The following is a 72,089-nucleotide window of genomic DNA, read 5'->3' as shown; positions in this document are numbered from 1 at the left end:
ACAGAGCCTCATACGGAGCCATTCTTATGCTTGCATGGTAACTATTATTATATGCAAACTCCACTAGCGGCATATATCGATCCCAACTCGTTGGTTGATCCAAAATGCAAGCCCTCAATATATCCTCTAGGGTTTGAATTGTCCTCTCCGATTGGCCATCGGTTTGTGGATGGTATGCGGAACTTAAGCTCAATTGAGTTCCAAATGCTTTTTGAAATGCTCCCCGGAATCTTGAAGTGAAACGAGGATTGGTTTCTTGTAAATAATTTGCTATTGGAGTTTGTTGGTTTTGGAAAAAGATTTAATATTAAAATTGGTTTGGTTTAGAAATGATTTGATATTGGAAATGATTTAAATGACTGAGAGGTGTTTGGTTTGGTGGTTTAGACCCTTGAAGGATGGCAGAAGTTTAAGTTTTAGAGGAGATACTGGCAAAATTTCTATAAAAATTGGAGTTTTGATTTCAAGTGTTATTTTAAAAAGATAAAGATTATTATGTAGCTTGTGTATTTGAGATTATTTGTTGACCCTCTATCACAAGATGTGACCGAACACTTTAACTCTCCGAGTTTTCCCATGGGCATATATATATATATATATATATATATATATATATATATATATATATATATATATATATATATATATATATATATATATATGTGGATTTTGAATATTATATTATTGAGTTTGGAGTTTGACTCCATGAAATATTATTGAGCTTGGAGTTTGACTCCATGGAATACTATTGAGCTTGGAGTTTGACTCCACGGAATATTATATTTGAGCTTGGAGTTTGACTCCATGGATATTATTTTTGAGCTTGAGGATGCGCACATAGAGGGACTGTCCAATGGGTAACTACCAAGACATGTCGGGTTAGTTATATAACCGACAGATGAGTCTCATCAGCCATAGGACAGGCATACATCATGTGCATTTGTATGTTTTGCTTGGGTGTGCATTGTTTTAGTTTGCTTAATTGCTAAACTCTACTTATCTGCTACTTGTTCTATTTGCTGTAACTGCACTTCTGTCTGTGTTTTCCTTGCTTGAATTGTATGTGTATATTTTCTGAGAGACCCTCTTGGCGGAGGTATGAGAGGGGGGTTGTTCCATCGGTGATTTGGAGGATTGGAGGAGACAGAAAGTAAAGTGTTAAGTTAAAGTTAGAACTTGAATACCTTAGATAACTTACTTAATTTCAGGTTTAGTTGGACCTTTAAGCTGAAATCTGAGTGTCGGAGTACTAGGAATTCCACTGAATTTTTCAGAACCTTTTATATTAACTATGTGGGAACCTTTACCATGCTGGAAACCTCCGGTTCTCATTCCATACATATTTTTGTTGTTTTTCAGATGCAGGTCAAGAGGCACCTCATTGAGCGTCTGGAGTTTCCTGTGCAAGCGAAGGTTAGTTATTTTGGGATGCTGTATTTTGTATTTATGCTATGTATAAATATATATATAGATTCTCCTTTATATATATTAGGGGTGTTCAAAACCGATCCGAACCGAACTAAACCGACCAACCGAACCGAGAAACCGAAAACTGAACAAAACCGAAAACCGAAAAAACAAAAAAAATGTGTTTTGCAGTTTTTTTTGCAGTTTGGTTCGATTTTTGGTTCTAACCAGAAAAACTCTAACCGAATCGAACCGAACCGGTTTAGTAAAAATACCCTAAAAAACCAACCCACTCCCCCCACCCCCACCCCACCCCCAAACGGCCAAACCCCAATTCCCTTGAGCGCGATTACTGAGCAGAAGTGAGCCCTAACCCCACGCCTCCCACCCCCAATCCAAAGCTCTCATTCTCAGCCTCTCACAGTCGCGCTCTCCTCTCACCGTTGCGCTTTCCTCTCTGTAGTGGCGCACGACCCTCGCACCACAGCCTAAACGACCCTCGCACACAGCGCACGACCCTCCTCCCTCGCAGGCTTGCACCCACCCAGCGCCAGCAGTAGCAGAGCACGAGCCTCCTCCTTCGCACCCAGCAGTAGTAGAGCCCGACCCTCGTTACCTCGCACCCAGCAGTAGCAGAGCCACAACCCTCGCCAGTCGCCACCCACAACACAACACCCACTAGTCACCGATTCAAGTCTCCCACCCAACCACCGATTCAAGTCAGATATGGAGCCCGAGCCACCGAGTCAGGTATGTAATTTGGATAAATCATTGATTCATTGATATTGTTTACTTTATTGCTGACTTGCTGACTTGTTGATTCATTGTTAATTTGATTCATTGTTGCTGGTTATTGATTTATTTTGTTAGGTATTGTTGCTGGTTAAATTATTGATTTATTTTGGTAATTTGATTCATTGTTGCTGATTTTGTTCTGTTTGTTGAATTGTTTGCTGACTTGGTTATTGATTATTGTTGCTGGTTAAATTATTGTTTGCTGATTATTGATTATTGTTGCTGGTTATTGATTCATTGCTGGTTATTGATTCATTTATGCAGTTTGATGTTAGATAGGAAGATATTGAAATCAGATTTGGAGCAGATTTGAAGAATTAAATTTGGAGCAGATTTGAAATCAGTGTATTGTTGCTGATTGCTGGTTAAATTACTTTTGTTGAATTACTTTATTGTTGGTATTGTTGCTAGTTGTTGGTATTGTTGTGGTTTTTAATTTATTTGTTGTTGTGTTTTTGCTGGTTTTTATTTTTGCTGATTGTTGCTCTTGTTTTTAATTTATTTGAGTCTGATTGAGTACATCTTGTTATGGTATGAATTACTAGTTGCTGGTATTTGACAAGTATGGAGCTTTCAGGATCTTTGTCTCCTTTTGTTGCCAATATGACAGCTCTGACTAATATGTAAGTGCTTAATTCTAAATCTCAGTTCATTGACTCTGGTATTTACAAGTTCTAATTGGAAAACCATTTTTTTTTGTAGCTGGCTTGGGAATATCAGTTTGTCTGGACACATTCCTGACCTAGGTTCACTAACACTGTTAGAAACATTGTAAGTAACTCATTTTATATGCAATTCCATGATCTAAATGTTTGAAATCAGAGAACTTTGATGTATTCATGCCATGAAGCTCACTATCTGGATATTATTACTATATTTAAAGGCACTTGGAAAACAATCAATTCGACGAAGAGATTCCTTCATCCCTAGGGAACATAAGCACTTTGCATGAAGTGTAAGCTCTGTCCTCTTTATACAAGAGAATACAATTAAACTGATTTTTCATGTTGTTTCTTGAATCTTGAGTAGATATTTAAGTCAACCCTGTAGAACTATGTTGTTTACATGAGTGTGGCCCAAAAATAGTACAATTTATTTGAATTTCTTTTGTCGATAAATTTCATTGGATCAAGACTTTGTAAGCTATTGTGTATTTGTGTTTGTCAATTTCAATTTTATGACTTTTTGAAATAGTATGCCAGTATTTTTTTTGAATTGATTGAAAAACCGAACAAATCGAACCAAACCAAACCGATTTTAATTGGTTTGGTTTGGTTCGGATGGACTTGATAAAAAAACTGAACCAAATCGAACCGCAGTTTAATTAAACGATTGAATCGGATGACTTTTCTCTCAAAAACCGAATCAAACCGCACGAACACCCCTAGTATATATTTTATGTTTGTCCCTCCTAGAGATTGACTTGGAGAAACAGGTATTTATTCTGTAGTTTGAGTTTTATTTTGGGTTTTATATATATATATATATATATATATATATATATATATATATATATATATATATATATATATATATATATATATATATATATATATATATATATATATATACTTTGGCCGGCCTTAACTTCGCAGGTCGAATCTAGAGCTTGATATCTGTGTTTTGGAACTCTGATGTATATTATGTTTTTTGGCCTTCTTTTGATCTTGCCTATCCGTTTTACACTTATCCATGCAAGTGTGACACGATTTTTTCTGTTTTCGTTTTTGTTTGGCTTATTCTTCAAGGCTCCTAGATATGATTTCTTTTAACTATATTATGTACATATTTTACTTTTATAGGTTATTATAGGCGAATTGGAATTGATAAGTAATGGGCAATGCGAGTCATGTGGTTCGAAGATGCTAGAGTTTGCTTTTTGCGCTTGGTTTCGATTTATGATTCTTGTTTACATCGCTTAGGTTGGCATATCGTTTCTTCTTTACTATCCTCATTGAAGTTCCTTGACTCGGATTCCTTCCTTGAACCATGATTTGACCATTCTCCGACCGTATTTTATTATTCGTCTATAACTTTGTTTGATTGTATTTCTGAGAGTTTGCTTCAGAAAATATATGTCTTTATCATTGATTATACTACTCTTCTTCATGAATCCTGTGCTCATTGATTTGATCTTGAACCTGATTCGGCACGATGCATGATTCTTAAATCTTGAGCGGCCTGAACTTTGAAAGTTACGATTCGAACTAAGCTAAATATGTAATTTGATTCTTTTGCTTCATGTCTAATGTATATCATGATATGACTATATTCTTGATATTTTTTAAATTTTTGACATCATAGTTCCTGACCTTGAATTCCTCTACGTGATTTGTGTAACTCCTTGACATAAACTGAGCTTGTTTTGGTGTAATGCATCATTCCTTACAGTCTATTTCTAGGGTTCTTGATTTGGATTGAAAAAGTTTTGAATTGACTCTTTCCCTGCCTAATTCTATTTCACAATCATCCGTTGCATTTTTTATGAGATCATTTTTAAACGAATACTCCCCTGCGGACTCTTCCTCAATATTGAAATCACCATCAAACCTCCATCAAACCAATTGTCACTAATTACATCTTAATTCAAGCATAACCTTCAAACTTACTCACTTGTTCCCAAACTCTTGAAATTATACTTAAATTACTGTTTTAAAGTCTTTAACTAGTTAATCAAATTTTTTTCGTTATTGTTAAAAATCAAATGAATTAAAATAACCATTTGACCAAATCAAGGGAACCCGACTCTCTTTAAAATTCGTAAAAGTATTCAAAACTTATCTCATCTGATAATTAATTCAAATCAAATTCATTTTCGAAATCATAACTAAAACTCCTTCAAATTTTTAGAAAAATTTCGACAGCACCTCTCTTAAAAACTGGAGTTTGCCACCCATCACAGATCCCCTCTTTTCAACTCCAACTCAACAAAACCAATATTTCAAGTCAACATTTTCAAATCTGTCATTAAAAAATTAGTCATTATCATTTTCATAATAAAACCAAAAGAAAAACACTAAAGATTTTGGGGCAACTGTGGATTTCCTCCTCTTGTCTTCCTTCTCTACCATGATCTTCTTGGACAAACCAGCTTGCAAGCCCTTTTAATGAGACTAACAAACAAAGATTTCTTAGATCTCTCCATGTTCATTGTGGCTTTCTCTCTCTTTCCCATCTAATCAACCCTCAACTAAGCTCTCCATATAACTCCTTCTCCACTTTTCTTTTCATCGCATCATGAAGTTGTTGATTGCAACCTCAAGTCTCATGACGTAGATAGGCACAATAGTTAAAAAATTACCAATTTTTTCATACTTCAATTGCAGCTTCATCACTCTTTTGTTGTTACCAATAATCCAAGAATTTTTTGTAAAGGCTTAGTTAGTTGACTTTGTATACTATCATATCCTCGATTCCCCTCATACAAAAGAAAACTAATATCTAAATATCTGCAATAGATTCAAGAGCCTTCTAGTCTAATTCCTCTTTCATGCAATGTTTCGAAAATCTATTATATATTTTTAATTTTACAATCAAAATGTGCCACATGTCACTTTCTCATTATAATTGGAATTAAATCTTTCTCTCCAAAATTAAGGAATTTTCCTCTCTTCCTTACTAATTTTACAACCAAAATGTGCCACATGTCACTCCCTCATTGTAATTGAAATTAATTTTTTTCCTCCAAAATTAAATGATTCTTCCCTTCTCCATACTAATTTTACAACCAAAATGTGCCACATGTCACTCCCTCATTGCAATTGAAATCAAATCTTTTCCTCTAAAATTAAAGAGTTCTCTCCTCCTCCCTCTTTCTTTCTCTATCTCTCTTATTCCTTCAACCACTCTATCTATTTTATATATCATTATTAATATTAATATCAATGACTAATTACTAATTTGACAATCAAAATGTACATGACATTCTTTAATTGCATTAAAATTAAAATTAAAATATTAAAATTGAAATTAAAATATATCTATATTATATATCATATATTACTATCTAATTTAATAATCAAATGTGTCACATGACACTCTTTTATTAAAATTGAGCGAAAATATTTTTTTCCAAAATTAATAAACTCCCTTCCTAAATTCTCTCATCTACCTCTATCTATTTTTCTATTTCTCTCTATCATTTTTACTCTATATATAATTTATATTTTATATTAGTAATTTTGTCAAATCAAAATATGTAATCTGATATTTTTTTATTACAATTAAAATAAAATTTTTTCTTTTAAAATTAACAAACTCTCACATTTACTCTCATTTTTCATCTTTATCTTTCTCTCTCTTTTCTTTCATTCTCTATTTTTTTACCTTTCTGTTCTACAGAAAATAAAATTAACAAAATAATATAATTCAAATAAAAATTATTATTATTATATACATATTTTTTTAATTTTTTATTTAATTTTAAATTTTCACCACTTATCTTTTTAATCTATATTTTCATTTCTCTTCTTTCAAATATTTATTACATATAATTTGGAGAGAATACTAATGTTATAATTAAAAATTAGAATCAAGATTCAATTGTTTTAAAAAAATTAATTTTGAATTAATTTTATAACTATCAATATAATTTTTTTATGCTAATATCTAATTATATTTTTATATACATAGAGAAAAAAATATTATTTTTAAATAACAAGTATAAAAATTAATTATTTCTATTTGTGCAACAGACTTAACACCTGCCAATGAGTTATAGCTCAAATGGCATAGTCTTCTCATATTCAATTAAGAGGTTGCGGATTCGAGTCTCCTATCTTTGGTAAAAAAAAAAATAGACTTAACACCTAATTAAATATAAAAGTATATACATTAAATTGTTTCAAATTTTAGATAACGAATGATAAAATTAATTATTAATAAAAAGTTAGATTTTTTCATATAAAAATCATAACTAAAAATCTTATTATTTAATTTTTTATCTATAAATATCTTGATCTTTTTAGTCAGAGATTTTTGTCAAGCTACAAATTTTTTTTTTGTAAAACTAATTTAATTTTATAAATGTTAGACTATAATTTTAAAAAATGTATATATATAGTTGTAGATACGAACATCAGAGAATTCACTCTCCTCTGTAAGCATATATGCATGCATCTTCTCAAATTGGAATATAATTCTTAAAGGTCCAAGAGACACCTCTTTCAACTCTGATCATTCATCTCTTCGCAATAAAGTATTAGAATATAGTGTTTATTCCAAAGTGCCAACATTAAAAGATTGATAGGCCAATAATCTTTCAACTAGGCTACGGAAAGAAGTGACAAGTCTCAACACACCCCACCAGTAGATATCTTTATCATCAAACAACACCATTTCCTCTCCTTCCTCGAATAAAGTTAGAAGTATTGGCTCTCATGGTTTGGATCTAATAGGATAGAGAGAAAAAAGTAATTATACTTCACCAAATAGTGGGAATTGAGAATTAGGATTAATTATGATTCAAACCCTTATTATTTTTCTATTTGACTTGTTACCCACTCTTACATATTTGTAAAAGAAAACTTCTATTTTCGGTAAATGAAATAGTTACTCTCAAATTATTAATAAAGCATTTATGTTAAAAAATATTATTAATAAACTACAAATATTAAATTTTTAATACATTCATTATTAAAAAATTCAAAACTTAAAATTACCACTGCTTTTAGAATAACTGTTACTATTCATTGTCATGTTTTACTTTTCTTCAGAAACCCTTTTATTATCCTTTTCTATTTGTTTTACCGAAAAAATCCCTTTCAAAAGATTGGTATGGATCAACTATGTTGATATAGAAATGGGGAAAAAAAAAAAAAAAAAAAGAGAGACGGGTATGGATGAAGGAAATTATCGCCTGTTGTACATATCGTCACCATCACAAATGTCCATCCTATTGACCCTGTTTTTCGATTGGAATTCATAATATTATTGGTCAATTTCTCGCGGTCGTTCAATCTAGAAGCAGAAACTTCTCTTTTTCTCATAAAGTTAGTTGAAGTTGAAAGTCAATGAAGATTATGCTTTTACTCTAGAATTGCCGAGTGTATTATATATATATAAATACCCAATGCAAATAAACATATAGATTAAGACCACTGAAGTTTCATAGGTCAGCGCAGTTCTTGGATAGAAAGTAATGAGAATCAAAGCATGTTTGTTACTAATTTATTAATTTTTTTAGTCAACGAAACACAATACCACCTAACCAAGTAAAGCATATGTGCTTCTATCCGCACAAAATTTGATTAATGAGCGCGTCACCTGGTGATTATTATTGACATCCAGAAACTTAATGAATGAGTCTGTTCATACTTTTCTGTTTTTGGATAAGCTTTTGCATGTTCATCACGCAAGTCCCAGTGCTTTATTTTTGTAATTTTTATTAAAAACAAAATAGATTATTAAGTTTGGGATGATTATCCGAGGTTGGTGAAATGATAAATAAGTTCCTAGATATACTATTAATTATTAGAGAAGTTTTGGATTTAACACATGTCAACCAAAAAAATCTTGTTAATAGATTTCTACGCATCTCAAATATTTGTATAAAAGGAAAATTTTGCGGTATGAAATGTTTTATAAAACTATAAATACTTAGATATTAAATTATTTAATGAATAATGGTACACATCTAAATTTTTTATGAATTAAGTCTAATTAAATTAAATAATAAAATTTAAAATAATATTAGTTATAATTAATTTTTGTTATGTTAAATAATTTGTTAGACTTGATTAAAAAAAAGACTTGTATGTATAATACTATTTTTAGTTAATATATATAATTTATATCAGAATAATTAATTATAAAATATTTAAATTTTGTATAGTAAAATAATAAATTTTTTGATAGAGTAATTAATTTTTTATAAATAATAAAATTAACTGTATTTGTGTATTTTTATTTATATTTTATTATATTATGCATAAAATTTTATTAAAGTATGGAAACTATTTTGTATGAGAAAGTATTAAGTGGTTAATTGATGGCCAAATTCTTATATAAATTTGTGTACACTTAGTTTAGCTAAACTTGAAAAATAATCTCTAAAAGCATTCGTATGTCTTATTAGACAAATAAATTAACTAAGTTTCATAAAATAATTAACAAACTACTTTTTAAATAAAATGATCCTAACAAGGCAGTTATCTAGGCAATTACCTTGTTGCTCATGTCATCGCTGATATCACAGCCAACTCAATATTAACATCCATTACATAACCCGTGAGCTCTGCGGCATGGAAAGTCCCTTTGCTTCCTCTGCAAGATTTTCAGCTTGTGTATTCAAGTTGGTGAATTCTATGGTGCCTTTTATTATTGTGCCTAAATTGCCTAACTTGCTTTTATAAGTAAAAAATAAAATGTATAAAATAAAAATAAAATATTTAAAATTTATTAAATGTTATTTCTTTGCTTTTTTAGTAAGTTAGGCAACATGACTTAGGCACCATAGCATTCACCATTCAAGTTTTCATCCACCAACTAACTAGCAAAGTTAAATTTCATCGAAACATACCATAAACATTAAAAAAAAAAAAGAAAAAAAAAAGTAAATTTTCAGCAAAATTGTGTTATGCTTCATAACGTGGTCCATTCTGGAAGGTACGAAGAAGGTAACGCGCTCCCTGTCTTACTGATTGAGGGTCCGCGTGTATAGTTCAACACGTGCAGCGTGTGAAATCAAAGCCCAATTAAGAAACTTAAAAATCAAAGGGCACACACCATTGAAGACCCTCCTCCACAGTCCTCACATATAAAACGGAACCAAGTAACCCCAAAAATTAAACCAAATAAACCGTCTGATATTTTTAAACACAAAAAAGAAGGCTCTTCCAATTCCAAGAGAAACTTGCAAACGTCTTCATCGTACTCCCCAACCACCTCCTTTAAAACCCAACCCTCCACAGACACAATTAACATCACCCATTTATCGTGTTTCCATTTCAATAACTGAAATTTTTTCCAACAAAAAATCACACACACTGTTCAGTATTCAGTATTCACACTACCTGTAACGCGATGCAAGCTGTCTCGGTTATACCATTTCCGAATTTATCGGCAAAATTTGAAAACGATTTCGCGGCCAAGCTCAGAATCTACGACGACGAGAAACCTAAAACCGAAGAGGTAGAACAAGAACAAGAACAAGTAAACGAAGAACAAGAGGAAGAGGAAGAGTTCAGCTTCGTGTTTTCGAATCCCGAGGTTTCGCCGGTTTCCGCTGATGATGTATTCGATAACGGCCAGATCCGGCCGGTGTACCCGATTTTCGATCAGAATCTTCTCTTTTCAGACGAGTACGCCGGGGGAGCAGAACTACGGCCGCCGTTGAAGAAGGTCTTCATGGAACAACAACAGCGCGACGAGGCTTCATCGTCTTCGGCGGTTTCGACGGCTGCAGCAACGGAGGGACCGTACTGCGAGTGGTCGCCGAAGATGGCGGGGAAGAGCAATTCGACAGGGTTCTCGAAGCTGTGGAAGCTGAGGGACCATAAGCTTCGGAGCAACAGCGACGGCAAGGACGCATTCGTGTTCTTGAGTCCGCCGTCGACGGCGAAGACGGAGAAGGCGGGATCAGGAAACGGCGCCGTTAAGAAGGCAGTTAAAGTGACGAAGGGTAAAACGACGTCGTCGTCGTCGTCGTCTAGTAGTTCTTCGGCGCACGAGAAGCATTACGTTATGAACAGAGCGAGGAAAGAGAGTGGTAAACGGCGGTCTTACTTGCCGTATAGGCAAGAACTCTTTGGGTTCTTCTCTAGTACCACCGCACTCAGTAGAAATGTTCATCCTTATTAGGGATTAGAAATTCCTCAATTTTTCAATAGACTTGGTTTTATTATGTCTGTGTAAAATGCTCACTAATCTTCCTTCGGGATTTTTTTTGTTCTTTCCTTCTTTGGAATTATGATGTAAATTCATCTATATTTTAGTGGCGAACGCAAATATTTCATTTACTTAGCTCCTTGGGATTAATACAAGAGAAATTCATAATTTTAGCCCTTATTACTTATTAGACTAGTAGTGTATGGTAAGAAGATTTGATAATACCTGTCAAGTCCTAAGTTTAAATTTAAATTTACTTATTATTACTGTCACAGAGCAAAGTATGAACATAGTTTTCGCATGAGCACCGCTGCAACACAAGCACGTTGCAGTGGGCAATCTTGAGCCCCATTGGCCATTATTATCTTCATTTAATATGCAAGTATGACCTTAAAAAGTCTTCCTTTTTTATTTATTTTTTTCTAGTAAAAAACAATTATTGCTTATAAAATAATAGCTGGAATATAATAATGGTGCATCCATCAAACTATCAAAGGCGTTATGAAAATCACCATGATAGTCCATTCTTGTTTGACATTACTGAAATTAAAAAGAAACGATAAAATCAGTTGCTACTTGCTACTACTGCCCAATTTATAAGTAAGATGATAAAGGGACAAAAGAGATTTCATTCACCGTTTAATCAAACAAATAAAGTTCACACAGAATAAAAATTACTAATCTAACTAATTTCTTAGTTTCTCTTACAAATTTAAAGGATTTTTTCAGAGAATTTGGCTATTATTAGTAATTCTATTTAATGTTTCTACAACGAAAATCATAATGTTTTCACAGTAAAATTGTTTTATCAATTCAACTAAGAGGAATTGAGGATTTTTAATTTCCACCTCCTCAACCACTTCTTCAGTAACAGATTTAATATGTATGACCTGTCTGAGTTGTTGGTGGATCCACCCTCGACAGCATATATAAATAAAAAGGGAAGCAGATTCCCGGAAAAAGAGGGAAGCAGAATAATGAACATCAAAATGCAGAAAGCATCATTTGTTGTAGCTATATTACAGAAATAATAAGAGAATTATATGTAAACAGTTAGAAACTTAGTTGCATTGTATTATTGATAATTTTTCCCTCTCAATGATTTATTATTATTATTATTGATAGATTTGCTCACTTTTGTGTAGTATACATTATCAATGTATTTAATTAATTAAAAATTTAAAAAGAATGATATTTTTTATTAAAGTTTATTATTTGTAATATTTTTAACCAGTGTACTTTGGACATTTGTTAACAACATATGCACAAATATATATATATATATATATATACAAAAAATCATTAATTGTATTTCAATCCCTCCCCTGATAATAATTCGTATGGGGACCTGCGGTCCTGTATTATTTACTATTTAGAAAAGAAGCAGTAAGATGCGAAACGCGGATTTGACATCAGCGACTTTATTTGGTTCTTCTTCTGGTTATTTTCTATGGAAGGGGAGAAGGAGATTCCCATCTTCATCACCGTATATATTTCTCAAGTAATCACTCTGAAATAGAAAAATATTTGCAGTGAAAAACACTATAAGCAACCGACCAATTGCAACCTTCCCAAACTTTTCACATTTTCACACTACATCTTGTAGGATCTTTCGGTTGCAATTATACCGGATACATTCACATGCCATGCCCAATTAAAATTAAAATTGTTTCTATATTTGCAAGCCAAACAAAAAGCCTCAATAATACAGCCTTAGTGTACTGTGTATAGAGAGATGATGATAATGTTATTTTTATATTCATAACGCTACTTTATTTAATTATAGTTTTTATTTTATTCCAAAATTATTCACAATTCTTATGGACATGACAAAAAATATTAGAAAATATTGATATGAAAAATAAAGATGAAGGATAATTTTAGAAGAATATAAAAAATATAATTAAAAGAGAGTGACATTATCAATTTAAAAGTGATATTATTATTTTCCTAGTATATGAATGATTATATATTTCGTTATTTATTTACAATTCATGGAATTTAACAGCGAGTTAATATTTAAATTAGTTTTTGAAGTTGCCATTACAAAAAAAATATTGAGTATTGTCGAATTTATCGTCGGATTTAACGTTGCAGAGTAGTGGCAGATTTACCGTCTGATTTACTAGTGGTAACCACATTGAATTCGTAAGGTTAGGTAATTACCGGCGGATTCTATTTTCCGACAGTATATCCGCCGGTAATATTTGGAGGAAAAATAAATTAAATTGGCGCATCCTTTATCGTTTTTCTGACGGTAACTCAATTTAGTGAAACGATGTGTTTTGGTGACCCGCAATGGTAATTCCGACGGTAAATCTGACGGTAAAAGTGGCGTAGATTCAAATCACGAACTCCTTCCCCCTTATTCCAACCCTCACCACCATCCCCCTCTCTCTCTCGCGCGTTTCGGCTCAGCCGTCACAGTCATCTGCCATCGCCGCCGAGACCACCGCCGTCGTCACCCCATCTCCGTTACCGTCAACCCCCACCACCGATGCCTCCTTCTCCCCTCTCTCTCTTTCTCTCTCCTTCGCTGTCACCATCAACTGCGGCCACCGTAACTTTGGCGACCAAGGCTGCAACATCCACCTCATCCCTTATTTCCTGCTCTGTTCTTTATTACAAGTTCTTGAGCAACTCTTCTCTAATTCTTTTAATTTTAATTTAATTTAGTTTGGGTTTGAGTAGAATTTTAATTTTAATTTTGAATTAATTTCAAATTTAACTCAGTTTAGTTTTCTAATCTTAGTGGATTTAGGTTGATTAATTTAGGTTAGATTCAATACATTATGTTTTGAATTGTTGTCATGTTTGAAATTCTCTAATTTTATTATTTTCTGCGTTGATGACTGTTTTGCTGGGAAATTGTTGTTGAGATTGTTTGTTAATTGTTAAATTTTAGTTTAATTTAGTTTATCTTTGAATAGAATTTCAATTTTAATTTTGAATCAGTTTCAAAGTTAGTTCATTTTAGTTTTCTAATCTTAATGGAGTTAGGTTGATTAAGTTAGGTTAGATTTAATACATTAGGTTTTGAATTGTTGAAGTGTTTAGAATTGTCTAATTGTGTTAATTGCTATGTTGATAACTGTTTTGTTGAGAAATTGTTGTTGAGACTGTTTGATAATTGTTTAATTTTAGTTTAATTTAGTTTAGCTTTGATTACCATCAGGAATATATTCGACCATAGAATGGGTCGGCGACTCCAGCAGATGTTGAATGATGTTCGTCAGCGGCAGGGCCACCGGACGTAGTGGCTCCAACCAGACATAAAGAAGGCTCTGTTTGTTCATTAGGAGGCCGATAAGGGGTTCCAGCATCGGCGTCTTACACTCTTACTAACAGAGCTAACAGGGTCTCGGCCAGGTTGTCCAAGTATACTGGCAGCCTAGCGACCTTCATAAAGACTAAGGCCAGGCTGGTATGTAAAGTGACTTTCATTTTGTTAATAACTTAGTTATATTATTCTTCATATCATTACTAGGCATCCTAATCATATCGTTTCAATGCAACATGTGTAGTCGAAGTCGTTAGATCGCGAGGTGATGTTAGCGGAGACGTTCAAGTACACCCACACGCTGAAGGAGAACAAAGAGACATTTGTTGATCAGTGGTCTCAGGACCATTATGTGAGTAAACATACATCTTATTATCTTTTGCTATAAAATTATTAGAAATTAACTGTATATCTATCGTACTAATCACAATAACTTGTGTTAATTACACAAGAATTTTACACACACAGACTAGAGGCCGCGACTCAGTAGTCTTAGCAAGGTGGGAAAGACGCCACCGATGGCTCTACAACTTCAGTCATTGATCCAGATGCAGTTTGGCGCGAGACTGCCTCAGCTGATAATTTGTTGCAAAATCCAACAGTAAGTATCGTTGGACGAAAAAATTTTGACAGTAAACATTTACCAGCGAGGTTTATACCGTCTCTGATTGTTTTCGACGGTAATTATATTACCATTGGATTTTATTCATTTTCTCAACGGTAAATCTAATGGTACTCAACGTTTTTCTTATAGTGTGCATTCACTACAAGAAAAAAGTTCTATCGGCATGCTTTTTTCTTATCATTCTTTAAAAACGTGGCCTAAAGAGATCAATGACCGCGCTTTTATGTGGGTGATGATTGATTTAAAATTTGGCCACAATTTAGATGTCACGCTTATGAAAGCGTGGTCACAAATAAAAGCAGGCATACTTTACCAACGGTAAATTTTCCGGTAATAATTGGAGGAAAAACGAACAAAGTTGGCACAAAATGTAGTGTGGGATTTATCGGCGAATTTTTTCGCCGATAAACCTAATTAGCGGAACGCTGCATTTTGGTGACCCCTAATGCGTTACTGTCGAATTTATTCGCTGGTAAATCCGACGGTAACGAGCCCTAAAATTCGAAGCGCAAACTCTCTCCCCTTCATTTCGAAATCCCCTCTCTCTCTAACCTCTTTTCTCCCACTCTCTCTCTTAGCCTCTCCTCTCCCCGCCGCTCCGTCAGTCCTGTCGCCGTTGGCGTCTCCTGTTGCTGCCTTCTCTCTCCGTCACCGAAACCAGCCCTTTCCTCCTCTCCCCTCCGTTAGCCGCGACTCCTTCTCTCCCTCTTTGTTCGTGTTTCGACATTGCCTTCTAACACCGGCATGGTGCTCCACCAGCAGCGGCTGTCACTGCCACTGTATCTTCCTTCCCTGAGTTCTTCTTCCTCTGTTTGAAGCTCAGGTTCCATGGTCACTCTTTTTCTTTGTTTAAGTTAATTTAGGATTTAGTTATATGTTAATTTGTAGTTAGTAAGTGAAACTAATTATTATTGGTTATCATATGCTAATTGCATGTTTTAGAAGAATGGAATGTTAATTAGGGTGGAGACTTCATGTTTAGTGTTGAGTGGGTTTAGGCCATTGAAGATAAATCCTTTTATTAATGTCTAAATAATTAATAATTAGCATTTTCTATGTGACTATACCAAATATTATTTCATCTATTAAGTTTAATTCACTTGCTTGTGATATTTGAAGATATAAAATGAATATTATATAAATTGTATTAATTATACATTGTACCTAAATCATCATATGTTATATGTACTAGTACTTATGTCTTGCAATTTATGCAATATAATAACTTCTATGAATTAATGAGAACGTAAATGATTAGTTCTGATTGAGTATTCATTATGTTAATCTATATGAATGCATAAGAATTATAAAACTATTATAAATAAATATGAAGTAATATATTATGAAGTCATTATTGAAAAATAAACCTCATGATAATTGGATGAACATGTATAACAATTATTTGCTAAAATTTCTAAGCATAACTCAAATAAAAATGTTGTCTTTTTAATGTATAAACAAGTCAATATATTCTACTGAAAATATTGTGAATTTAATTGAGTTTTGATTGATGCTGTGAATTGATGTTAGTTAGAATTGTGAGAATCGTAAATGTGGATATATGTCTAATTTTAGTAGAGGTTATGTCAATTTTTTTTTGAAATAGAGATAATGACCAAATCAGTACTCAAAAGATTCAAACGCTGACATTTTGGTACCTTACTATTGTTATTGACAAAATGGTCCTTAAAAGATTTTAAAATTTGACAAACGTACCCATGAGTTTGCCGGAGCATATCTCCGGCAAGCACAGTGCTGACATGGCCACTACATTTTGTATGACATGGCAAAAACCCTCCCCCACCCTAATTCTTCCTTTCTTCCTTTCCAACGCACTTCTCTTTCTCCTTCCCCCTCCCCAACGCACTCCCCCTTCCCCTTTCTGACTGCACTCTCCCCCCTCCCCAACCCTAATCCTTCTCTCCCGATCTAAACCCTAATCCCCCATCCCCAACGCGCTTCCCCCCTCCTCAATCCAAAATTCCCCTTTCTGAACCCTAATCCCCTTCCCTTGCTCTTTTGAATTCTAATCCCCTTCCCAACTCTCACACTCTCAACTCACTCTCCCCCAAATCAACCTTCTCAGTCTTACAGAGCCAGTGTCATCGACACCACACTGTCGCCATCTCGTCGTCGGATCTTCTGCGTCCGCCAGTGTCGTCTGTCTCCTTCATGGCATTGCGTTGTCTGTGCGCCTTCACCGCTGTCGCCTTCACTGCTTGTATCTACTTGCTGCTAGCCCCAGTCGCTGCCATGCCTCCTCTGTCTGGGTTCCATCTTGGCTCCATCGTGTCGTGCCCCCTCTTAGTCTGGTGTTTTTCTTCTATTCTTGCTTTGGTAGTGTCTGTATTAAGTTTTATTTTATTTTATTTTGATTGTATATGAATTTGTTTGTTTTTTCTGAGTTTTATTGTTATTAAGGTTGTTATTGTTGTGAATGGTGGTGTTGAGGGAGGGAGAGGGGAGTGTGCATTGGGGAAGGGGGAGTGGTGGAGATGATTGTTGCTGTTGATATTAAAGCTATTGTTACTGCGAGTGGTGGGGTTGAGGGAGGGAGGGGTAGTGTGCGTTGGAGAGGGAGAGTGGTGGAGGTTGTTGTTGCTGTGAATGGTGGTGTTGATGGAGGAAGGGAAAGTGTACGTTGGGGAGGGGGTTAAGATGCGGCGGGAACTGCGATGGGGGAGAAGTGTGCGTTAGGGATGGGGCTGCGACAAGGAGGGAGAGGGAAGGGGAGGGAGTGTGCGTTGGGGAGGGAACTTTGGGGGTGGTTTGCCAAGTCACCAAAATATGGTGGCCACGTCAGTATTGTGTTTGTCGGAAATTTGCTCCGACGAGCTCGGGAGCACGCTTGTCAAATTTTAAAATCTTTTAAGGACCATTTTGTCAATAACAATAGTGAGGTACCAAAATGTCAGCATTTGAATCTTTCGGGTACTGATTTGGTCATTACCTCTTTTGAAATAATATAAATATTGAAGGATTTGTGTTGTATATATGCTGATTAGTGTTAATAATATATTCTCTTTGTAGGCATAACGACAGGTAGCAGAAGTAGAACGAGTGGGTTTCATGGTCGTGGTAAAGGGAGGGTTTACACCGGATTCCTAGGGATTGCTCAGTCATCGCCCTCTATCCCGATTATTCCATTGACCCCTGTGATGTCACAGGCGGGTCCAGTGGACCAGCAGTTCATCGTGGTCTCTAACCCGAACTACATGGCTCCTTCTGCTACGCCCTCTCTGCCCTCTACAGCTCCATTTTCAGAGGGCGCAATGGGTGATTCCTCGAATGCGTCCCAGCCAGATGCCCCTCCACCACCGCCCGTCATACAGATGAGGATTTGGCATGATGGCATGCAAGTGTGAGTACATACTATTTTAATGTCTTTTATCTGCAATCTATTTTGAATTTGTTAAGTTTTATATGTTTTTATGTGTTTGCTAATCTTAAGTTTTTCATTGATAGGTTTGCACCAAACAATAATGCATGTGCATAGGAGATCTTCAATGTAATTAAGTCCATGTATGACAACCCATGGCCAAGCTACACGAATATCCCTGTTGAGACCATAGAGCGATGGTTTCAGAAATAGGCGGTAAGAACCCAATATTGTTGAATTAACTGTATTTTAACTGTATTTTTTTACTAACTAATGTTGTTGAATTACTTTGTGCAGGAAAAATTTATATGGGATTGGGAACATAATATCTTGATCAGGAAGATCTACAACCACCGGATAGCTAGGTGACTTCAGCAGATGATGCAGAACGCTCGTCAGAAGCGCGACTACCTCACGATTTGGCTATATTCAGATCTTAAGAAGGAACTGGATGTCCATTTTAGTACTAATGAAGGATTCAAGTGTCTCCGTCTGACAAATAGAACTAACAAGGCTTCGCCGAGGTCGTCGAATTATACTAGTGGGTCGGTGACTTTTATGAAGACAAAAAGTAGGCTGGTATGTATATAATTTGCTAATCTTTGTTAATTATTACTTGAATGAATTGTTACTTGATTTATTTTATTAGTTGGTTTTAATATGTGTAGTCTAAGTCGTTGGATCATGAGGCGACATTAGCAGAGACCTTCAAGTATACCCTTATGTTGAAGGCTAACATGAAGAGATTTGCTTATGAGTGATCTGCGGCTCATTATGTGAGTTTTAATTAATTCTAACTTTGAAATTTATTCGATTTAAAGTCAATTAACTGCCATACTAATCACAACTTGTGTTACACAGGAGGACTACACACAGAGATTGGAGGTCGCGATCGAGCAATCTCAGCCGCCTAGTGGGGTCGACCTTGGCTTCGATGCCTCAGTGGTAGATCCTGATAGGGTTTGATGTAAGACTGCCTCTAAGCCCTATATGAATCGCATCTTCGAGTTGGGGTTGTTTTTCACCAGCAGCCTCCGCACCTCCGTATTGGCGGCTTCATCTGCCTCTACCTCTGCCTCTGCCACTAGCCCTGCCGATCTCGAGAAAGTTGTCGACTTGAAAAAGGACGTGCAAAAAATCACACAGGAGTTTCACCAAGAAGCTCAGCAGTTTGAGAAGAGGTACATCGAGCTTCTTGCACGCGTAAGAGACACCGTTGCCTTCAGCTCGGAACTGATGAAGAAGCTAGAGTGGCTAGAGCGTTTGCAAGAATATATGGAGGTGTACAACGAGCAGATGCACGCTGGAGGCAGCGGTGCTACTGGTACCAGCGGCAACGCTACTAATGGGACCCCAACATCAGCACCTACTCTGCTGCCTCAGCAAGGGGAAGACGATAACGACGACGATTACCAGGATTTGTAGGGTCTAGGGATTTAATTTAATTTATGTCTATTTCATTGTATTCTACTTTTTTAACTTTTTATTATATTCAGATAATTGATATTTAATAAAATCATTTGTTGGTTTAATGTAATTTTGAATTTGTGCCCTAATTTTGTAAACAAAAATTTGAATTTGACTACTAATTGTGCACTAATTATGCAAAAAAAAGAAGAAAAAAAACAACTATCGTAGAATTTATCAGAGGAATAATCTGACGGTAATTGAACGCAACAAAACATAATATGGCACCAAATTTATTGTCGGATTTCAACCACTTATTTTCATCATATTAATTGAGAAATCTGCTTGTAATTAACGCCGGACGAAATAATCTGTCAGTAAAAATTTTTCAGCACTGTTTATATCGTCAAATTCAATCTGACGGTAAATTAATTACTGACAAATTTATTTGATAAATCCGATGATAATTTTAATGGTATTCAACGTTTTTTAACAACAATATCAACAAAAAGAAGCACACAAACTTAATTAAAAAATTGGTTCAAAAAATACTTGAATGCCTAGTATTTCTCAAAAAAGTGTACCTTTCTTTTATTTATTACGTTTATTTGTTTCTTAATGGATAAGGTCAATAATATTTTTATGGCTATATAAAATATGTGTGAATGTTTGATTTTGATGACAAATTTAAAAGATAGGGAAAAAGGTAAAAAGTATTAATTTTTATATTAAAGATAAATTTAATCTCTCTCTCTTTAGTATTTTTCAAACAAATCCTTTTTAATATTTTTTACATATGTAGTTATTTTTATTAATTAATTAGTGATACTGATCCTTAATAAATTAAATAAAACTTAAATAAATTGTTATAAATATTTTATTTTCTATAAAATATGTGTATTTTGGACCAAAAATAAAATATGTATTTTAGTCAATCATATAATTCTCTTATTAAAATAACATAATTACATATTGTCAAATTTATTAACATTAAATTATTATAAAAAATTGTATAATTAAAATTAAAAAATAAAAAATATTTATAAAAATTTTAGCAATATGTGAATAATAGAAGAAAATTAATATATTTAAAAATGTTAAAAATTTTAAATTTATGAAAAAATGAGAAAAATCGGTGCATGAACTATTTTGATGCATGCCTTTTAATTTCAAAAACTAAACTGAGACACCTTATAAAATTTAGGGATAAAATTGAGTCGTTTGTAATGATAATATGTTGGTGACACATGGATAAATAATGTTATGACATGCGACTCAAAACAATACCTGACCAAAATGTGTTCTACTACATAGTCCGTCCACATTAACATAATACGTGTCACTAACTAACACGTCATCACCTTATTACATGTAGACAAATAATATTTTGACATGTGACACTAATAATCTATGTTAGTATGCCACGTTAGCACACTGTTAATGGAAAATAATTGAGAGATTAACTTGAATCACAAATATAAAATTATAAGACTGAATTGAATAAATTAAAACTTCACAGATAAATATTAACTCATTCAACAACCTTGGTAACCAATTCTATTTAAGATAGGCCCAAATATATTTATGTCAAGACATTGTTGGAGATCATTTAATTGTATTTGATTTCTCTAATGCTAAACTTTTTTCTAGAATATAAAAGAATAATATGTTACTATTCATATAAAGATAATTAATGTGGTGACTGGTGAGCGTGAGAACTGAGAATATAACGCTTTATGTAAGAGGAAAGAAGTCTCACTTTCTGACTTTAAAGAGTTAAAAAAGACTTGGTTTTGTCTTGGATCTAGGACGTGTGCTTGCTTCAAATTGACTTTTTTTTTTTTTTGGGCTCTTTCTTGCCCCGGCCCTCGTTATTGATTAGGTTGAAAAGATACAGTGTCATGGATATTCTTTGGATTTTCATTAGTTGCATACTTGCATCTCTCTTGTTGTCTTGGATCATATATAATATATATGTAGCATGATTGGTTATGGACAGCTTTAGCTTCTAAACGTGTATGCAAATATGTTCAACATCTACGGAAGTAATAACCGCAAATATCAATTATAACTTGATTCACCTAATGTTAGGTTTGGTTTTGCTCAGTCGACAACCACAGCATTTGTTTTACTTTCAACAAATAAAATTGCCATTTACTATAGTTGTTTTGTGTATGTGAAATAGTTTGTTCCCACTAAATGGACCTCTTTCAAGCAATATAATCCACGTATTATCTAATGGTTAATGGGATGTAAATGGACATATAACATTGATGATGAAAATCAATTTGAAAAATTAAGAGATATTGAACTATATACTCGTGTTGATTTAAATTCATGTAGGTAAAACATTAACTCTTGTGAATAGTTTGGATTGTGTGTTGCATCAATGTCCAACTTTGTGAATTATAAGTGTACTTACATAAGTAAATTAAGTGGGAAGCAGGACTACAAAGGAAAAAAAGAAAAAAAAAATCAAATTTATTTCTTTTAAAGTCCAAACAAAACATTAAACTACAGGAGAGTAGCATTAAAAAGCTAACTAACATTATTACAACATTATTACATCAGCATCAAAATGTCGAGTGTAACTAGGACAAGCCTCAAGCATTCAGATTTCGGTTAATGTTGAGGACTTGAGTAATTTGTATGAAATTATAGGTTCAACTTGTATTAAATAACATTTTTTAATTAAAAAAAAAAAGAGATACTAGGATATTCTTATGGTAATTAACTAATGGTACTCCATCTATGTCAAAGAACAGTGTGTGCTGACATCAAAATCAGAGTTTAGCGTAAATCGAATATTTCAAACCTTAGATTGGAGTTCTTGTAGACATTGGAGCAATGTTCATACAAGGGGTTGCCATTATCAGGGTCTTTGTGTGGATGGAATCCTTTGTCCATGCAATTCTTTAGTATATTCATTCCTTCAGGGTCAGTTAGGCGAAATAGTCCACAGCTCCTGTGAGGGGATATTTTCATCAGCATATATGTTACAAGATTTCTCAACATCATAATTCTTTGCTGCATATATAATTTTTTTTATCTAATTTCCCTAAAAATAGCACTAATGCTACTTGGAAAAATGGCTTACATTATATGGTTCAAGAGAAACTAATATTTGGAAAAATTACAATGATCCTCCCTGATGTTTGATGAAATTTATCATGGCCTCTCTTTTATTTGTTCAAATGGTATTGAATTGTCCATAAGGGAAGTTATATTGTTCATGGGAATGTTTAGTAATTACTCAAGGGCAACACGTCTATATCACCTAAATTTCAAGGGAGGTTAATGCATAATATTCTAAAAGCCGGGTTCAATTTCACTAAATATCATACAATGTGAGCGTAATTTGTCCTTAATACTATAGATAAAGAGTCTCTTCATATAACATATCAGATTAAAGCTAACAAATAAGATAGACTTGTTCAAAAACATTTTTCACTCACCCAACCCTTTTTTTAACCATATATGCAAATTGGATGCAATTATAAGAGTAAGAACTTTTCAAGATAAACAACACATGGATTTCTAGTAAAATAGAGTAGATATTTGGTCAGCATTTGTTGATGTCATAAAATTCAAGACAACTAGACCTTGAGGTATCTGTAGGAGCTAGGACAATGGCAAATGCCTCAGGAATCATCATCTGATACATCAAAGCCAAACAGTGAGTTAAACAGCAATGTATAAAGGGAAAAGTTTGAATATATTTCAAGTCAGTTTAAGAGTTACTTTGATTAATATTATCACCTGCAATTCATTGAGTCATTGTTAGAAGGAATATTCAGTCATGGTGTAGCACTTTCACAAAGTATAAGTAAACTGCTATCAAATTTTAGTCATCAACTTTTTTTTTTGTTTTTGGGGGGGGGGGGGGGGTGTTCTTATCCTTACCTATGCTGGTTCTGAGTGCTGGTCACCAACAAACATAACAGATGCTCTGCAAATTTGTCTTATAAATTCTATTAACATATGAACTATTTAATACAAGTAATAACAATGGTGCTAATCAAATTTCAATTTGATTCACACGGTAAAATGTTTTGAACATGTATGACATTCATATCCGGATGTGAAGTTATTGAACAAAGAAATCCTTTAACAAGAAAGAAAAAGGGCAAGGAATAGTACATGATACTTCGGTCAATCACCTGGTAGGAATATTGAGTGTGCAGATCCACTGATGACATGAAACAACTTTGAGAAGGATGTGTCTAAAAATTTTTCAAAATATGATGACGGTTAGAGAAGCCAATTCAAGAAGAATGGCTGTTGCTGATCTCATGTATGGTGACATGGGATAAAAAGAATGATATAGTCTTGCATAAGAGTTTATAATTGTGCTCTAATATCTTAGACAAGACACAATTTCAGAAATAACAATGGAGAAACATGTCATAAGTTTAATTCATATATGAACTGTGAGTGTGCTTCAGTGATTACCATGCTAAATACAGAATTTTTAGAGAAGTACTACCCTATTTAATAGATTGCCATATCCAATCCAATCCAATCATGAGGATTTGTTTGTAAAGTTTCGATGTGTGTTCGAGTTGGGGTCTTAGAGGGAAAGAAGAAAGGGAAGGGCTTCAAAATGGATTCCACTTTACTCACCAAGTTTTTACCTTTCCTCTCATCCCCTCTAAAATCCCAATTCGCAAATTCACTGTAAAGGCCAGAAACCGAAGCTACCAGGGAACACACCAACAGACTCACTCAATTAACAAAGTGATGAAGGTAGGAAGACATACATGGATCCATCCCACAGGATAAAGAGATCTTTCATTTAGAATTTTGAAAACTTCCTCCTCATTTGTAGCTTGACACTGTGATTTAGTGCAGCAAGTTAGCAAAATGCAGCAATAAAATATTATGCCCTCAAAAAAATATGTGCTAAAAATATTGAAGATTTTAATTTCTATGCACAAGACTTTAAATTCTATGCACAATTAGTGTTTTATACTGACATCCAAGTAGAATCTGCTACACAAACAAAAGCAATTAACTTTCACACTTACTATCAAACAAAACCACTTTTATATATGCACCTAATTGTATGTAAATGTAACACAGTTTTTTAGTGCTCCTGCATAGAAATCAAACTCAGATTTCAAAACCAAATGTAAAAGAATGTAAAAGAGCAATATGTATACTAACAGAATTGGAAGCTGATTCTTGCTTAGGTATGATCAGAGTAGTCATATAGAGGGTTCCATTCTCCTGGAGAATTGTAGGAAATAATCATATCAGTGCAAAGCATTTTATCATATGACAGGTTCTTCATTCTTTTTTCAGAAAAGATTAACCAGAAATCTCTAATATTTAATACAAGATAAATAGAACATACCTATGGAAATTTTATGGGCACAAGAAAATTTGAGATAAGACAACCAAAGGCATAATATAGCTATGGATTTGAATTATTCTTACGTGTACAGCACCAAGTATGCCACAAGTTTCCACATCCTTTTCTGTATTTTCTTTAGCAAGATGGAGGAAGTCCTCCATTAACCGCATCGACTGGAAAGTACGAGAACAAATATTTGCCAGGTATTAACCATAAATTTTGTGCCTGGCGATGAGATTTATGATGCTATTCCTATTTGTGCACAAGAAGACCTTCAATGCAGTAGAAACAAAAAATTGACAATTTGATGTGCAGTGAAAGCTTATATATGCAGTTAAAAAGTTCTTACAATATGTACATCCCGTACACCTATGGTCCTAGATGAAGTCGACTCGTCATCCAACTTCCGGGATCCATCTTCTGAACTAAAAGCTACAATATGAGATTCTTGTTCATCTTGAGGAACCTTTGCCACAAAACACATTGCAGGGGAAGGTGAGGACTGGGTTACTTTATGAACCAAGAAAAAGTTTCCAGCTTCCTTAATAGAAGTTGGTTCAAGAGAATCCACGGGGCACAAACCGCTACCCAAATCCAATGGAAATGAAGAAACCTTAGCTGATTCCTCATGACTATTCCTTAAGCTGCATCCCATCCAAACAGAAGAAACTAATATTGTATGTCAAAACAATTGCAATATCGGATTCCAGAAACACCGAAAATTCATGCAGATCATTCTAGGAAGTATGAACTTAGAACTACTATTTTTAGTCAGACAGAGAAATAGAATATCAACATTATTACCTCTGAGCTACACTTTCTGCTGCATCATAATTTCTAACCTGCCACAGATATTCCCCTGAAATTGCTTCAAAACCAAAGGAAAGAGGTGCAAATTCCTTCAAGTTCTTTAAATCAAAGAGGAAGATTTACAGTTTTACCTTCATATTACTTAATTCCTGATCTTCAGAGGAATCTTTGAGCATCTGAGAGATCAATAGTTTAACAATCAATTCTATTATTACTTCAGAAATCAATTCTATGAAAGAATAACCAAACACAAAGAATTTGTTCTTTCATCAAACAGATAGATGGCATGCTAGAAAAGGTAAGTGCACGCTAAAATTATGTTGCCAAGCACACATGATAAGAAGATGAAGATTCTTATTTTCTTTACATAAATTGGTGGCGAGAATAGCAGATATTGGTTTACCTGTTTGATTTCGAGAGTACCTGAAGGACGATCAACCACTATTCTTGATTCCTTCCCAGACAAGGGAAAGTAAGTGTGAAACAAAATAAACTCATCGATCAGAGCAGTGAGTACTGTCAAAACCGCCGCAATAAGAAAGAGAGAGACATCACTTACCTGCCACGAACAAAGTCACGTGGACTTACCGGATAAAGTCCATTAGTAGGCACCATAATTCTTTTCAATTTTTGTTTTCAATTAAAGATAAAATATAATCTTAACTTTTTAATATTTCTTATTCTTTATCCCATTTATAAAATGTATAATAAAAATAGAGAGGATCTAATTTCTATTCGTTTGTTAGTACTTTTACTAGGCATGCTCACAGGCTCACAGGCTCAGGCTCACAGCCACCTCATAATGTCATCTCATTTGATGGGATTACCATTAATAATTTTATTTGTATTTGAAAAATGGCACCTAAAGCAATTGTTATGTTTTCATCATTTAATCTATTATATATTATTAAAATAATTTTTTTTTTCAGTTAATAGTATAGTTCACCTGTCATGTTTTTAAAAATATTATTTATTTATTTTATTTTATTTATTTAAATTAAATATGTTAGTTAATTATTTATTTATTTGATTCGAGAATTTTTTTTTATTTAAATAAATAAAATAAAAATCATAATTAGTGAAATAAATATTTTTAAAAATATTTACCGATTTGCATTTTTCAGTCATATCTCGTTTACAGTATAAATAAGATGACATTGCATATATCTCGTTTACAGTGTAAACGAGATATGACACGTTTACACTTGGTATTCTTCACAAATTTTTCATATTTTTTGTGTGTCTCTTATTTCTCACAAATACACGGCATTAATGGCCAGTAATAGTCCATATATAGTTGTGCTTGTTTATCCCAACTGTCGTATGAGAAACGGCGACAATGGGGTGACATTTGAGTATGAGGATCCGATATTGTTTCGCACTCAGCGGGTGGAGACGTTGCCCGATTTGAGGAGTTTGATATTGAGTAAGCTCGGTGGTACAGACACGAGGGAAATCGGAAGGGTGGCGTATAGGTTGCTGGCACCCATGGGTAACGGAGTCTTCTAGTTTCGACTATTCCGACTTCTAGGGGATGAGCATGTGCAAGTAATGTTCGACATCCATGAGAGGATCATGGTGGAGCAAGTAATGGAGCTTTCTGCAGAGGTGGGACACGGTGGCGGTGGTCCTTCCGTACACTCGACCTATGTGCAGGACGACCGACTCCTCGCACCACCGCCCATTCATGTCGCCGTTCTAGTGGATGAGGCAGAGGAGGGCGAGGAGGAGTCGGACGAGGATTACGTGGGGGACAGTGGTGACAGCGACTTATCCGATAGTGGAGATAAGGATGAGTGTGTTCCGGAGACACCTGTTCCGACCGTGGCCCGCCATGTCCTGCCCCCACCTCTTCCAATACCGGCGCTTTCGGCAGTTTCGTCTCACTATCACAGTCTGGATCTGGACGCCATACATGAGAGGACTCTGTTTCTTGACACGGGTGAAGAGGATTACAATCTAGACGGCGGTGTAGAGTTTTGGGTCGGCCACAAGTTTAGAAGCCGAGAGGCAGTGCTTCAGGGTGTGAAGAACTACAATATTCAGAGGAGTAAGGAGTACCGGGTGATCAAATCGGACCGGTTAAATTACCATGTGCAGTGCCGCCAAGCTGAGAATGAGTGTCAATGGAGCCTCCGTATAGCCCTTCGGCAGAACCTCGGATACTGGTAACCTTAAGTTTACTTGTGCTTTTCATTACTTCTATACGATATACTAAGTAGGTGTACGACATAGTTGAAGTAATCCTGTTTTGTTGTGTTCAGGGAGGTTCGGAGGGTGGGTGGAGTGCATAGTTGTCTAGAACCCACCATGTCTCAAGACCATCGTCAGTTAGACAGCAGTATGATCTACAGGGTCATCTTGCTGTTGATTCAGTCGAACCCCTCTGTAAGCATTCCGGTTTTGCAGGGTGCGGTCCAAGTAAGCTATCACTTTAAACCATCCTACAGAAAGGTGTGGATGGCCAAGTAGAAGGCAATTGCATAAATCTACGGAGATTGAAAAGAGTCGTACAATAAGGTTCCGAAGTTGCTTCAGGCACTGCAGAACTGTTTTCCTGGTACCATTTGTGACCTACGTGTCAAACCATTATATGATGGACACCTCCTGGTACATGACTGCAGTATGTTCGACAAGGTATTTTGGTCTTTCCCGTCATGTGTCGAAGCCTTCAAGCATTGCAAGCCCTTTGTCTCTGTAGATGGTACGCATCTGTATGGCAGGTATGGTGGTGCGTTGCTTATTGCGGTGGCGCAAGACGAGAATAACAACATCCTGCCGATTGCTTTTGCCATTGTGGAGTCCGAGAGCACCGAGTCATGGTCGTTCTTCCTAACTAATCTGAGACGCCACGTCACCCCACAAGACGGCCTGCTGGTAATCTCTGACAGATCTCAGGCTATCAAGGCCGCGCTTAGCTCCGATGACAGTGGTTGGCATCCCTAAGAGCCTACCATGCTTACTGCATAAGACACATGGCTGCAAATTTCATGTCTCGGTTCAAGTCAGCCGAAGGCAAGAGATACCTCATTAACGCTGCTTATAGTCCAAGCAGGGCCGGTTACGAGTGGTACATGGATGCGTTGAACGATCACGCAACCAAACCAGCTTCAGCATGAACGACTCCTTCCTCTGCACAGCCTGCTGTCCGCCACCGGAGGCCTGGCACCAAGCAGCTGCTCAACCATGACCCACGTCTTTGTGCCGTACCACCTACCAAAGTCATGAAGGCACCCCCAACGGGGTTCCCGTGTGCACGTAGGCCTAGGTGGTATGCCACGTCTTGCAGGGTGATAGTGACCTCACCCTACGTGAGATGAAACATGTGCGTCTCCGGACGCCATCGTTCCACGAGTGCCGAAATCAGGGAATTGTCAAATGTGAAGTCCCTGAGGGGCACCGTGTCGCCGAATCCGGCCTCAGCCAGATACGGGACGATGGCGTCTGGTGGAGGAAGGGTATGGCTAACTCGTCAGGGCACTAGAAGGCGAGGCCTCTGCGGAACGAAAAAAAGAATTTTTAACCTATAAAGAGATAATAATAAATTTTTGTACCCTACTTAAGAACAAAGTACTACTACTACTTAGGAACATACTACCATGTGTCTATAAGCAAATATTAATTAAGTCATACCAATCTTACAGAAGCAAATATTGTTCCAAATTAATCCTACAGTCTTGTCCCTAAAGCATTTTACTCAGTGCTTGTCACTTCTAGACTATCCTAAATTTTTGTGATATGTTGTGAAGATTTTCAAAACAATGTTCGAAGATAAAAGAGATATTGTCGATGAAATGGGGTTTGGAACATTAAGCAACATCCCATCATTGAACCTGAGCCACACGCTTCAAATAGAGCTTACTAGACACTATGATCTTAATAGTGACTGCTTAAGAACTCCATATATTGCAATCCCAATCACATTAGTAAAGATTGGGTAAGCCTAGATCTAACATCAATAGGTACTTTTGGTGTTATTTTTCAAAATTTTTATGCTTTATCTTTAAATGAGTATACTGTGTTTTAAAATTTTTGTGTTTCACAATAACTCATATTTTTCTACTTTTGTGTAAAAAATTTTTAAACTATTTATTTTGTAGGTGAAGCTTTACCTTCGAAAATTAAAGAATCCGAATCAACAAAGAGATGAAAAATATAATAAGCCGTTTCAGAACAAATTCCTAACGGATTTGAGAAATACAGTTCTCCAAACTGTTGTTGATACTGAAGAGAATTGCCCAACAATAGTCCCAAAAATATCTCCAATTGACTTCCTTACAATTTTGGATATCGAAAATATAACTGAAAAAAATTAGACTAGTCATGTTCATAAATTTCTCATACAAGGAATCATAACCTCCAGAAAAAAGAACAAAAAATTAGTTGATGGTTGTCAGTGACGAACCCAAAAAAATTTAATAGTGGGGGTAAATATACTAAAAAAACTAAACTTATATATAAAAAGTATATTTATATAAAATAAAGAAAACTTAATTTATAATAATTTTTTTCTCTTTATTTTCAAAATAACAATATTTTTTAATTTAATTTTTGACATTATTAGCTTAAAGATTTTTATACATCTAGTCAATTATGTATAGTCACATAAAAAAATAATCTTTTACATTCATTACGTAGATAATTATAAAAAAAAATAATATAATTAAATAACTACGTATAAAAATTTATATTGTCAATACATTAAAATTAAATTATATGTTTTTAAAAAATTATCTAACTACTAATTACAATTTTCAACTATTGATTATCTTGATTATCTCCCACAATCCCACTCAATTAAAAAATCTACTTGTTATAATATTTATGGCATTAAAAATTTTTTAAACTAAAAATCTATTGCAAGCAAAATCATTTAAGAGTTAAAATAAAAATATTATATAATTTTAAAAAGTCAAAATAAAAAAATACCATATAATTTAAAATAAAAATATAGTTAATAAATTTTTTTATCTCAACTAATTTTTGAAAGAAAAACACTAATAATTTCACTTATATTTAAAAGACTAAGCTTCAATTTAGTAATTAATTAATTGTTTAGTTTCAAAAAATACATTATCACTACTTATTATTTTTTTATTAAGTTGATTTAGTTATTTATTTATAATTTTGATACTAAATTAAATTTAACAAGATAAATATTTTTGCATGCTAAGTTTAATAAAATAATTTTTTTAACAAGAAACTAAAAAAATATTATAATTTATTATGGGTAAAAATAATAAAATGATGGAGGCAAAGATATACATTCATATATGATTATTATTTGCTTGCAAAACTTTAGTGGGGCAAATGCCCCCTTAAGTTTCAATGTGGGTCCCTCCATGACCCTAACAATATTTACATACTTAGATTAATCGAATATAATACAATTAATTTTGAAGTCGGCTACCCCCGGCGTAATGCGACGTCTCGTTTAGTCTGTTGATGTCCCTATCATTTTCCGTCTGACGTGCCATTACCGTATCGGACTCAAATATGGCAGGAAAGGGTAAAAAGAGGGGAGAAAGAGTTTGACTACGTCAAAATGAGGTCTAGAAACGGCCTGCAAACGACTTATACTTATAGGCGCCGTTCGACCTTATCTCGTTTACAGTGTAAACGAGATAGACACGGCGTAACAAACGTATCATATCTCGTTTACACTGGAGAACGCAAATCGGTAAATATTTTTAAAAAAATTTATTTCGGTAATTATGACTTTTATTTTATTTATTTAAATAAAAAATCCTTTGATTCGATCAAAATAAATAATAAATTATTTAATATTTTTTTTGGCTATGTAAACCCCGGTTAAATTAGTAGATAATTAGTTAATAAATTAATTTTTAATAAGGAATATTAGAAACACGAATATTATATCAAATTAGGATAGAGCTCATCAAAACGAGAATTTTGACACCAATTTCGAAGAAATCGGTCCAAGATTGGACCGAACGGGCCGAACCGGTTGAACCGGGCCCAAACCGGGCTGTGGGCCCAATTAGTCCAACAATTAAAAAGAGCCTCGGGCTCTTGTTTCCCTTCATTTCCCTCAACGACGCTCCTCCCAGGGAAGAGAAGAAAAGAGATTCGTTTACGGTGAATTCCATTTCCCGTAACTTTCCCGTTTGAGCTCCAATCGCCGCACCGTTTGCGGCCACGCGTTCACCGCGTTGAGCTCTACATTTCTACCGGAACAATTTCATAGGTAACTTGCTATTTCACTTCAGCCTTTCATTTCCCCAATTTTCGAGTTTGTTAAATTTCTTTGATTTTTGATGTTTTAGGATCCAATTAGCTTGAGAGAAACGTTCACTCTTGCTTATGTGAAGCTTGGGTAAGGTGAGGATACGATAATTCTATTTTATTTTCATTGAATTTGAGCTTTGAGTATTAAATTGGATGTATATGTGTTATAAATGTGTATTAGGTTGTGAATAAATAATTGGAGCTTGAAATTGTGAATACTGGAACTTGGAGGAAGCGGATTAGTTGAGGTTTTGAGGGCTATGTTCTTTTAGGAAAATTGTCTTGGAATAATACTTGGGAATCGGCTAAGGTATGGTTTAGGTTTCTTGCATTTAATATATAATGTTCTGTGAAAACTTAGGCTAGATGACCATAGGATAAGTTGGAATGCAGGTGTATATTTAATATTTAGTAATTTGTCGATGAATATAATTGGTTGAAGTTTATTGGATAATTAGTTATTAATTTTGGATGTTAAATGTTATTGTTGATGAACATGGTTAGTTTGGTGCTTGTTGATTAACTAATGATTTGGTGAATTATTGATTTGAGGTATTTGTGTTAAAAGCCTAGGATTTGTGAACTATGATTCTTAGTTGAATTTTGGTTGTTGGATTTGAATATTGTATGAGTTTAATTGTTGATTTGAAGTAGATTTATTGTGGTGATTGTTATGATGATGAGGAAGGGTATGTTGAATTGAAAAGAAAGCAGGTTTGGACCCGAAAAGGGTGGCAAAGTCCGAGTTTTAGAGGAGATGCTGCCGAAATTTTATAAAAAATTAGAGATTTTATTTAGATGATTATTTAAAAGAGATTTAGATTTAAAGGTTATATGGTTTGATTTTGAGTTATTAAGAAAGTGAGTATGTTTTAAGTTTGAAGTTTGATTCTTAGAAAAGAATGAATTATGTTTTGAATTGAAACTATTGATGGATGGAATGGGAGGTGATATAATGAAGGATAAGGATTGAATATGTTTAATGTATGATGATGAATGAGATGCAATTGAGAATGATGTGGATGTTGATGAATTATAATTGAATTATTTATATGGCTTATGAATTTGAATAATCTGAGATACGAGATTCCCTGGATTAAGTGCCGTGGCTTGCCACCACGTGTACCAGGTTGAAAACTCGATACTCTGTTGACCCTACGACGTAAGTGTGACCGGGCACTATATAAATTCCCGGGAATGTTACCCCCATTGAGCAATATTGATTATTTGAGAAAAATCTATGCATAGACTCTTGGGGATGCACGTCGGGGGACAGTCTAAGGACAATTCAGACTTGTCGGGTTGGCTGGATAATCGACAGATGAGCCTCATCAGCCATAGGACAGGCATGCATCATATGCATATTACTTGAATTACTTGCTTGTGCTCTAATTGGGTGTGCCTATTTGTATTTGCCATGCTAAATGTGTATTTGTTACCTGCAATAGTTGTAACCTTCTTGTGTTTGCCTTTATCTGTTTATTTGTCTGTGAAAATGCATGATGGAATTGGAGGTATGGAGGAATGGTAGTATAGGACTTAGATTTAAGGTTAAGTTAAGTTAGGATTAAATATTTTTAGGAAACCACCTTTTATGGCTTCTGTTTAATACTTTAAGTTCTACAATCTGAGTGTCGGCGTTCTAGGATTGCCTCTGGCATTCCCAGAACCTTATATATTATGTGTGTGGCACCTTTACCATACTGAGAACCTTCGGTTCTCATTCCATACTATGTTGTTGATTTTCAGATGCAGGCCGGGAGCCATCTCGTTAGTCGTCTGGACTCTTAAAGCGGAGGGGTTACTGGATAGAGTTGTTGTATAGTTTTGTTGTACAGTGATGTATATATATATACTTAGCTTTCTCTCCGCATAACTTGTCCTTTTTGATCATCATAGAGGTTTATGGAGAGGCAGGATTGTGTGTATGTACTTTTGGGTTTTGGATATGTATGTATATATGTATAAATATTCTCCGGCCAGTCTTGACTTCGCAGGCTGAGTTAGGAGCTTGTTATTTTGTATCTTTGGCACTCTATTCCTACTTCTGTTATCTTATGTTTGACAGTTACGGCTTTCTTAGCGTGCAAGTTAACTCGTTCCTTGAGCGTTGCGCTTTTATCTCGCGATTTTTTTTATTTTCCCTATTCTTCAAGGCTCCTAGCATATTATAACTCTTCTGCTATTATATGTACTCATTTTATTTTAGAGGCCGTAATACCACATCACCTCTGTTTTACGACTTAAGCGTAAAGCTTTGTGTGGTAGGGTGTTACATTATGGTATCAGAGCAGTTCGTTCCTATAGAGCCTGAAAGACGGACTGATTGTGCTTCTGTGCATTCTCTGTATATGTGTGTATGTGCTATTAGGATATCTGATTGATATATATGGCATAAACGTTTGTGAGCATGCATTTGGAACTTAAAGCATTAGACCTGCGATATTGAGACTGATCAACTTAATATCACTTGTTTGGTATGTATAGGGACCAGATGTCGACTCGCGGACGCGGTCGCGGGCGAGGTAGAGGTAGGACAGGCACCGTTACTCCTGTACCCACAGGGACTGATCCAGTAGACTTTATGGCAGCCTTGGGAAATATGGCTGCAGCTATGCAGGCAACAGCTGAGGCACTGGGTAATCAGATAAATCAGGGTAATCATGGGAACAATAATGATGAGGACGGTCCTATGACACTTGCTACATTTCTGAAAGTTCGCCCTTCAACTTTTAGGGGAACCTCAAATCCCACTGATGCAGATAATTGGATTCAGGCTATGGAAAGGGCGTTACAGGCACAGCAGGTTCCTGAAGAGCAATGGGTTGAATTTGGAACTTATCAGTTGCAAGGTGAAGCTCAATATTGGTGGCAGGGAACACGACGTATCCTGCAGCCTGATGGTGCTGCGATTCCTTGGGAGGTTTTTCGGACAGAGTTCTATAAGAAGTACTTTCCTAATTCAGCTAGAAATGCCAAGGAACTTGAATTAATGCAGTTAAAGCAGGGACAGATGACTGTTGCTGAGTATACCAGCAAATTTGAGGAGTTATGTCGCTTTTCTCGTATCTGTCAAGGTGCGCCTGAAGATTTTGCTGAATGGAAGTGTATTAAATATAAGGGAGGTCTTCGGAGTGACATTCTGAGCTTTGTTGCCCCAATGGAGATCAGGGTGTTTTCTGAATTAGTGAATAAGAGTAGGGTGGCTGAGGATTGTGTGAGGAAGGCGGCAGCAGAGAAAGGGAGTTTGAGGATGCCTTTTCAGAGGCCTTCAGGGAGGAACTTTGCTCCGAGAGGTAGGAATTTCAAGCGTGGAGGCTTTGTTCCGCAGCAGACTCAGGGTCAGGGTAATTATAGAAGGCCGAATATTACTGCTAATCAAGGAAAAAGGTTTGGGAAGCAGCCACAGCAGGATCTGAATTGTCAGAAGTGTGGAAAATATCATCCTGGAGTTCCGTGTAGATTAGGACTTGGAGTGTGCTATTCCTGTGGACAGCCCGGGCATATAGCCAGTAATTGCCCTGAGAAGAAGAAGTATGAGACTGGTAGGGTGCAACAGCCGGGGAGAGTATACACTACTTCTACCATTGGTGCTGAGGGATCTGAGACACTTATTAGAGGTAATTGTGAAATGGCTGGTAAAATCTTAAATGCTTTATTTGATTCAGGAGCGTCTCATTCATTTATTGCATTTGAAAAGACCCTTGAATTAGGATTGAGAATGGTGGTTTTAGGTTATGATTTGAAAGTATATAACGCTACTCATGAAGCTATGGTGACTAGGATAGAATGTCCACAAGTTCCTTTTCGAGTGCAACAGCGTGAATTTGTGCATGATTTGATTTGTTTGCCTATGACTGGTCTTGATCTCATTTTGGGATTGGATTGGTTATCCAAGAATCATGTTTTGCTTGATTGTTCTGAGAAGTCAGTACAGTTTATGCCAGAAGGGTCAGAAGCACCGGTTGTGGTGAATAGTTACTATTTGAATTCTATGATAGTAAACTGTTCTGGAACCGAATGTCAGGGTATTATGTTATTAACTGCGGGAGTATCAGGTGATGATCAGAGTTTAGAGCAGATTCCCGTTGTATGTGAATTTTCAGATGTGTTTCCGGATGATATTAATGAATTTCCACCTAATCGGGAAGTTGAATTCGAAATTGAGTTGGTGCCTGGAGCCGGTCCGATTTTAATTACTCCTTATAGGATGTCACCTTTAGAAATGGCTGAACTGAAAGCTCAGCTGGAAGATCTGTTGGGTAAGCATTTTATCCGACCAAGTGTTTCTCCGTGGGGAGCGCCAGTGTTACTGGTAAAGAAGAAGGATGGAAGTATGCGGCTGTGTGTCGATTATCGGCAATTGAATAAGATCACTGTGAAGAATAAATATCCGTTGCCTAGAATCGATGATCTAATGGATCAGTTACAGGGTGCCGGTGTGTTTTCTAAGATCGACCTGCGATCCGGGTATCATCAGATAAGGGTTAGAGACGAGGATATTCCGAAAACTGCTTTCAGGACACGTTATGGTCATTATGAGTATACAGTGATGTCTTTTGGGTTAACTAATGCCCCGGCAGTATTTATGGATTATATGAACAGGATTTTCCGACCGTATCTGGACAAGTTTGTTATTGTCTTCATTGATGACATTCTTGTTTATTCTAAGTCTGAAGAGGAACATGCTGATCATTTGCGAACTGTGCTGCAAATTCTGAGAGATAGGAAGTTATATGCTAAGCTATCTAAATGTGAGTTCTGGAAGAGTGAAGTGAAGTTTCTCGGCCACGTGGTGAGTAAGCAGGGGATAGCTGTGGATCCTGCTAAGGTGGAAGCAGTGATGAATTGGGAGCGACCAACTTCAGTGACAGAAATCAGGAGTTTCCTAGGTTTGGCGGGGTATTATTGCAGATTCATTAAAGGATTTTCACAACTCGCCTTACCTTTAACTAAGTTGACTAGGAAGGATACACCTTTTATCTGGACTCCGGAATGTGAAGAGAGTTTCCAGGCATTGAAGCACAGGTTGACTACTGCACCTGTATTGGTATTACCTGAACCAAGTGAACCGTTTGAAGTGTATTGTGATGCATCTCTGAAAGGTTTGGGGTGTGTTTTGATGCAGCACCAGAATGTTGTAGCATACGCCTCACGGCAGTTAAGGCCGCATGAGATGAACTACCCGACACATGATTTAGAACTTGCTGCTGTTGTGTTTGCTTTAAAGATTTGGAGGCACTACCTCTATGGCGTTAAGTTTCATGTTTTCTCAGACCATAAGAGTTTGAAGTATCTTTTTTAGCAGAAAGAGTTGAATATGCGTCAGAGGAGGTGGATGGAGCTTCTGAAAGATTATGATTTTGAATTGAATTATCATCCAGGAAAAGCGAACGTTGTGGCAGACGCTTTGAGTCGGAAGTCTTTATATGCAGCTTGGATGATGCTACGGGAGGAAGAGTTACTGAAGGCATTTCAAGGTTTGAATTTGGGAGTTAGAGAAGAATCTGGAATTTTGTGTTTGAGTCAGTTACAGATTTCAAGTGATTTTAAATTAGAACTTCTGAAGGCTCATCAAGATAGTGAAGCGTTACGTAAGGTATTACCAGCAGTTGAACAGGGAAAACAGTGGAGAATGTCAGAAGGTCATGATGGTTTATGGAGGTTCAAGAACCGGATTATTGTGCCTGATGTTGGAGACCTACGACAAAGTATCTTGAAGGAAGCTCACAAGAGCGGGTTTTCAATTCACCCAGGGAGCACTAAAATGTATCAGGATCTGAAAGCGATGTTCTGGTGGCCAGGTATGAAGAATGATGTGGCATTGCATGTATCTAAATGTTTAACGTGTCAGAAGGTTAAGATTGAGCATCAGAGACCATCAGGGCCCCTTCAGCCTTTGGAGATTCCACAATGGAAATGGGAGAGTATCGCAATGGATTTTGTGATAGGTTTGCCTAGAACCCGATCTGGTTGTGACGCTATTTGGGTGGTTGTGGATCGACTAACAAAATCAGCTCACTTTCTTCCTATCCGAATAAGTTGCACAATGGAGGAATTGGCTCGAATGTATATTAAAGAGATTGTCAGGTTGCATGGCGTGCCTTCTACCATTATATCTGATAGGGATCCTCGTTTCACATCAAGGTTCTGGGGAGCTTTTCAGCGTGCATTCGGGACTCAGTTAAGTTTGAGTACTGCATATCACCCTCAGACAGATGGTCAGTCAGAGAGAACTATTTAGACCTTGGAGGATATGCTAAGGGCTTGTGTTTTGGACCAGCCGGCGAAATGGGATCGATATATGCCATTAGTGGAATTTGCTTATAATAATAGCTACCATGCGAGCATCGAAATGGCTCCATATGAAGCTCTGTATGGCAGAAAATGTCAGTCTCCGTTGTGTTGGTATGAAACTGGAGAAAGGAGTTTATTAGGGCCTGAAATGATAGCTGAAACGACTGAGCAGATAAAGAAGATTCGTAGTCGAATGCTTATAGCCCAAAGCCGCCAGAAGAGCTATGCTGATCAGAGGCGAAAGCCTTTGGAATTCGAAGAGGGAGAACATGTCTTTCTGAGAGTTACACCAACCACTAGCGTGGGAAGAGCTATTAAGACCAAGAAACTGAATCCCCGTTATATTGGACCGTTTGAGATTCTGAAGAGAATTGGACCAGTGGCTTATAGAATTGCCTTACCGCCGTACCTTTCGAATTTGCACGATGTATTTCATGTATCACAGCTTCGGAAGTATACTCCTGATGCAAGTCATGTTCTAGAACCAGAACCAATCCAAGTGAGAGAAGATCTAACACTTCCAATAGCCCCGGTAAGAATTGATGACACCAGTGTTAAACGATTACGGGGAAGGGAAGTATCATTGGTAAAAGTAGCTTGGAGTCGAGCTGGTATCGAGGAACATACCTGGGAACTCAAATCAGATATGCGAAAGGACTATCCAAATCTCTTTTCAGGTAACTAGATTTGAATTTTGAGGGCAAAATTCTTTATTAGGTGGGTAGGATGTAAACCCCGGTTAAATTAGTAGATAATTAGTCAATAAATTAATTTTTAATAAGGAATATTAGAAACACGAATATTATATCAAATTAGGATAGAGCTCATCAAAACGAGAATTTTGACACCAATTTCGAAGAAATCGGTCCAAGATTGGACCGAACGGGCCGAACCGGTTGAACCAGGCCCAAACCGGGCTGTGGGCCCAATTAGTCCAACAATTAAAAAGAGCCTCGGGCTCTTGTTTCCCTTCATTTCCCTCAACGACGCTCCTCCCAGGGAAGAGAAGAAAAGAGATTCGTTTACGGTGAATTCCATTTCCCGTAACTTTCCCGTTTGAGCTCCAATCGCCGCACCGTTTGCGGCCACGCGTTCACCGCGTTGAGCTCTACATTTCTACCGGAACAATTTCATAGGTAACTTGCTATTTCACTTCAGCCTTTCATTTCCCCAATTTTCGAGTTTGTTAAATTTCTTTGATTTTTGATGTTTTAGGATCCAATTAGCTTGAGAGAAACGTTCACTCTTGCTTATGTGAAGCTTGGGTAAGGTGAGGATACGATAATTCTATTTTATTTTCATTTAATTTGAGCTTTGAGTATTAAATTGGATGTATATGTGTTATAAATGTGTATTAGGTTGTGAATAAATAATTGGAGCTTGAAATTGTGAATACTGGAACTTGGAGGAAGCGGATTAGTTGAGGTTTTGAGGGCTATGTTCTTTTAGGAAAATTGTCTTGGAATAATACTTGGGAATCGGCTAAGGTATGGTTTAGGTTTCTTGCATTTAATATATAATGTTCTGTGAAAACTTAGGCTAGATGACCATAGGATAAGTTGGAATGCAGGTGTATATTTAATATTTAGTAATTTGTCGATGAATATAATTGGTTGAAGTTTATTGGATAATTAGTTATTAATTTTGGATGTTGAATGTTATTGTTGATGAACATGGTTAGTTTGGTGCTTGTTGATTAACTAATGATTTGGTGAATTATTGATTTGAGGTATTTGTGTTAAAAGCCTAGGATTTGTGAACTATGATTCTTAGTTGAATTTTGGTTGTTGGATTTGAATATTGTATGAGTTTAATTGTTGATTTGAAGTAGATTTATTGTGGTGATTGTTATGATGATGAGGAAGGGTATGTTGAATTGAAAAGAAAGCAGGTTTGGACCCGAAAAGGGTGGCAAAGTCCGAGTTTTAGAGGAGATGCTGCCGAAATTTTATAAAAAATTAGAGATTTTATTTAGATGATTATTTAAAAGAGATTTAGATTTAAAGGTTATATGGTTTGATTTTGAGTTATTAAGAAAGTGAGTATGTTTTAAGTTTGAAGTTTGATTCTTAGAAAAGAATGAATTATGTTTTGAATTGAAACTATTGATGGATGGAATGGGAGGTGATATAATGAAGGATAAGGATTGAATATGTTTAATGTATGATGATGAATGAGATGCAATTGAGAATGATGTGGATGTTGATGAATTATAATTGAATTATTTATATGGCTTATGAATTTAAATAATCTGAGATACGAGATTCCCTGGATTAAGTGCCGTGGCTTGCCACCACGTGTACCAGGTTGAAAACTCGATACTCTGTTGACCCTACGACGTAAGTGTGACCAGGCACTATATAAATTCCCGGGAATGTTACCCCCATTGAGCAATATTGATTATTTGAGAAAAATCTATGCATAGACTCTTGGGGATGCACGTCGGGGGACAGTCTAAGGACAATTCAGACTTGTCGGGTTGGCTGGATAACCGACAGATGAGCCTCATCAGCCATAGGACAGGCATGCATCATATGCATATTACTTGAATTACTTGCTTGTGCTCTAATTGGGTGTGCCTATTTGTATTTGCCATGCTAAATGTGTATTTGTTACCTGCAATAGTTGTAACCTTCTTGTGTTTGCCTTTATCTGTTTATTTGTCTGTGAAAATGCATGATGGAATTGGAGGTATGGAGGAATGGTAGTATAGGACTTAGATTTAAGGTTAAGTTAAGTTAGGATTAAATATTTTTAGGAAACCACCTTTTATGGCTTCTGTTTAATACTTTAAGTTCTACAATCTGAGTGTCGGCGTTCTAGGATTGCCTCTGGCATTCCCAGGACCTTATATATTATGTGTGTGGCACCTTTACCATACTGAGAACCTTCGGTTCTCATTCCATACTATGTTGTTGATTTTCAGATGCAGGCCGGGAGCCATCTCGTTAGTCGTCTGGACTCTTAAAGCGGAGGGGTTACTGGATAGAGTTGTTGTATAGTTTTGTTGTACAGTGATGTATATATATATATACTTAGCTTTCTCTCCGCATAACTTGTCCTTTTTTATCATCATAGAGGTTTATGGAGAGGCAGGATTGTGTGTATGTACTTTTGGGTTTTGGATATGTATGTATATATGTATAAATATTCTCCGGCCAGTCTTGACTTCCCAGGCTGAGTTAGGAGCTTGTTATTTTGTATCTTTGGCACTCTATTCCTACTTCTATTATCTTATGTTTGACAGTTACGGCTTTCTTAGCGTGCAAGTTAACTCGTTCCTTGAGCGTTGCGCTTTTATCTCGCGATTTTTTTTTATTTTCCCTATTCTTCAAGGCTCCTAGCATATTATAACTCTTCTGCTATTATATGTACTCATTTTATTTTAGAGGCCGTAATACCACATCACCTCTGTTTTACGACTTAAGCGTAAAGCTTTCTGTGGTAGGGTGTTACAGGCTACATTAATTATAACTAATCAATTACATTAATTATATGATTTGACTGGAATAAATAAATTAATTTATTTTAATTTATATTAATTTTTTTTCTTATATATTTTGATTAATAATTTTTAAAACGTTATAGTTAATCATTTATTTAATTTAATTGAGATAAATGTCAAATTATTTAACATTTTATTTTACCATATTAATTATAATTAATTAATTATTTGATTTGACTAAAATAAATAAATTAATTTTATTTTAATTTATATTAATTTTTTTGTCTTATGTATTTTAAATAATTATTTTTAAAAGTGTTATAATTTTTAAGTGACCTATTTATGTTTTATTTATTTATCTTATTTTATTGAGCCAAATAATTATAATTAATTTATTATATTATTTTTAATTTAATTAATTCAAATACATATTATTTGATTTAATTTATTGTCTCGTTAATGTTTGAATCGTTGTTTATCAATTTTTTTAATTTTTTTCTTAATTTTAAATATTTTGATTTTAAATTTTAAATTTTTATTCATTATTTATATTTCTTTTATTATGTTAATATCAAATCTAATATTTTTATTAATATTTCTTCATAATTTGTTGCCTAATAGTTTTATGTCCACCATCAATTATATAGTCACAAATATTTCTTCAATTTATTTAAAAAAATACAATTTTATTCCTTCTTATTTTATTTATTTTGGTATTTCAGAACTTATTCACGGTGAAAAGGCATATATACTATAAGAGAATTTCATTTTTTTTATCAATTACTCTTCTATTTGGTGATATATTTTTTCCTCCTATAATGCATTATTTTTACTCTTTGATTCTTTTTAAAATTATAAAATAGTATTATTCATTAGTACTCTATCTCTTCTATTTTTTTTATTTTTTTCTATTTATTTAAATTTTTATAATTTTTATTATAAATATTATCATTTTTATCCCATAATTAATTTATCATAACTCTTCATACGTTGAGTCTTCTCAATGTTTAAATTATATTTTTTATGTGCTTTCATTTCTAATTTAAAGGATTGAGTGATAAAATAACATCGATAAAAGGCTATTGTGCGTCTTATTCTTTGTTTTTTTGGCTTACTTCCTTTTTTGTAGGGATCATAAGTAATTATATATAATGGTGCTTATGCATAAAAGACAAGTATAATTATATCTTTGCATAACTCTTTAGCGCTTGATTTCAATTAAAATCCATTCAAAGGGTGAAATGTATTAAATTTTAATTCAAGTGGCATTGCATCTTTACTCCTTCATAATAGAATAATGAAGTACACTTAAAGTTTAAAATACTACCAAATATAATTGAGAACTAGATTTTGACCTGCGCGCTGAAAATCTGAATTATAAATTTCTTATGATAGCTTTTCTTCATTAGGTTTTGTAATATTATTTAAATAAAATGATGTATAGAAGAATTTAATTGAATAATTGCGATTATTAACGTATTATTGAATTTTTTTTGTTTAATCATGCAGGAATACATTTGAAATTATCAAAGATTATAATGTGTTAAATAGTAAATTATTGAATTTTGCTACTTGTTGGTAATGCTTGTTTTGTTTTTCTCAGATTGAATGTTTAGAGTAAAATTTGTTCGTCATAAAATTTGCATTGTTGATTGTCATTTACTTTATTCTTGTGCTACTATTTGCTGATTCATTTGTTTCTATTATTACTTGTTGGATGTGTTTCGAATTTTTCTTTCGTAATGTATTATTGGTATATTAGTTTTTTGTCGGATGCTATTAGCGTTGGTGAGTCTGGTTTCTTTATCAAAAGGTATAATTACCGTAGTAAATATTAAAAATATAAATGTTAAATAAGAGTGTTTATTTGTAACATATATAGTTTAATGTTATGATTTAGTATCAATACCTGTTTGATTTGTTTTAAGGGTAATTCTGATTGGTCGTCATCTTTTGGAATAAATATCTTTGTCACAGTAAATTTTTGGATCCTTCCTTTAAATTGTAGTAATTTAACTTGACTTCAATTATGAGTGGCCTATTGCATAGGTTCTGCAATTTTGTTTGAACGTCAGCTTCATCTCGGAGTTTCTTTAAATCTGTTGCAGTTATTTCGAGTAATTTTTTGGCTTCTTTATTAAAAAGTGTGAATATTATTGCAGTTGTGTTATCAAAAACTGAGTTGTGTCCTAAAATTGCAATAAATTGTGCATTCAATTGAAAATTTTTAAATTTTCTTATGTTAATAAAATAAAATTACGTATTACATTTAAATGAAGTATTTTAAAGAGTAACATTTTTTTTTTACTTTATTTGTGGATACTTTATTTTTTTTTTTGACAATCATTGTTACAGAAATATTTATTTTCTCTTTTCTCCACTTTCTTTTTGTAATTTTTCACATGTCATGTAGCTCTAATCATATTCGTCATTAATATCATTTATGGTAACCAAAATTATGTAGACCTTTTTCTTTTTTATTTTTTAGAGGAGTTTAATAAAGACGGAATTTAATTTTGATATGGAACCATGAAATGTGTTAAACCGAGTTATGGGAAGGGAGGGTGCTGAACATGGATGTGGTGTCAGCCCCTAAAGGAAATCGGACCGTGCGACACTCATTGTGCAACACGGAGGGTCCGTGTTGATGCATGGTGGACACACGACGCTCATTCCTTACTCCCCAGACGGTGCCCCACGTACCGAGTTGCTGGATGCAACAAATCTACCCCCACCATCCGAGTTTAACACATTCACCCTTCACTTTCAATACCCCAAAACTCCATTGCTATCTTCGTTTTTTCTGCTGTTGGTGCATGGTGGAGAGCAAAGAAAAATGGCAAAAAGAAATAAAATTAAAGATGTTGATCGACCTAAGCTTCACATTATGCACTATCTCAGTTTGCCAGATTATGTAAGTTTGTTTAAATTTTTTTTTTAATTTTTATAATTATAGTTATTATTGTTAAAAATTTAGTTATTAATATTATTGTTAGTATCTGAGCTTAGAAATATAGATAGAATGAGTAGGATTCATTTTAATTTTTTTCTTTAATTTTTTCACTATTTTTGTATAAAAATTATTACTGTTAGTGGGTTAAATATTATTATTGTTAGTGTGTTAACGATGATGATGCTATATATATTCTTGTTCTTGCAGTAGAAAAAAAGACACGCAATTTTTTTTGTAGTTTATTTAATTTTTTTTTATATTTTTTAGAATTTCGGAAGAGAAATTGAAATATTAAAATATTTAAAAAATTACAGTTAAAACCGAATTGTTATTAATTTTTGGATTCAATTTGTTTTTTGAAATATTTTATAAATTTTTAATTATTTGTAATTGTTACGTTATTATTAAATGTTATTGTAACTAGAAGGAACAGTTAGACATAGTAATAAATAAGAACTGAATGGTTATTAGTATTAATTTATAAAAGTGTGTTATTTTATTGTAGTTAATTGTAATTATCAATGTTAGAAAAGTTAAGTATTGTTATTAGAAAATGAATTTAAGAAGATATTGACAATAATTATTAATATTTTTAAAAATTTTGAAATATGTGTTTAAATTTATTTAAGTAATAATTATTAAAACAAATAATAATAATGTTATTATTTAGAGAAATTATTGATATATCGTAAATAAAAAAACAAAAACTATCTCTGATTTACTAATTTTATTGAGACTTGATTTGAAAAGTATGTATATCTATGTATTATCTATGTATTTGTATCTATTAGTTAATGTTATTAATAAATCATTTTGGAAGTAGTAATTATTTGTTTTAGTCAAATTAAGTCAAATAATTTATAAGAGATGTTTGGTTTCAAGTAATATTTGTTGTTTAGTTAGTTGTGAAGATTTTGTTAACAAGTGTATGTAGTATAAAAATTATTGCTTTGCAGTAGTAAATTAGCAATAGTTTGTTAGTTGACTAATAACTTGTTATGTTTTTTGTAGAAATTAAGAATGTTGACCTGTGACCATCCAATTCCGCCGGATCGGTACAACGATCGGGTGGAGAACCATTTACGAGTCACTGAATTCTATCATGCATCTCAAATTGGTGTCGTACAAAATCAGAAAGCACTCGTGAATGCTCTAATAGAACGGTGGCACCCAAATACACATACGTTTCACCTTCCAATTGGTGAGTGTGCCGTAACTCTTGAAGACGTGGCTCTAATTCTTGGTCTCCCGACGGATGGTCTTCCAGTTACTGGGATGACAATGAGTAGTTTCTCAGCGTTGGAGGCAGAATGTTTGCTTCAATTTGGCGTGGCACCGCGTAAGTCGGAGTGTAGAGGATGCTGCATCAAACTGACTTGGCTTCGGGAACTAAAAGAAAACATTCAGTTGACTGATGAATTAAGTATACAGAGGTATGTGAAGTGCCATATTATGTTGTTCATCGGGACTATCTTGTTTGGGGATAAATCTGGAGAGGTGTGCACTGGAAGTTTCTTCCCTTGCTTCGTGATTTTGATAGTATTGGACACTATAGCTGGGGTTCGGCATGCCTAGCACACCTCTACAGGGGGTTATGCAGGGCATCTCGTTATAACTGTAAGGAAATAGATGGTCCAATAACACTTCTGCTCGGTTGGGCTTGGATCCGACTTCCATATCTATCCCCGCTCCCCAGAGAACCCCACAGTTTTCCACTAGCCAACAGGTAATGTTACGTTACAATCTACCCGTGGCATTATATTTAAAATTCAGTTTAGCTAATTGAATATATGATATTAGGTGGCGTAACTGGGAGCGTGGTGACCGAAGATATAGATATTTGAATCTAGCTCACTTTAGGAAGGCCTTTGATGAACTGCAGGAAGGCCAGGTGTGTTTTAATTAAAGATTTATGACTTTCGGGCATTTTTATGAGGCATTTTTATTGAATTTGATATTCTGGGTTGTAATCATGAGTTTCCTTTATTTTTCCCAGTTTATGTGGGTTGCATATGCTGTGGATCACGTGGATCCAAACATAATTCCTCCTGAGATCTATATGCAGTCGGTTGTGTGGTCCGCTACTGTTCCGTTGGTGTCATTTGAATGTATCGAGTGGCATGCTACCGATAGGTATAGGCGACAGTTCGGTTTAGTTCAGGGAGAACCTCAGCAGGAGCAGAATCTGGAAAAGGCGCATGGAGAAGTCCTGACTGGTCCTAAGAATCTTAACTAGGCCACAACACCGAGTCATTCAAAATGGGTTATGCATTGGACAAACAGGTATCACTACGTTCTTTCTGAGCTTCCCATGCCTTCACAACATCCACTGGAAACTTATATGTACTAGTACCGGTCAAAATATGGGGACCACTTGAACTTGTCGAATCTTGTGGGTCAAGATAGTGATGAGGATAATCAAGATATGGATGAGGGTAATCAGGATATGGATGATGGTGGTGAGGGTATGGATGAGGATAGTCAGGATGCGGATAATGACAATGAGGAACTGGAGCCACAGTCGGTGCCACCTCCCACTTCGAATCCACTTCCGCAAGAACAACCTCAGTTCTCAAGCCAGTATGTACCTCAGACACAGTTCTCCCCGTCATTTCCAACGCCTCAACAGTATTGGGGTATGTCACAGTTTGAACCCGGAGAAAGAGGTTCTTTTAGCCAGTTGCTTGAGTTCATGGCTGGAGATGCAGGATAACCACAATATGGCAACCAGCCTGAGTTCTTGGCAGGTAGGTATTCATTGGATGCGAGGCTCCCGTGCCATACCTCATCGGTCGCTTCCGGAGGGTTCATATCTGTTGACTCTAGTAGAAGTGTAGGTGGACGCGGAGTTCTTAATAGTCAAAATCCTAACCGTGTCGACATGGGACCACTACAAGAAGATGCTAACCCAGTCGAGCAAGATACTAATGCGTATCTAGTAGATGACCCGGATGACGAGGATGATGATGATGATGACGAAATAGAGGAGTCCGATGAGGATGAGGAATCCTGAAATGATGGTATTATGCTTCGTATTTTCCTTTACATGTTTGATTTGCTATTCATTTTGTGTTCATAATTGGTATCCATGTTGGTTTGACTGCCTAATGACATGATATTTAATTGTTTTTATTATTTTTTATATAGGCCGGTCACAAACTCCGGATGACAAAGGCAAATGTTACAATCTGAGGATTGATCCACCGCGTCGTAGCGCTAACCGATACACGCCATCTGTGTTCAAAAAGGCCGCAAAAAAATGCAAGAACTTCGTGAATGATGTAAAGTGGGCAATGAGAAAGTAGTTGTGGTGTAATATTCTTATTTATGCTTTAAAAAATATGGACAATGCTTAGAGTTCTTGTTTATGCTTTAGGGTTTACGGTTATTATGTATTAATAATGATCTGGACTATGGTTTATATAGAGTATTTATGTTTTAATAATGATCTGGACTATGGTTTATATAGGGTATTTATGTATTAATAATTTGGACTTATGGACTATGTGTTAGTAGATGGTTTGTTTAGGGAATTTATGTATTTATGAAGATATTGCAGGGATTAAATATTTGGACTATGTATTAATTGATGTCATACTATAAAATGCTACAGATGGAGAGTAATGGTACAGAACAGGTTACATAAGTCATACTTGCTTAAATAAAATGCTACAGATGGAGAGTAATGTACAGAACAAGTTACTTAAGTCATACTTGCTTTTCATTTGTGGTGTCAACAAAAATAAATAAAAAATAATAATTTTTGCATTTTCAGCCTATGAAAAATTAAAAATAAACCATAAAAATTCCGGTTTATTTTCATTTAGATAGGTTTAAAAAAATCATGTAAATTTCATTTTTACAGTTGCAGCATGCAAAAACGCAACTAAATGTCTAAACTTGTAAAATTTTTGTAATCTAATTTATTTGGATAAATAATTTTTTTTAATTAAAAAATCCATAAAATTTTACCATTAGAACCAAAATAAAATGACAGTTTGGTCTTCAATTAAGGGAAAAAAATATAAGATAAATTAAGTTTTGAAATTGCACATTAAAGGGGCTAATTTATTTCACATTTTTCATAATTGAAGATTAGAAACTAAGTCCAACAGAAGGAGAGTAATGCTACAGAACAAGTTACTTAAGTCATACTTGCTTAACTCAGATGGACAACTAATGACAAACCATATATTGCCACATATATAATGTCATCTCAGAAAATGAATCTACTAATGATCTCAGTTGGCATTTGCACCACCCTGCTGACGGTATCTGCCACGACTGTGTCCCTCAGCTCCACATATCGTACATCGACTAGGCCGACGTAACATTTGCGTGTCCATCTCATTCAAGAAGCGCGTTATTTTTGGCCGACCTTTCCCGACGCGTCCCAGGAACAGATTTGGGATGAACCGAGGTCCGTTGTAAGCAGGCCATGTAGTGGGGTTACCTAGTGGCCTAAACCTTGCTCGGTACACCCGCCTAACTTGGTCCATCTTATACACATCATGAACATACACTTGCCAATCCAGTCGCTGGTTGGCACAACATGCAAACACATGTCGACAGGGGATCCGGTCCACCTGAAACTCACCACAGTCACATCGAAGGCCACGTAGGTCCACTGCAAACTCCAGTCCACTTGGCATCTCACGCACCTCAAAGACCTCATTCTGCCGGTCAAAGCAACTAACCTGAATGTTTCCTGATGCAAGTTGGTTTGCATGTAACTTCGAGGTCACGACATCAGAAAACACATGGCCAGCATTAATCCGGGCTTTCGCTTCCGCTATTTTTCGGGTAAACAACTCGTTCAGCCTGTAGAATGTTGCCTTCACAAGGGCAGTCACAGGGAGATTGCGTGCGCCCTTCAAGACTGAATTGATGCATTCCACAAGATTTGTCGTCATATGACCCCATCGATATCCACCATCAAATGCCAACGCGTACTGTTCCCGGGGGATTCGGTTTAACCAGTCAGTGTAGGCTTCCCCCCGTTCTCGTAAACGTTGGTAACGCACCTCGTACTCCCGCACCGTCCTCAAATTTCCTGCAGGATGTAAAGAAACATTTAAAACAATAGCGGTGAAAACATGAATTGAATGGAAATCTGATACTAAATTAGTTAACTATTCTGAGTGTTACCTATGTTGACGACCAGTTTCTGCAAGTACGGCGCCTTAAATTTTCTCAGAAAATTCGACTCTATATGCCTGATGCAAAACATATGAAAGGCTCTCGGAGGTGACCAAGCCCCATTACTCTTTTCCACAGCTGCATTTATGGATTCGTGACGGTCGGATATCAGTCCCACACCATCCCGAGTGACAACATGCTGACGAAGGTTACTCAGAAAAAAGTGCCACGCATCTGAAGTCTCTCCCTCCACAATTGCAAACGCAATTGGTACGATATTGTTGTTACCATCCTGTGACATCGCCACTAGTAGACAACCCTTGTACTTTTCGTACAAGTGAGTCCCATCCACCTGGACAACTAGCTTACAATGTCTGAAAGCTCTAATGCAGGGGTAATAACTCCAAAAGACACGATGCAATACCCGAATATCAGTCACCAAGTCATCGCCTTGGTATGCAGGCATAGTCTCAAAATGAACAACAGCCGACGGCTCCTTGTGACACATTGCCTCAAACCATATAGGCAACGCTTCATACGATGCCTCACAACCTCCAAATATTTTTTCAACTGCCTTTTGCTTAGCCAACCATGCTTTCCGATAACTAACAGTGTAGTTGAACTTCGATTGCGCCTCTGCTATAACTGATTTTACCTTTAAGGCGGGGTCAGCGTCAACCAACGGCTTAATTGCTTCTGCAATCGTGGTCGAATCCAGCTTTGAATGATCTTGAGAAATTGTGGCTTTGGTACATGTGTGACTACCATTATACCTCCTTATAACCCAACAGTACTTCCGGCTGATCATGCTAACCCGGATAAGCCAATCACACCCAGATCCATACTGTGTACACTTCGCATAAAATGTCAACGGCTCAGACTCATACACCCGGTAATCTACGCTTCTTCGTATAGTATACTCTTTTATCACTTTAATAACAGCTTCCCTGGAACTGAATTTCATCCCAACGGCAAATTCACCATCTGCAAGAAAAGGAATTTCTGCCACCAGGACAGCCATGCAACCAAATTAGAAAACACAAATATTTAAACATTCGAATATAAAGGTAACACAACTTTTTACTGCATCAATTATAATAAATCCCTACAAACTATTTATATTTAAATAATTTACTAACAAATACTTATTTGTATTCAACTAATCTACTAACAGATAGTAATTTTAGTTTAACTAATTTAGTAGTTATATTTAATGAATTTACTAATAAATTCCTATTTATATTGACTTAATTTTAATTTAACTGTATTTAACCAATTTCACAAATTTTAATTTAACTCACTTACTTATATTGACTTAATAACTTCCAACGTAACCAATTTTAAGTAAACTAAGTTACTAGTTATATTTACTTAATCTACCAATAAATTCCTATTTAAATTGATTTTATTTTAATTTAACTAAATTTAACCAATTTAACAAATTCTAATTTAAGTAACTTACTTATATTGACTTAATAACTTCCAACTTAACCAATTTTAATTAAACTAATATACTACTAATATTTAGTTAATCTACCAACAAATTCCTATTTATATTGACTTAATTTTAATTTTACTAAATTTAACCAACTTAACAAATTTTAATTTAACTAATTTACTTATATTTACTTAATAAAATCCAGTTTAAACCAATTCTAATTTTATTGATTTACTAATAAATTTCAATTTATAATTACTTAATTTACTAAATTAATTGATAAATATTAACGGATATTTAACTAATTTACTACTTAACCAATACGTTCTAATTTATATTCAAGTAAATCAATATAAATTAATAAAAAATTCTAATCTTTCGTATAAATACCGAGAATTACATACCTGCATTGGTATAATCCGGAAACTCCGGAACATGCATGGCTTCCAAATCCAATACTTGCATGAATGATGGCTCCTCAAACGGCACATCGTTTGCCAGTGCAGTTGCCACATTAGACACATCCGGAGCCATAGCTCCATCACCTTGAACCTCATCTCCATCTGGACCAACAACTTCGTAGTTGCTTTCGAACTCTTCTTCACTGTCACTATTGTAATCCTCCCGTAGAATATTCCGATCGGCCTTAGATTGCTCAAACTCAACATACAACTCGATGAACGAGAGTTGACTCCGATGTTCAATATACATGGAAAACATATCTTGCATGCTCGCTTCATCCGTTACATATTTGGTTTGAAACTGGACGAATCCACCAAACACTTGTATAGGATTTCTGTATAGAATACATGATATCCTTCTTGCCCTCTCAGAATGAATCTTCTCACAGATCACACCTTTGAGCTCCTCAAATGAGATTGTAAAAGGAATCACCAAATCTAACGGATTTTCACAAACAAATGTTACTCCTTCAGATGTTTGTAACAAAATCTGACCAAAATAATACACCTTCAATAACCCTCTGTCACTCATTTCTCTCAATCACATTAACAAACTGATAAACTTGAGTTTTGGATTTTTGGCTCCTTTACTAAACAAGTGACGAAACAGAGAAAGTAAAAACCAGGAGGACCGTTGAAGAAGGAGACGAAGAAGATGAGAGAGTAGTTGTTCTGATCCACTTTTCACCAACTTTTATTTAAACTCCCAACCAAATCGGACCATGCGATTACCTTTTCTCAATTCAAAAAAATATTTAAAAATTGCATGTCGGACCCTCCGATTTCATAGCACAACACAAAAAAAAAAAACCACACTACAAGCAACTCGGATGGTACGATTTCCATCAGCCAGATTTTCATCTTCTCTTCCTCCTCAAATCGGACCAACCGATTTGCTTGTCAAAATTTGAAGTTCAAACAAAAATTTAAAATTTGCATGTCGGACCCTCCGATTTCATAGCACAAAAAAAAAAAAAAAAAACAACACTACAAGCAACTCGGATGGTACGATTTCCATCAGCCAGATTTTCATCATCTCTTCCTCCTCAAATCGGACCAACCGATTTGCTTGTTAAAATTTGAAGTTCAAACAACTCGCACCATCCGAGTTGTTGGACCTGACATTAACAAAAAAGCTGCCCCACATATCTGTATTGCGCTTTCATGACTCCATATCCGGATATAACACACACAAAGCCTCCATATCAATAAAAATGAGCCTAATAAAGATAGCTTACATTATAGTAAAAAGAATTTTTTGTTTACTTGATTCTTTGATTTCCATGTCATGGCAAGTATATCTTCAAATGTTGTTTTATTTTTTAGCATCTTATTTTGTGTATTTGAACTTGAATGATCTTGACTTGGTATCTTCATTGTGTTATTGTTTTGTTCATTCCTATTTGAAATCTTCTTTGTAATGCCTGCACAAATTTGATAACATATTAATGCGTTAAAGACGCACGAAAATGGATTTAATTTAATGTACCTATGCAGTAGTTTAGCAAAATTTTGATTGTCCAAATTGATATAAATCCTTGTATTCGAAGTTAAACTAATGGAAATCTCCTCTATATATATATATATATAGTGATTTCTTCGAAACCCGTTACAATTGTAAGGATTATTTACTCATGAAGAATTGTCACAATCACAACTATTAATCAAGTAAAATTGTCAATAGTTCATTTAATGATGTACTATTCTGTATTCCATGTTATTTACATTATAATACTTAGAGTATATATACTCTAATATAAAAGGGTGCAATGTGCAATTTATAAAAGTTTAGTATGTTTACTTGCACTCCATCCTTTAGGCTGAATTCAATTTTTTACATAACACAGAAATTCCTATTTTAAATCAAAATCTCACATTACACAAGTAAAAAACAAAAGCTTAGCTCCTCGAAATCCCTGTCCCAGTTCATCGCCGGCCAGTTTCCAAGGAGCGCCTCAAAAATCCTATCCCACTTCTCTTCTTCGTCGTATTGCTACTTCTTCTAGCTCTGGAAGTGTGGCCTTCTTCGTTGACTCTCCCACTCGAAAAAACTTTTCCGACGAACCATGGAACATAGGTGAGCCAGCTCAAAGCATGGGACTCTGTCAGACATCGTAGGCTGTTGCAGCAAACAACAACTACCTATATTGTCAATCTACCTATTAGGGGAACCTTCTACCTATTCCTAGTCGGGTAATTTCTCCAATTTGACTTCCAAATTTGCTTCATTTCTTTTGTTATTCAATAATCTCAGCGGTCTTTGTGAAAGAAGATTCTTTCAATGTAAAATACAAAGTTAAATTTTTTTGGTCTTTTTGTTATTGTCAATTCTCAATTTTTTTTTGTAATGGTAGCAAAGTGAATTGTTCATTTATAGCTTATTCAATAAAAATTTGGGTTGTTGCAGGCTTTACTATACAAAGGTGAGGTTGGGTTCTGCTACAAGGGAGTTGCATATGCATATTGACTCTGGCAGTGATGTTCATTAGGTTAGTTGTAGTTTTCGCAATGGTTGCCCTGAGACAAGTGGCCTTCAAGTAAGATCAGTTTTGATTCATTTGAAATATTAAGTTCAATGCCAATATAAATGTTATAGTAGGTCCAATATAATGCTAGGACTTGTCGATATCACTATTCGTAGAATTTTGTTGCAAATTCAGTTCAATTATTTTGACCCGGGGAGTTCATCAATATCATCATTGAGCTCTTGTTTGGACCAAAGGTGTAGGATTGGAGAGGAGTCTGATAAACCCCTATTTTATGATTATCTTGTGCTCAATTAAGTGTTTTTATCAATTTTTTATCCACTTATTCATAAGATTTGCATGCTTTTATAATTTTTTCCTCATTCCATGATATATGTGAAAACATGTTTCCTATGCCTTAAAAATGTTAATTTTAATTATCCTCTATTACCATTCGATGCCGTGATCTGTGTGTTGAGTAATTTCAGGCTTTATAGGGCAGGAATGGCTTAGAGGACAGAAAGGAAACACGCAAAAATGGAAGGAACGCACAAAAATGGAGTTTTGAAGAAAATGGCAGCGACACGCACGCATGGACGACGCAGACGCGTGCCTAAAGCAGAACAAAATCGACGCGTACGCGTGACTGACGCGTACGCGTGAAAAGGAAAATCTCCAAATGACGCGCACGCGTGACGGACGCCACGTGCAGAAAATTGCAGAAGTCGCCTCCAGCGATTTCTGGGCCCTTTTTCGGCCCAAATCCAAGCCCAGAAACACAGAATAAGAGGTTGGAGAATGAGGGAATCAGAGAGCATTCATTGATAGATTGAGACAACATTCATTATTCACAATTTTAGATTTTTAGATGTAGTTTTTAGAGAGAGGTTCTCTCCTCTCTCTTAGGGTTTAGGATTTAGGATTCCTCTTAATTTTAGGATTGTTTCTTCATTCCATGTTCAATGTTCCTTTAATTCAATTTCTCTTCTACTTTTATTCACTTTATCACTTAGTTTATTTGCTTTCCCAATTTGATTTATGAACTTTCCCATGTTAGAATTGATATCTTTATTTAATATAATTGAGGTATTTCAGACTTATGAATGTTTTCTTTATTTGATGCTTCCAATTGATCAAGGAACTTTTATTCGAGTAGATTTTCTTCCCTTTTGGCTTTGGTTAAGTAATTAGTGACACTTGAGTTGTCAAACTCAGCGGTTGATTGAGAATTGAAAATTGCTGATTGATTTGGATCCTTCTAAAGCTAGTCTTTCCACAGGAGATGACTAGGACTTGAGGAATCAAGTTGATTAGTCCACTTGACTTTCCTTTATTTAGTAAGGGTTAACTAAGTGGGAGCAATAAACAATTCTCATCACACCTGATAAGGATAACTAGAATGGGATTTCCAGTTCTTATACCTTGCCAAGAGTTTTTATAATTATTAATTTATTATTTTTCTTGTCATTTAATTTACTTGTTCTTTAATTCAAAAAAACCCAAAAATATACCTTTTTCCATAACCAATAATAAATCATACTTTTCTACAATTCCTTGAGAGACAACCCGAGGTTTAAATACTTCGGTTATAAATTTTATTGGGTTTTGTTACTTGTGACAACCAAAGCTTTTGTACGAAGGGATTTCTTTGCTGGTTTAGAAACTATACTTACAACGTGATTATTTTTATAAAATTCTTTACTGGCAAAAGTCCTCTCGTAAAAAATGGCGCCATTGCCGGGGAATTGCAATTGTGTGCCTTATTATTGGTTACTGTAAATATTTTCTTTTGCTTGTTTATTTGTTCTTATTTTTGTTTTTAATTTTTAATTTTTATTAGCTACTAATGCATCAAGGTCGAAACAATCAAAGATGGAAGGAACTACGAGGATCTGATCAACCCTTTCGGCAACAACACTTTCCAAAGTACCAGGGACAATGACCATTCTACGATGCACACCCAAACAATAGTTACGGTGGACCCCTTCGTGACAACCAACCTCCACCAGTTTACTATGGTCAAGAGCCATTCCGAGGTGCGTACCAAGATGATAGATATGGTGGACCCCCTTGTGGTTACCAACAAACCCCATCATACGCCTATAAACCACCTCCTCAACATAGCTTCGAACCACCATACTCACAAGCCAACCACCACCATTCACCTCCATATGACCCTAACCCTTATCCATTCCAACTCCAATCCAACTACTCCCAAGAACCACCACTTCTATATGCACCATATCCATGTCCATCGAACCAAGAATTACAAGATCGTCTCAAGGACACAGTGAACTAATTTCATGCAACCCTTCATCAATTGGAGCAAGCGATAAATCGATTAGCCCCCAGTACGAAGGAGACACGAGAAGCTCCGGTGGACAGTGAGAAGCATGACTTTGTACTGGAACAAATAGAGGAAGCTGCAATTATCGAAGAAGAAGAATTGGTTGAAGACTTAGGAGACGCTGAACCTCCATGGGAATCAAGAGTTGTGGAGAATTCTGCCTAGAAATTTGCAATTGATGCTAAGGAGGATAGTGCACAACCCCCAAGGCATGTATCTTATGAAGAATTGGACGGAACAGATCAAGAAGCAAGTTTCCTTGGTAGTGATGATCATGAACCAAGCTCTCCTAATGGTGACCTTGCAGTCACAATTGAACTCTTTGAGCTAGAAGATTCTTCCCCAAGTGAATATGAAGATGATGTGGAGATAGATTTTTCTCAGCCTCCAACTTATGACTTGAGTGATGAGGAAAAAATTGAAGACTTTGAGCAAGACGTGGTTGCAATTGAAGAGGTTTGTCAGGAATTGGAAGAATTCACAGAGGAGTACAAGGATGTGGAACTTGAAGAACCACTGGAAACACCTCTTCCACGGCCATTACCACCTAATACAAACTTCAAGTGGGTAAAATCCTTAGCCTTCATCTTTACTTTCCCACTTGAATACGGCTTGCTTGAAACAGATGGCCAGCTTAGCGCTCTTTGCGGCTTTAAGAGTAAGAGAGAGATGGTTAGTAATAGAAGTTGGTATCCAAGGTTCAATACGGTTCCACGCTCCGATTGGAAGTGCAAGGATTGGTATAGAGCTCGATTTAATGGGTTTCGGAAGATGTTTGGGTATCTCAGTGGAAATTTAGGTTGCGTACCGCCCGACTGGAAAAATGAAAATCAAGACAAAAACGGGTACAAAAGCAAGGTTTGGGATCATGGGATTCATTTTGATAATCAACACCCGTGGAGCCTAAAAACCTGCTTTGACTTGCTCGAAGGCTTTACATGCCTAGTTTGGGAGCCTGGAGGCTATTGGAATTGCAAGCATTGGTGGAGATTTTTGGATGAGTTCAAGCACAAGCAGCCATAACAAAGAGCTCATCAAATGTCCAACTTAAGGACTTTAACTAAAAGTGCTAGGTGGGAGACAACTCACCATGGTATGATCGTTCCTTTTCAAATTTTAATTTTATTTCGTTTTGTTTGTTTTTAGTTTCATTTTATTTTTATTTCATTTTCCCTAGAATCATTCATAACATCAGCATCTGCATCCTGCATACTGCATAAAAAAAAAATCACACCACGCGTGCGCATGGGCCATGCTTGGGCGTCGATTCTAAATCGACGTCACAATCCAATGCCCAGAAAGTTGGGCTAGAATCGTGCAGCTGGTATGCGTTAGGCACAATTGGGCCATGCGTGCGCGTCGATGACGCGTACGCGTCACTTTCACTTCACACACACCACGCGTAAGCGTGAGCGACGCGTACGCGTCGCATGATAATTTTTGCCCTCTTAATTGAAACAGAGAGTTGCGCCAAAATGACGTTGGAGTTGTGCGTTTAGCACAATTCTAGGTGACGCGTACACGTGCTTCACGCGTACGCGTCAATTCCATTATCCCTCACTCACGCGTTCGCGTCGTTGCACTTCCGCCTCATCCACGCGTTCGCGTGACCCACGCGTCCGTGTGGATTTGAATTCACTTAACCCCGACACAGAAACCCCAACCCAGCGTCGCCCCATTTCCCCCCTCCTTCCCTCACAGCCTTCTCTCTTCCCCTCTGCAACCACCCAACCACCACCGCCGACCAGCCACTGCGCCACCGCCGCCACACCGCCCTCGCGTCGCCCCTCTTTCCCCCCCTCTCTTCCTCTTCTTCTCCTTCCTCCCTCTTTTCTGCCCCCAACCACCACCGAGCCGAACCAGCCACCGCCACCACCCCCCAAAGCTACCGCGCCACCGCCACCACCACCCCCAATGCCACTACCCAGACTGCCCCGCTCCCTTCTCTTCCTCTCCCTCTCTCATCCCTTGCCCCACCTGGACCACCGCCGCACTGCCAGCGCCGCCGTGCCGCCTCCCATTGCCGCCGTGCCGCCACCAGCACTACCACACCACCACCCTCTCTCTGCGTTCAATTTTTGTTATTGCGCCTACCAGGTTCCGCTGCACACCGATTCCTATCCTGTTCCAATTAGTTAGTTGCATATTTTTCAAATTCTGTTCAAATTAGGATAGTTAGAGATGTATGTTAGTAGTGGATTTTAGGTGGTTAGGTAGCTAGAATGTGGTTAGTGGATTTAGGTCTGATAATTGCGCTGTTCTTGTTGTTTGTTTTATCTGTTTCGCAATTCTGAAATTGTTGTGCTCATAATGTTGCTCATATGCTGTTCTTTACTGTTTAATGCTATTTTCACATTATTCAACCTGAATTGCATTTCTTGCCGCAGCTTGAGTTTGTTTATTCTGAATTCATGTGAATTGCTATTTGTTATTTTTTTATGCATTACTTTAATGTCATATGAACTGATTTTTGTTGCTGTTTATTACCCGGGAATGCCTAATTTATAGCCGGAATGCTGCCCGATTTTTTTCACAAATTGTTTTCCTCAACTACCATTCATGAATTGGTTTTGGTATTTTCGAATTCTGCACTAATTGGTTTCAACCAACCCAATTCATGGATGAATGGGCTAGCTTTCTTATTCTTTCTGGTTCCCTTATTAGTTAAATCGCATTATTGATGATTCTGTTCAATTTTGCAATTCTTTTATTTATATGATTTATCATCAATAATCTGCAATATTTGCTTGAATGTGAGTTGCTTGTTATTCAAGTTTATGCTGTTTTTGTTAATTAGGAACCACAACACCATGCCACTTACCTTAACTTCACTTTTTAACTCTTAACTGCATTAACTTTCTAACTTCTCTATTAGTTTTCAACTAACTATTTTCAACCCATTTCAAGGCATAATTATTGGTGTTCCTGATAAACAAGAATTCCGCATATCATAGATCTTGGATTGTGATTTTTATTCTTTGACATTTAGCTTGCATAGAGTCCAAAATTTTACATCTCTCCAACTCACCTCATGCTAATATTGCTATTTTATTTCTCTTTTGCCCCTCTATGCTTATACTGCTCCAATACTATTTGTTTACCTGTTTTTCTGCTTTAGTTTAATAAACTGTATCCTGCAACCTCTGCTTTTCAGGATGTCTGACCCCAAAGGCAAAAGAAAAGCCAAAACAGGCACAGGCAAGAGAAAAAGAGGAGAATCCTCTACCACTATTTTGGATATCCTCCATGATGATTCCTGGCAAGAGAAGAATTTTACTCCGCAAGAAAAGGCTGATCAGTTAGTGCCTGCCACAGACCTAGTCAAGTTTGCCAACCGATACTGTGAACTGAAGTATCCGGTCTTTGCAACTTCAAGGAACCTATATCTAGAAAAGACCCTCTGCATTCCAGCCGAATTACTACAGTACACCATAGACCAAATCAAACAGAGAGACTGGTACTTTTTGGAGAGGAACTTGACTGAGGTCAATGCATCCTGGGTCAGAGAATTTTACTGCAACTACTTTAAAACAACCCTGGATGCGGTCCAGCTCAGAGGAAAACAAATTCTAGTTACTAAGGAGGCAATTGAAGACATCCTCCAACTCCAGCCTAAATCCGATCAGGCGGATGGTTACCAGAAGGCTGAAGAAGATATGAGATTTATGAGGTTTGATTGGAAAGAAATGAAGTGCACCATAGCTATTGACCCTGCTGTCCCATGGGTTATGGGTAAGACAACAACAACCCCAAAGGGAATAAAAATTATTTATCTGAATGATGAGGCTCGGCTATGGCAGCAGATTCTGAGCAACTATGTGATGCCGAGCACTCACGAGACTGAGGTGCCAGCTGCCATTATTACACTTATCTGGTGCGTGATGGAGGGCAAGGACCTGTATCTTTCCCGATTTTTCCGGTACTATATGGCCAGGGTCCATGTCCGAGGCACTCTACCCTTCCCCTATTTGATTACTCAGCTGGGCCGCCGAGCTGAGGTGCCCTGGGAGCTTGCGGATGAGAAGCCACCTGCCGCCGACTGCAAGAAGATTATCCCACATGGCAGGAAGTTCCAGGCTTTGGGCTATAGACCACCCTTTCTCACTGCCTCCGCTGAGGCAGCCACCTCTTCTGCCGCCCCTTCAGCACCTGCTACCCTAGCACCCCCACCTGCTCTCGAGCCTATCTACCACCTAGTGCATTGACTCTTCGCGCGCCTAGATCGGATGGAGCACCGCAACAAGCGGCGTTATGAGCATCTGAAGCTGATGATCCAGTCAGGCAACCCTGACATCCCCTCCGAGCCTGACACACCATCGGAGCCATCTGAGGAGGAGGCAGATGATCATGAGGATGAGGCACATGCAGAGCACCAACAGGCAGAGCACCAGCATGAGGAGCCTCCGCGAACACAGCCATCAGACCCACAGACACTGATACATGTAGAGCCTCAGGCACTATCACTACTAGAGCCCACAGAGACACCAGCAGCACACCCTTTTGGAGATGCCACTTCTTCACACCCTGTTTGATTGTGCATCGGGGACGATGCTATTATTTAAGTGTGAGGAGGTCGCCATCTCTGGCGAATCTTATTTTGGTGAACTACTTTCAGACTCTCTTTATCCTATTTTGTTTATTTTCTGTATTTTTATTTTATTTTATCTTATTTGTCTTTCAGTACTTGCACATTTTCTTTTGCTGTATTTCTACTTTATTTTTGTATTTTGCACTTTGGGCTGTATATATCTTAGATATTTAGCTTAATTTGCACTTTTAGCTTACTAGTTGTGATATAGAAAATATGGATTAATTAGTTTAGTTTACCCTTTAGCATATGATAATTTGGTTTAATTGAAAATAAGAGTAAACTAGAAATTTTAGTTTTTCAGAAATATATATATATATATATATATATATATATATATATATATATATATATATATATATTGGTAAATTGACAACATTTTTCAAGGAAAATATTTATTTTTATAAGAGCCATTCAAAGATTCACATTGAGTTGAATAGAAACTCTTGATCTCTACTTGCATGATATACATAACTGATATATGATTTTTGAGCCAAAGAACACACAACCCGTGAGTTTTTTAGCTTAATTGCATGGTTATATTTAACCATAGTTTTCATTCTTGTGTGTTTCGTCCTTCTTTTCTATGCTTGCAATCTTTACTTTGTTTCAGTCTATATGTCCAATATAGAATGTATTTACATACTTGCATATGATTGAGGCCGTTACTTGTTTTAGCTCACTTATCCCAAATAAGCCTACCTTTTACGTCACCCTTATTAGCCCCCTTGAGCCTTTTAATCCCATTTATTCTGTTCTATGACCACATCACTAGCCTTAAGCAGAAAAACAAATGAAATACCCCAAATTAGATCCTTGGTTAGCTTAAGATAGAGATTGTGCATCCACTAAGTATGGAGAAATTATAGAAACTTGGGTTGATAAGAAAAAGATATTAAATTGATAAATTATTTGGAATTTGGGTACATGCTCATGTAAGACCAAAATAAGTAAAATACTATGTGCATTGATATGTATTGTGTTTCTCTTAAAAAAATTATTTTTCCTTTAAATAAAGAGATAAGGGGACAAAATTACCCCAATAATAAGTTTAGTAAAAAGATCAATGCACATAGGATAAAGTTAAAAATAATTTGATGCATGAGCATGTGATAAGAAAATGGAAAAATTATGGGAAGATAAGCATAATTTTAATTGTATAGAGTATGTATATGTTAGGTGAGATCTTAGACTAATCAAGGATTCAATTTATAGCTCACTTAGCCTTATATATATGCCATCACCTTTACCTTAGCCCCATTACAACCCTAAAAAAGACCTCATGATGTTTGCATGTGCACATTAAATATTTATTGATTGGTTAGATGAAGAACAAAGTTTTAGAAAGCATGACTAGGAAAGAATAGAGCGATTAACCCCAAATTCTGAGTGATTAGAGTGTAAACACAAATCCAGTGAGGGTTCAATAGCTCAATTCCATATATCCATGTTTAATTATTAATTGTCTTGCAAGTTTGTGAAATCTTTTAACTCAACTCAATTGTGAATGTGTTTTAACATGATTTAGCCTTGGCTGGCATATATGTTTCCTTGAAGAATTTGACTCAATTTAATCACATGTAAGCTTTATATATATATAAGTGGATAGTAATTAGAATTGTATGATTCATTTAGGTAGCTTGCATTTAGAATAGATTGCATTGCATAAGATTCTACCATTCTACCTTCACTCTTTTCTCTTGGATTTAGCATGAGGACATGCTAATGTTTATGTGTGGGGAGGTTGATAAACCCCTATTTTATGATTCATCTTGTACTCAATTAAGTATTTTTATCAATTCTTTACCCACTTATTCATAAGATTTGCATGGTTTTACAATTCCTTCCTCATTCCATGATATATGTGAAAACATATTTCCTATGCCTTAAAAATGTTAATTTTAATTATCCTCTAGTACCATTCGATATCGTGATCTGTGTGTTGAGTAATTTCAGGCTTTATAGGGTAGGAATGGTTTAGAGGACAGAAAGGAAACACGCAAAAATGGAAGGAACGCACAAAAATGGAGTTTTGAAGAAAATGGCAGCGACGCGAACGCATGGACGACGCGGACGCGTGCCTAGAGCAGAACACAATCAACAATTTCTGGGCAGAACACAGACGCCACGTGCAGAAAATTGCAGAAGTCGCCCCCAGCGATTTCTGGGCCCTTTTTCGGCCCAAATCCAAGCCCAGAAACACAGAATAATAGGTTGGAGAATGAGGGAATCAGAGAGCATTCATTGATAGATTGAGACAACATTCATTATTCACAATTTTAGGTTTTTAGATGTAGTTTTTAGATATAGAGGTTCTTTCCTCTCTCTTAGGGTTTAGGATTTAGGATTCCTCTTAATTTTAGGATTGTTTCTTCATTCCAGGTTCAATGTTTCTTTAATTCAATTTCTCTTCTACTTTTATTCACTTTATCACTTAGTTTATTTGCTTTTCCAATTTGATTTATGAACTTTCTCATGTTAGAATTGATATCTTTATTTAATATAATTTGAGGTATTTCAGACTTATGAATATTTTCTTTAATTTATGTTATTGATGCTTCCAATTGATCAAGACACTTTTATTCGAGTAGATTTTCTTCTCTTTTGGCTTTGGTTAAGTAATTGGTGACACTTGAGTTGTCAAACTCAGCGGTTGATTGAGAATTGGAAATTACTGATTGATTTGGATCCTTCTAAAGCTAGTATTTCCACAGGAGTTGACTAGGACTTGAGGAATCAAGTTGATTAGTCCACTTGAATTTCTTTTATTTAGTAAGGGTTAACTAAGTGGGAGAAATAAACAATTCTCATCACACCTGATAAGGATAACTAGGATGGAATTTTCAGTTCTTATACCTTGCCAAGAGTTTTTATAATTATTAATTTATTATTTTTTTGTCATTTAATTTACTTGTTCTTTAATTCAAAAAAAAACCCAAAAATATACCTTTGTCCATAACCAATAATAAATCATACTTTCCTGCAATTCCTTGAGAGACGACCCGAGGTTTAAATACTTCGGTTATAAATTTTATTGGGTTTTGTTACTTGTGACAACTAAAGCTTTTGTACGAAGGGATTTCTTTGCTGGTTTAGAAACTATACTTACAACGTGATTACTTTTATAAAATTCTTTACTGGCAAAAGTCCTCTCGTCAGAGTCCTCGGATACAAGTTGTTCTAATGAGAGCAAACAATGCACTTACACATTCCAGTATGGAGATTGTAGTGGGACTTCAGGCTATGATGTATCAGAATTGATGCGTTTAGTAAGTATTTTCGAGGGATCTTTGACACCAAATGCTTTGATGCCTATAGTTTTCTGGTGAGAAATCACAAGCCTCTAATAGTTTAAAGCAGCATTACTTAATTTTACCCCCAGTGTTTATTACTTTTAACAAGGAAATAATTACTTTGTATATTGTGGTATGGAACAATTATATCAATCTACAGACTGGGGAATTAAGTAAATCTGATAGAGCAATCGATGGAATGTTTAGATTTGGGTAGCAGGAACTGTATGTCATCTCCCTGTTCTCTTTGCAAGGGATAGCCCCAACAGTGTTCTTGCATTGCCTGAAGGGTGATAATAGTGGTAGGGGAATATTCGTACTCTGAGATATTGTGGAGCCAATAATAATTTATAGTCCACTTGTTCCATTACAGTAAGTTGTTTCATTTGTATTAAAATGTTTGATTTTTTGGTTTCTTTATATCACTCACTTTTTTTTGTGTATGTTAAGTACTATATAATGCTGCTGATTATTTGAATTCTTCCATAAATAGAGCATAGATTGATGGCTATAACGAAAAATATAATCTTTGTTATTTAGGTTATAAATTTGACTTGAAGATTGAAATTCTTCCTCATATGTTGGTTTCTATTGAAACTTATACTCAATCGATAATATGCATTCTTAAATATCATACAAAAAAGGATTACAACCTATTTGTCAATGCAGTGAGATACCTTTTTTACTTTTCTATATTCATTTTCACTTATTTATTCATTTTATTTTCTGCATATGTCTTTTATTAGAAATTTTGGATAAAGTTATTACCTGAGTCTGTCAATTGGAAGCAGACAATTAAGCCTCCTACAGATGCCATTTGGAGAAAAGTTGAGAACTGCAATCAAGTTATAAAGATTGGATAGGAGTTAGACTTTTCTCTAGTGAATGTTGCTCGCAACGATATTGTGCAGTGGATTACAAATCTCTTACTAGGTCCAATCAACTTTAAAAGCTACTTGGATCATGTTTTCTTAGATCCTTGAATTTCTTGGTTGATAAATACTTTGATTTTACTATTGCTTCTTCTTTTTTTTTTTATCTGCCAACAAAAGTATGAATTTAGGTTGCTCAAAATTTTGAATCTTTGATTATCATTTATCTTCCAACTTGTTTCTTTAATTGTTTTTTTTATCAATCAAACCATGGTATTATGTTTAACTTCTTTATGTTTGTTATGTATAACTGTTGATTGGATCTTAATAGACACGATCGTGTTGAATTAAATTATGAAAACATTCAAACAAACTTATTCATCAACATGTCATATGTTGAAATCATGTCCAATGTCCTCGATTTAAAGAAACCGTTTTAAAATAATGTTTTTCCTGTTTCACATGGATGGTTTAACAAAATTATCCTGTTACCATTTGAACAGTACAAAATTAAATCAAGATTAATCTAACAATGTGAAAGATGAATTATTCACTAACATTATTCATAGTGAATGATGGGTGTTTTTTTCTAAAAGGGTGCTTTTTTTACAAATAAAAATATCGGCATTGAGTACGATAAAGGAATCAAATTTCTTGATCAGTTGCCTCCAGAAATTCAAAATCTGATAGATTAAGAAGCTAAAGGGGTGACTTAGTCTTTGAGACTTTGCTTGAATATTTCTTGTTTTATTTTTGTTTTCTTATCCTTGGGCTTAGGCTCCGTCAAATTACCAAAAAAATTTTCTTTTTTATTGGTAAGGTCACCGGACCAGTAATGTGGGCCAGATCCAAAACATAAGCTCCATGACCAGTATCACTAGCCCAAATCAGATTGAGCCCTTCTTCATCTGCCAATTTAGCCACTGCATGTGCTAAAAAAATTTCTTCCCTTGGAGCTAATGTCACCCTTGTTTCAGGTAATACTTTCATCAATTCCTGGATATCACTAATAAATGCAGCAATTTCTCCTATTAAATATGTTGATTTTAATGATTGAGCAATAACTTGACAATTCGTTTCTCTATATGAGTTGTCCAATTTAAAATCATAGACCACCATTTATTATTTAGTATCAGTTGAAACCATGTTACTTTGAAAGATTCCTTGGGTTGGGTATTGGCATTGTCATAAAATAGCGAATAACATTTAGTATACATATACGAAAATCACAAATCGTGTAGCAAGTATTTTTTCCATCAGTATAAAAAAATGCTAGATGCATAAGTCGGATGGATGAAATAAACTTTTAGTATCATAGTAAGAATTATTATTACCAAAGGAAGAGGAGATAATATAGTAAGTTTTCACCTTTTAGATGTTCAATATAATTGAAAAATACATGATTAACTTCATAGACTTAACTGTGGCTAAATTTTACACCGGAAATATCCCTTGATAATACTTGTGTGTAGATTTAACTGTAATAGGATGTGGCGTTTCTCAGGTTGGCCAGGTTGTTCCTCACCAATAGCTTCCTAGTGCCATGTTCAATGTTGTATTATGTTAAAACAAGCTCTCTGTACCTGAAATTTAGGACTAATTCTCTTTTCTTTGAATTTTTAACCAACAAAACTAAATTATGATTCACAAATAGTAGTGAATTTTCTCTTATGCTTTAGCTTTTGAACCTATAGTATTGTTTGAATCTTGTGTTTCCACCGCAGTCCTTATGCAAGTGCCAAATCAATGCGACATAACCAAATTCATTATGTGTATACGAGAGGAGTGCAAGTTTTTTCTTGTGAGTTAGTAAACCGTGAAAGGTATAAATTACTTCTAATAGAATAGACACCTCGCTAAAAGATTCATGTTCGAAACTGTAACATAAAACAGACTTGGGAGTAGCATAACTATCTCCTGTACCAGTTATCCAATATGCATGATCGTTTTGAAAAACAAAATTAGGATCAATTTTTTCAACTCCAGAAAAATAATTAACAGAATAAAACCATCTAAAACTCCTTGAACAATATCTAGAAAAAAAGGTAAGGATAAGAAATATTCATTTTGCACATATGTATGATGTTGTATGCAGATGTATTTGGGACATAACCAAAACCATAAATTGGGAAATATGTTCTACTGTGCTCCATCTGGAGGTCGAAAATTTCTCTAGAGTATCTTGTTATTAGATTCCATACGAGAAGTCTTATGTCATTCTTGTCCCGATAGTACTTTAAACATATGTTTCCATTTACTGCTCCCACGATTCGAAACCATCCAAAAGATTCAATTTCAAAAGGGGGCTCAAAATTAACTAGTTCTCCCGAAAAGGCATCTGTTATAACTATTGAATTTGAATCTATTAATAGTATTGAATATCCAACATGAAACAAAATATGTTGATCTAACACATTTTGTCTTAGCATAAGCTGCATGCATGTGTCTGGTTGACGTAGACGTTTAAGCCAGAATTTATTCAAGCACATGCATCTTCCCACCACTTTCGCACTGCTTCTTAAAAAAAGTCATGCAACAGTTTATTCGGAATAACCGGTAATGAAAGATAATTTAGTGGGAAATAATTCATTTCTTCTCAACGCATGGTTGGTAGTGTTGTGGTTGGAAATTTTGTTTCTTTGATGTGATTTTTTATACTCCAAATTCGTGGTTTCTAGTTTTATAGGGTATGAAATGAAGTTAAATTGGTCTAAGCAATTAATTTGTGAGAGGTTGTCACCAATCAAAATTTTGATTAGAAGAATATTGTATTACCAGTGTTTTTTTTTGGAGTTGACAAACTACTTAACATTTTTTTGTTTTTCAACCCTTGATTTCTTCTTCCAACATTTTTTCATTTCTTATGCCAACCAATATAAATTTTGTGGAAATTCCAATTACCTGCTATGAATTAAACTTGAGAAATTGTTTTCTGATTATAAAGTAAAGCAATTTATCATTGTTGTGTTAAAAAGTTATTCTTTTATGCGTGTATAAATTTTCAACCAATTAACACTGTTAAAAAAATTTTGTTTTCCCCATTTGAACCTTTTTTCATTAATAGCTTCTTTATTTTGGTCGAAAGAAATTTTAAGTAAAGTCCTTATTCCATAACTGCTTCTTAATTTTGTTCGGAAGAATTATTAAACTAAGTCCTTATTTCCTACACATCTTCTTAATTTGGTCAACAGAATTTTGGGTAAATTTCATTTGAATTTAGATCCACTAAATGTTGGATTTTAGTTTATAGGGTAAAGGGTGATCGATTACCCTTTATTTTAAAGGTTGATGTAAGAGAAAATATGAAAGAGAAGACATTAGTAAGAGATCACACTTTACCTCCTAAAGTAAAAATTCTAAAATGTCTTTTTGTGCTAGGTTTAGTGGATACTTAGTAAGCAAAATCAAACGTATTATAACTGCAAAACAATTGAAACATGTATCAATTATTAGAATTGTAGAATTTGTAATTATACTAACTCATCTAATCATAACAAAAATACTAGGATGAAAAAATCTACATGGCCGTGCTGATGAGTTTAATAAGTAGTTTATAATAGTCCATTCAAAATAATAATATTGGAAACAACAACGATAACATATCTTCATAACTTATTCAAAGTATTAAAAGTGACAACAAAAGTAAGCAAAATACATTATACATGAAGCCAATAGTGAATAATCATAGCATATCTCCTTTGATCTTCACCAATCTTTCTTCCTTTCTAGATATTTTATTAAAATATAATTTTGCTGCCTGAAGCACTTCCTAGCATTTCAAGTTAAACAGTTTCAATGGATTTCAAAACTTAATTTACTTGCATTAATAGCATTGGAAAGATAAAAGAGAAAGTTTGAAATTGATTTGATTGCTTTTATTGCTTCACACGTTACTAAGCAAGGGAAGTGGAAAATTAATTCATTTCATTCTTCATTTACATTGAAAGTTTTCTCTCTTCTCTCTCTTCTCTCTCAAACTTTCGGTCACTTCACAGAGAAAATATGGAAGCTAATGCAAGCTATCAGAAAGAAGAAGAAGCTAGTAGCAAGGCCATTGTGATGATGGCATCAAGAAAAAGAAAATCTGAAGTATGGTGTGGCTGAGATTTTTACCACAAAAGGTAAGATGTGGTGAAGTGATCTCAAGCTCTCCATACCAAAAATGGTGTAGATCCACTTCGGTCAGAGGAAGAAGATCCTTGGAGGCATGGCTCGTCTCTATCTTTGCTCAACCACTACAGGAGGTAGCTACTGTAACTATGTGGAGGATGAGACAGAGGATAAGAGCAGGAGGAGCTGTCATCATCAAGAACTCATCAAGGGCTAGGAATTCTTCTTGGAGTGCAAGTCAAGATGAAAGGCCCGGATTGATGAAGATTGGTGACAAGGAAAGACACAGAGGTAATTGCATGTTGGGTTTTACATTCGGGTTCCTCTCCTCTCTCTGGCCGAACCGGTTTTTGCTTGAAGAAGAAGAAGATTAGCTTGGTTCAACAGTTTCAATCTTGGAGGCTTCCCCTTCTATAAATAAGGGAGAACAGCCAGGGTTTGAAGCAAGGAGAGTAAGCACAGAGTTCTCATAGCTACCTAATCTAACAAAAGTTCTTCTCCTTCAATGTTCTTCATTTTGTAATTTTTCTGTTTAGTTTTGTCTGTCTTGAGTCTCATGGAAAAAGGCAAACAGTGAGGTTTATAAGAAAAAGCCATAGAGCGGAAAAAGGCAGCATATACAAAATTAAAAGAAAAAGCCATAGATGTCCTAGAGGTCCTTTGTACATCTGTGTTGTGTTTCATGATTCTGTGGGAATCCCCTTACAAGTTGGGTTAGCACTTAGCAGTTGAAAGCTTGGTAGGTAACCAAGTCAAGTTCAGGATTGGGGGTAGATTCTTGACTTGTCCCGGATAGGAAGGGTAGTTCCTAGGGAAAATTGGTGTATGTAATCATGATGATTATAGTGAAATTCCATCATTGTTGTGATGGAAACTGGATGTAGGCTGCATTACACTTGGCAGCTAAACCAGGATACTTCGTGGTGTGATTCTCTCTTTCTCTTTTACTCCATTTCTGTTTCTGCTGCATAGGAGATAAAACTGAAAACTATTTCTTCGTGGTGTGATTCTCTCTTTCTCTTTTACTCCATTTCTGTTTCTGCTGCATAGGAGATAAAACTAAAAAATATTTCTTACCTGGGTACGAGATAAAAAGAAAAAGTCTCGTGGTTAAGTACAAGACAAAAAGCAAAAAGTCTCCAGAAGTTATTTCAAATGCCAGCAAGAGTTAACAATTAAAAGGATGCTAAGATTCAACTCCCCTTCTCTTAACCACTCATCATATTCTAAAATAAATCAAGTTGAAAAATCTAATATCTAACGAAAGTAAATAACTCTAGTCCAAAAAAGTATTATTTTAGTCTTTCTATAATTAATTATAGAGTAATTATTATTATATTTTTAACATAAATTCAACTTTCTAACTTCTAGTAAAGGTAAACAACTTTACTTATATAAGGGTATTTTAATCCTTTAATTCCTAAAAATTTGTATATTAGTTTTTTAATTAAATCAAAATTCAAATTTTAAATTATTCACGCAATCAAACAATTCTAATTCTTAAAGGGTATATTAGTATTTTAAAATTATTCTAAAAGGATTATTTAGTGGTTTAAAAATTAAATATAAAGATATTTTGTTTTTTTAAGATCAAATTCAAATTAAAGTATATAATCCCAGAGAAACTTTCAAACTTAAGGATTTGGTTTATGAGTTAAATCGTATAATTCATGTATTAAAGTATTTAGTTAAATTCTATTAAAGATATTTAATTAAATTATTTGTATTATCAGTGCAAAAATCAATAATATATTTTTTTTTGAATGAAAAAGTTTAACACAATAAATGAAGCAACGGAAAAAATCAATAATATTTACCAACAAAAAAAAAACAATAATAATACATTTTTTTTTACCAAAGATAGAAAACTTGAACCCGCAACTTCTTAATTGAGTATGGAGAGACTATGCCATTTGAACTATAACTCATTGGCAACAATAATAATACATTGTTCTCTTAATATATTATCAATACAAATGATTTATAAAATCTTTTTAATAATTTAAGATCTATAAAAAATATATAAAATCTATGTATCAAATCAGAACTAAATTTAAAATCAGTTATAATTGAGATAAAGATTTAATTTGTTAATAAAAGATTTTTTTTCCTTAAGCTATTAAAGAGAGTCAGAACTGTATAAAGGCTACCTAGCAATAGAATAAACGAACTAATTACTCGTTACCTTTCCATGGAATTCACCTTTTCTTCTTTGCAAATCACTCCCATTGAAGATCCAGCCATACCACAAGAGTTTTATTTTGGTGATTGCTTCTCCATCATCTTCAATTGCACCAAAAAATTGATCCAAATGATCGAACGCTCAAACCCAACTCCTGAAGTTGACTTTTCTTCTACTACAACTACAGCCAGTGAAGCAATCTTGGTTCCTTCAGACATCCTATGTAGTTGTACTCCACTCACAAATCTCAACAGAGAAGACACAGTCTTGTTACATGAAATCTTTTCTTCAATGCCTGTGTCCCCTGAGTTATTGGACCAAATTTTACCTGACATAGGCGAAACTGCAAGAAGGATTCTAAGTCG

At 35.2% G+C, this 72,089-nt stretch overlaps 6 protein-coding genes across 9 annotated transcripts in view; 3 read left to right on the top strand and 3 right to left on the bottom strand.

Annotated features, from left to right (window-relative positions):
* Positions 1–9,929: 9,929 nt before the first annotated feature.
* LOC107643357 (uncharacterized) lies at positions 9,930–11,196 on the top strand. The gene has a single exon (XM_016346974.2). The coding sequence runs from the start codon at positions 10,225–10,227 to the stop codon at positions 10,999–11,001; it is 777 nt and encodes a 258-aa protein (XP_016202460.2). The 5' UTR covers positions 9,930–10,224; the 3' UTR covers positions 11,002–11,196.
* A 10,975-nt stretch (positions 11,197–22,171) lies between these two features.
* On the bottom strand, positions 22,172–26,461 carry AMSH2 (associated molecule with the SH3 domain of STAM 2). 4 transcript variants are annotated; one of them, XR_015883518.1, is made up of 11 exons: positions 26,289–26,455; positions 26,017–26,061; positions 25,880–25,917; positions 25,425–25,719; positions 25,159–25,248; positions 24,886–24,948; positions 24,480–24,554; positions 23,860–23,942; positions 23,623–23,668; positions 23,322–23,374; positions 22,172–22,684 (listed from the first exon to the last, which is right to left on the bottom strand). XR_015883518.1 is itself a non-coding variant. In XM_016346971.3 (10 exons), the coding sequence occupies exons 2-10, from the start codon at positions 26,059–26,061 to the stop codon at positions 22,510–22,512; spliced, it is 897 nt and encodes a 298-aa protein (XP_016202457.1). In that variant the 5' UTR covers positions 26,309–26,461; the 3' UTR covers positions 22,172–22,509. The 4 variants fall into 4 exon arrangements, 2 of the variants coding, with proteins under 2 accessions (XP_016202457.1, XP_016202456.1); XR_015883519.1 differs by having other exon boundaries at positions 26,309–26,393; XM_016346971.3 differs by lacking the exon at positions 23,623–23,668 and having other exon boundaries at positions 23,880–23,942; positions 26,309–26,461.
* Positions 26,462–34,628: 8,167 nt separating this feature from the next.
* Positions 34,629–41,383, top strand: LOC107643358 (uncharacterized). The gene is made up of 2 exons (XM_088489122.1): positions 34,629–35,754; positions 41,358–41,383. Exons 1-2 carry the CDS (start codon positions 34,629–34,631, stop codon positions 41,381–41,383), a joined length of 1,152 nt encoding a protein of 383 aa, XP_088345248.1.
* A 7,687-nt stretch (positions 41,384–49,070) lies between these two features.
* LOC148563643 (uncharacterized) lies at positions 49,071–49,742 on the bottom strand. The gene has a single exon (XM_088486887.1). The coding sequence runs from the start codon at positions 49,740–49,742 to the stop codon at positions 49,071–49,073; it is 672 nt and encodes a 223-aa protein (XP_088343013.1).
* A 59-nt stretch (positions 49,743–49,801) lies between these two features.
* LOC148563642 (uncharacterized) lies at positions 49,802–52,399 on the bottom strand. Its single transcript, XM_088486409.1, has 3 exons — positions 51,811–52,399; positions 49,978–50,970; positions 49,802–49,872 (listed from the first exon to the last, which is right to left on the bottom strand). Exons 1-3 carry the CDS (start codon positions 52,397–52,399, stop codon positions 49,802–49,804), a joined length of 1,653 nt encoding a protein of 550 aa, XP_088342535.1.
* Positions 52,400–71,853: 19,454 nt separating this feature from the next.
* Positions 71,854–72,089, top strand: part of LOC107640389 (uncharacterized) — a 618-nt gene continuing 382 nt past the window's right edge. The window contains exon 1 of the mRNA XM_016343913.3: positions 71,854–72,089. This exon is cut by the window's right edge and continues 382 nt beyond it. Coding sequence (XP_016199399.3) covers positions 71,854–72,089 — 236 coding nt within the window.

Source organism: Arachis ipaensis, chromosome B5 (genome assembly GCF_059453495.1).
Source record: "Arachis ipaensis isolate K30076 ecotype BB chromosome B5, ASM5945349v1, whole genome shotgun sequence".
NCBI lineage: Eukaryota > Viridiplantae > Streptophyta > Magnoliopsida > Fabales > Fabaceae > Arachis > Arachis ipaensis.
Note: the sequence above shows the minus strand (reverse complement) of the source record. Positions and strands in the feature narration are given on the sequence as shown.

Excerpts from the sequence above, each read along its gene's own strand:
- LOC107643357 (XM_016346974.2), top strand. The coding sequence starts at position 10,225 with ATGCAAGCTGTCTCGGTTATACCATTTCCGAATTTATCGGCAAAATTT.
- AMSH2 (XM_016346971.3), bottom strand. The coding sequence starts at position 26,061 with ATGCTCAAAGATTCCTCTGAAGATCAGGAATTAAGTAATATGAAG. Across the intron at positions 25,249-25,424 it reads GTGTACGGGATGTACATATT|TCGATGCGGTTAATGGAGGA; the intron begins GTAAGAACTTTT and ends CGTACTTTCCAG. Across the intron at positions 23,375-23,879 it reads ACACTCAATATTCCTACCAG|ATGATGATTCCTGAGGCATT; the intron begins GTGATTGACCGA and ends TTGATGTATCAG.
- LOC107643358 (XM_088489122.1), top strand. The coding sequence starts at position 34,629 with ATGTCGACTCGCGGACGCGGTCGCGGGCGAGGTAGAGGTAGGACAGGC. Across the intron at positions 35,755-41,357 it reads ATCTGAGACACTTATTAGAG|ATGCAGGCCGGGAGCCATCT; the intron begins GTAATTGTGAAA and ends GTTGATTTTCAG.
- LOC148563643 (XM_088486887.1), bottom strand. The coding sequence starts at position 49,742 with ATGACGACAAATCTTGTGGAATGCATCAATTCAGTCTTGAAGGGCGCA.
- LOC148563642 (XM_088486409.1), bottom strand. The coding sequence starts at position 52,399 with ATGAGTGACAGAGGGTTATTGAAGGTGTATTATTTTGGTCAGATTTTG. Across the intron at positions 50,971-51,810 it reads TCCGGATTATACCAATGCAG|AAATTCCTTTTCTTGCAGAT; the intron begins GTATGTAATTCT and ends TCCTGGTGGCAG. Across the intron at positions 49,873-49,977 it reads GAAACTGGTCGTCAACATAG|GACGGTGCGGGAGTACGAGG; the intron begins GTAACACTCAGA and ends AGGAAATTTGAG.